The 72,089-nt window shown below is 33.4% G+C and overlaps 4 protein-coding genes, 2 long non-coding RNA genes and 1 pseudogene across 7 annotated transcripts; 2 read left to right on the top strand and 5 right to left on the bottom strand.

The window, feature by feature from the left end:
• Positions 1–2,103: 2,103 nt before the first annotated feature.
• LOC105793450 (protein NUCLEAR FUSION DEFECTIVE 4-like) lies at positions 2,104–3,563 on the bottom strand (annotated as a pseudogene).
• Positions 3,564–5,080: 1,517 nt separating this feature from the next.
• On the bottom strand, positions 5,081–6,311 carry LOC105793449 (probable pectate lyase 4). The gene is made up of 2 exons (XM_012622359.2): positions 5,530–6,311; positions 5,081–5,435 (listed from the first exon to the last, which is right to left on the bottom strand). The coding sequence occupies exons 1-2, from the start codon at positions 6,309–6,311 to the stop codon at positions 5,081–5,083; spliced, it is 1,137 nt and encodes a 378-aa protein (XP_012477813.2).
• A 4,922-nt stretch (positions 6,312–11,233) lies between these two features.
• LOC105792417 (xyloglucan endotransglucosylase/hydrolase protein 31) lies at positions 11,234–14,268 on the bottom strand. The gene is made up of 4 exons (XM_012620996.2): positions 13,930–14,268; positions 13,741–13,841; positions 13,448–13,665; positions 11,234–11,816 (listed from the first exon to the last, which is right to left on the bottom strand). The coding sequence occupies exons 1-4, from the start codon at positions 14,258–14,260 to the stop codon at positions 11,456–11,458; spliced, it is 1,011 nt and encodes a 336-aa protein (XP_012476450.1). The 5' UTR covers positions 14,261–14,268; the 3' UTR covers positions 11,234–11,455.
• Positions 14,269–15,325: 1,057 nt separating this feature from the next.
• Positions 15,326–23,374, top strand: LOC128042957 (uncharacterized). Of its 2 annotated transcripts, none has more exons than XR_008198573.1 (3): positions 15,326–15,455; positions 15,887–15,961; positions 22,900–23,374. It is a non-coding gene; the product is annotated as an uncharacterized LOC128042957 (long non-coding RNA). The 2 variants fall into 2 exon arrangements; XR_008198574.1 differs by lacking the exon at positions 22,900–23,374 and adding an exon at positions 17,704–18,157.
• Positions 23,375–24,375: 1,001 nt separating this feature from the next.
• On the top strand, positions 24,376–27,174 carry LOC105792416 (serine carboxypeptidase-like). Its single transcript, XM_012620994.2, has 9 exons — positions 24,376–24,841; positions 25,187–25,355; positions 25,439–25,558; positions 25,635–25,778; positions 25,871–26,021; positions 26,113–26,201; positions 26,311–26,569; positions 26,679–26,812; positions 26,908–27,174. The coding sequence occupies exons 1-9, from the start codon at positions 24,519–24,521 to the stop codon at positions 27,028–27,030; spliced, it is 1,512 nt and encodes a 503-aa protein (XP_012476448.1). The 5' UTR covers positions 24,376–24,518; the 3' UTR covers positions 27,031–27,174.
• Positions 27,175–27,432: 258 nt separating this feature from the next.
• Positions 27,433–30,107, bottom strand: LOC105792415 (alpha-L-fucosidase 1). Its single transcript, XM_012620993.2, has 3 exons — positions 29,269–30,107; positions 28,579–28,815; positions 27,433–28,365 (listed from the first exon to the last, which is right to left on the bottom strand). The coding sequence occupies exons 1-3, from the start codon at positions 29,829–29,831 to the stop codon at positions 27,603–27,605; spliced, it is 1,563 nt and encodes a 520-aa protein (XP_012476447.1). The 5' UTR covers positions 29,832–30,107; the 3' UTR covers positions 27,433–27,602.
• A 15,886-nt stretch (positions 30,108–45,993) lies between these two features.
• Positions 45,994–48,124, bottom strand: LOC105792414 (uncharacterized). Its single transcript, XR_001133299.2, has 2 exons — positions 47,835–48,124; positions 45,994–47,544 (listed from the first exon to the last, which is right to left on the bottom strand). It is a non-coding gene; the product is annotated as an uncharacterized LOC105792414 (long non-coding RNA).
• Positions 48,125–72,089: the final 23,965 nt, after the last annotated feature.

Raw genomic sequence — 72,089 nt, 5'->3', positions numbered from 1 at the left:
GAATCAAAATAATTCTTTTATTTTTAAAAAATTAAAGTTCTATTTGAGTCGAAGATATTATATGTGATTGAGTGTAAAACAATATTTATATCTCTTTAAAATTGATAATGTGACATTATTTTATTAGTACCTAAAAACTATATATTTTAAGATAAACCTAATATAAATTATTCCTATTAAAACTAAACTCACAAAATAAAAACAAAAATCAAGTATTAGAATTTTATTAGGGTATTTATGAGGCAGCAAAGATAAGATGAGGTTTCTTCAGTGTTTTCGACAATATTTGGAACTTCTTGGACAGCATAAATTATGCAGTCATTTTCCATGGACGGATAACGATCACGAGGCCGACGTAATTGAAAATTCAATGGAGCACTATCATATGTGTGAACATATATATATAATATTATTAGAGCACAATCGTATGTATGAGTAAATGTTTTATATGAAGGTTAAACACCATTTGCCTATCCACAGACCTGGATATGTCTCATCTTTTAACATATCCTATCTTTACGTCATAAAATTTGACCCAATAATAATTTATTAAAAGCTCATCTAATCCTTACTTTTTCTTCTTCTCAAGTAAGACCAATGGATGTTTTAACCAACAATGATGTGAGTGTCTGTCAAACAAAAAAGAAGAAGAAAAGTTGGCAAAATATTATGATCTTCTAGGTTCATATTTTCTAAAAGGAAATATGTATCAAAATAGGTTTATTTTTATTTTTTGCTGTTTCTTTTTCGTGGTGATCATGTGGGCTTTGGTTTAAAATATTTTTGAAAACTAATTTAAAAAGGACTTGGATAAATCTTTTGGTGTAAATATACTCTCCCTTGTTCGGGTTATTTTAAAATGAAATTGCGTTTTGAAATTATGGGTTTCGCCCATAAATTGATTGGTCAAAATACAACAATAAATGTGATTTAATGGTTGTGATTATAGCCTTGGACAATGCTGGTGGTGAATGAAAGCTTCACTTAGGAGTCACATAAAAACCCAATGGGTCGAGGGCCGTGGAACCACCACTCAAGGTCGGGCGAAAGGATTAATTTACGAAAGAGAATGCCAAAAAAAAAAACAGCAAATGAAGATTATAAATTTTTTTTATAAGCAAATCTCATGAGAGATAAAAAATATGGGGTTTTTAAAGATTTACGTGTCAAAATTTTGATAGAAATTAGCATCGGAGTATCAAATGATAAATAGAACAATTATACATATATTAAATTTGACAAATTAAAATTATAGATATCATATTAAAATATTATTAAAATTTGTCATTATCAGTAAAAGTACCACTTCAATAAATTATTTAAGTTGGATACATTACATATTATGCTATAAATTTGAAACTCATAATTTTTATAATATGTATTAATGACTTGTACATTCATTTATAGATATTTTCATTTAATATTTCATTAATAAAATATGTAAACATTCTAATATTTTAATTTAAATATATTGAAAAGTTAGGTGAAAAACAGTCTCTTTATAACAATTAAAAATTTAGTAGACATATAAGATTATTATAAAGAAAATGATAGTATAAAAGCAAAATTAATTATGACATTCAAAATAAAAATATTTAAATTTATAAAACTTCAATATCATTTGAAGTGTTAGGGTCAAAGGTAGAATTTTTTCTAAGGGCCAAAAACTTTTTATGAAGTCTAAATGTAATTTTATAATTGTATTAGCTTATAATTTTACAATTTTTAAAAGGATTAAATTAAAATTTTACATTTTAGGAGCCAAAATGAAATGTTACATATATTGACATATAAATTTACATATTTCAAAAGGAGAAATGCAAAAAATTCCCATTTAAGGGGGTCAAAGACCTAGCCTACTCTCCTCTTAAAGGGACCCAAACTCGAATTCAACAAAATTCAAATCCAAGTTGATTTAAACACAAAATAATCTGAATGCGGTTGGCCACTTCTAACCTATAATAGATTGCAATATTAATCCATCATGTCCATGAAAACACTAATTTAAAAATTAGATATGAAAAAAGAACATAACCGCAGTAAGTCATAGCATTTTCACATTGGCTAATCCCAACACCCAATCAACCATTTCTGTGTCTTCAATTAATTCTCTGTATTTTCTTTAAACTTTTTGCATATATCGCTACTATAGAAGTTTCGGGTTCGTATCACCAAAATAAGAGAACTCAAGGCTCCAAAAAATGTAACAGAAGCCAAAACTATAAACGGTAGCCTATAACAATGAGTGCCAATGCAGGTCAAATCTTTCACTGAGACCTTCTTAGACCTTTCTTTGTAAGATCCTTCATTGCCGCTTTGTCGTATAGAGTCCCAGTGGTCTTCACATTGAATACAAATGATCCCAGAAGATTAGCCAATTGTACCAAATTGAACAATACCGAGTAGTATTTTAGACCAAAAAGCTCGGAAACTATGGTGAGGTTCATTGGCAGTTGTGCACCAAATGAGAATCCAGTTACAATTGATGCTATATAGAGTGAACCTGGGAATGGAAAGGCAACCAAGAGGTAGCCAACACATGCTAGAAGAAGGACCATCGTCATCATGAGTGGTCTTGGAAGCCTGTATTTAACCACCATGATTTCAGACACAAATCCAGCAAACACCCTTCCAAAGAAATTCCAGATACTAACAAGCGACACAAAGGACGTAACTGTCTTGTTCGGATAGCCAAGCGACTCACCGATCTGCCCCAAATTGTCTACGGCCGTTAAGCTTGATCCAAGTCCACAAAATGTAGAAAGAAACAGAACCCACATGTCTATGCTTGTCAGTGCTTGCAAAACTGTGTAGTCGTCTCCTCTCTCGGGCCTATAAAAAATGGCGTCCAAACTAGACTTTTCATCACCCTGTTTTGGAGAAACAGCTTTGGGTTTCGGCCTCTCTACCGTTATCCCGGTCGGAGGATCGATGGCTTGTTTTTTGACGTTCCAAATGAGTAATTCTTCTCTAATGGAAATAACGAGAGGGAGAACTACAAGGAAAGAAACCAATGTGGCAGATGCAATATATCCTCCTTCCGAGAAAGCTATAATTTTCTCTAATAAATCCAATGCCATGAGAAAAACTGCTAGTACAATTGAGATGGTGAGGAAATGGTAAAACACATATAAGCTCATTGGGGTGTTAATAGGTTTTACATCCCGGATTGTGTACACAAATAGTATTGAAATTGCTGCCGGCAGCAATGCAATAAGAAGGATTAGAGACTTCGGATCATTTCCATATACAGCCAAGTAAATTTGTATCATGATAGCTCCAATTAACCCAGTATAACCCTTCAGTAAACCTATCATTGAACCCCTACTTTCAGGGAAGTTCTTGACACTGGTGACAAGAGCTCCCGTATTTGCAGAGTTCTGAGAATTGGCTCCTATGCAGATGTAAATGCACATTTGCCAAATCTTTGGCTCGGTTATTTTTCCTGCCACTACTAACCATATCATGAAATAGCCTGCAAAGTTGAATGCGTCGCCCAGCAAGAGCAAAAACCAAATTGGAGTTACGGTTTTGATTAAATGAATATGGCAAATAAAAAACATGGACCTTGTTTGCTCTGGTTTCTTCTACTACCAAACAACAACCACTTCCATAATTCATTAGCTATCGTAACACTAACAAATCCCCTAAAAAGCATTGGGGATTTTAGATGGGTCTCTAACCCATTCTTTCGATTGTGCTATTGACATCTTTCAAATCTGAGTCATCATTTTCAAAAGGGTTTTATCTTCATCGAAATAGCCTCTTTTCATTAAGCATTTCGTCCAATCCCTCCATTATTTAGAGAGTTAAGAAAGACAAATAGCAAGTTTCTTCCCTTTATGTAGAGATAAATTTTGATTGGGTAAATTCATAGTTCTGTAATTAACTTTTAATTTGGTTTGAATAAATTTATTAATATTTATTTGGGTAAACTATACCCATGGTCACTTTTGCTTACCTTGGGTTACATTTCAATCACTTATGTTTGAAATGTTACGTTTTAGTCACTTACGTTATCGTGTTGTAACATTTTAGTCACTGAGTCGTTAATTGTCGTTAATGGTGTAATAGTAAGTTGACGTGGCACGTTAAATTATATAATTGGTCCCCATAATTTTTCGTTTTGAGCAATTTAATTCTTTTATGTTCTTTTAACTTTCTTTCTTTTTTTTCTTTATTTTCCATTCTCTTCTGCTTCTCCCTCTGTTTTCCTACCTTCTTTATTTCTTTTAACATACCAGGAAGTCAAATTGGTAGTGAAGAAAGAATCATGGTATGGGTTTATGGGTTTTGGTTATAGGCAAATGATGACAGTCGACTTCCTACTTCTTTTTTCACTGCCAATTCGACTTCCTAATATGTTAAAAGAAATGGGAAAGGTATGAAAACAGAGGGAGAAACAAAAGAGAATGGAAAAAAAGAGGAAAGTTTAAACAACATAAAAGAAAAAAAAACTAAATTATTTAAAACGAAAAAATATGGGGATCAATTGTATAATTTAACCTAAAATTTGTTTGAAATGATGATTTAACGTGCCACGTCAGCTTACCATTACATCATTAACAACGATTAATGGTTCAGTGACTAAAATGTTATAACATGATAACGTAAATGACTAAAACGTAACATTTCAAACATAAGTGACTAAAACGTAAACTAAGGTAAACAAAAGTGACCATGGGTGTAGTTTACCCTATTTATTTATAAATTCTTTAGTTATTTTTATTTTATTTATGATCGAGATGACGAATTATAATTTATTAATAATGTATAAAACTAATACACTAAGAGCACATCAAATATAGTCCAATTTTTTGGATACATTTTCTCTTGTAAAAATAAAAGTTGATCTCTTGTACAAATATCCACCATGTTTTTACATCAAACAAAATATAAGCAAAGCATCTCTTTGTCCATTTGAGCCAAATAATCAATACCAAGTAATTATTAATTTTATTTTCCTTCTCACATAAGTTTTTAGCAATTTTTTAATCAAAGTTTATATTAAAATTTAAAGAGAGTATTAATACCGGCACTCAGACCCTAAATTTTAAAGTGCCAACACAAGTAGTGACCTTTAGCATGTTAAACTCCTGGAGCATCTTAAAACACCAGATTCACTTGTCAATTCTTTAACAGATCCAGCATCGACAACTTTAAAATCCTGTTCTCGGTTATAGTTAGGCTTCGCCCCACCTACACCTGTTTGCTTACTGAAAGATGCTCCATTTTTGAAAACATCCCCTACTGAATAAAATTTCCATAAACCTTTTTCCCCTTTTCTCCATGTTACCTCTTTGTTCCCAACATCATTTGAAGCGACGAAAAAATTGGCTTCGCTCTTGATGCTAGGGCTCATGCTTCCACCTATGGCATATTGCTCCCACCCTTGGTAAAAATTGTTAGCTACATGCGCGTATCCATGGCGAACTCTACAACATAGTTAATGTATAAAAATGTCAAATTATTGATGTAAATATATATTCAATAAAGTATGGAGCTCACTAATCCATCATCATTATTTACCTTGGCATTCTTTGGTTGCAGTTAGGTCCGAAATGATTGAAAATGACAGTGACCTTCATGTTTCTGTCTCTCAAATGACCATCGTCGTGCCCAAGGAGCATGACTTTGTCTTGGTTCCTGAACCAATTATTCGATATGGTAATGTTTGTAGAACCACGAGTGACGTCGAGGAGACCGTCTTGGCACTCATACAATGTGTTATGATCAATCCACACTTTCCTTGCAGTGACCAATCTTATAGCGTCTCCATCCATTTGTCCTAAGGGGATCACCTTCGCATTTGGACCCATCACGGTGCTAGGTGGTTGGGCCTTACAATGGTGTATGCGAAGACCATGGATGATAATATCGGTCACTTGGTACACTAGCAGGCACCCGACGCCGGTTATGTGGACGTCGATACCACGACCGTCGATGGCGGTGAAGCTGCTTAAGAGAAGTGGTCTTTGGAGTGTAATGGTCATGCTATTTTTGAATGTGATCCATACTTTGCCTTTGATCATTGTGGTTCCGTAACGAAGGGTTCCTGGTTTAGGACTTAAAGGGTTATCAGAAGGATCGGTGACCTTGTATTTCACAACATCTTTGCCGATGTTGTTGATCATTTTGCCGACGAAACCGATAGAGCATTTGGCTAATTGTTGTCGGTGACTTTGCCAAAAAGGGTTACCTCTCCAACATTTATCGATTACATTCATATTAGCCAAACTTGAACTAAAACTTGCCATTAGAAAAACCATGAAAAGAGCCCATGTTAAGCACCTTGATAATATTGTAGCCATATTTTTTTAACTCTTTTTATCTTTAATTCCTTTTTTTCTTTTTCGGAAGATGGGAGAATAATGAGAGATTATTGATGGATTTATACAACAGAAATTGCCAAATTTGAGATTGAAAAAATTAGTTCATAATGTTACAAGGTGAATGTTATTGTTGTTTTTATCGGATACCAATAGTTTGGGTTGCTTTGTTAGTAACTAAGTACTAACTTCTTTTTTGTTGAGGCAGAAAAAAGTGTTTGTTTATTTTTTTATAAAATTCTTGTATTAGCCATTGTATTAGTATAAGTTGTGTATTTAAATTTTAATTGAGTGTATTCTAAATTGGTCAATTTTAAGTTATGTGTGTCGAAGCCATTTTTTGAAAACAAAAATTTGTTGTCGACTTAAAAATGAAACAAAATTTGGAGTCGCCACCGACCCTTTATTAAGGTGTGATCGGCTCACCTTGAAAATGATTTTGGTCTGCGAAATTTGAGAAAACAGGTTCGGGAGTCGGTTACGCACGAGGAAGGGTTAGCACCCTCGTAACGCCCAAAATTGGTACTGAATTGATTAATTAAGGTCTTAATTTCGAATATCGAAAATTCATGAAGATTTTTAAAAAATATGATCCTCCCTTTTATTAATGTTAATTTTATAAAAGATGCTTGAATAAATCGAAGCGGATGCTAAAGACCTTCTTGTCTCAGAGTAATAAAATGTCACCCCCAATACGTTAGGACACAACATTTTTAGTCCTCGAGAATAAGCTTGTCTTTTGATTTTCAAAACTCATGCGGTGAAGTTTAAAAAGGATATTCAATTGCTTTAAGTCAGATGAAAAATCGAAGCCCAATACGTTAGGGCACAATTTCTCAAAATTCCGAGCATTGAATATTGTTTTTATTTTTCAAAAAAAATTCTCGTATCGAGAAATCAACATGTCATATCCAATACATTAGGACATGACGTATCGAATTCCCGAGAATGGGCTTTTATTTATGTGTTTTGATTAAAGAAAATTTTCGATTATTTAGATTCAACGAGGAAAATTGGAACCCAATACGTTCAATTCTCTCAAGGATTCCAAATTTTGAGTATTGCATTATTTTTGAAAACTTTTGTATGAAATAACTTTGACATTTGTAATCTTTTGAATGAATAAAAAACGATTGAATAATAATGTACAACATAAAGGATGATTTGTAAATAACATACACTAATGAATTACAAATAATCAATAGGTAAATACAAACAAGCATAGTAACAATAATCTCAACCATACATTATGCCAATGCTAATAATATTGACATTCAAAGAATAAGCAATTATCAATACAAAAAAATGAGTTATATGTGTAAAATTTTAAAATAAACAATATACATATATGAGTTTAAAATAAGTCAAAATGAAGATAAAAAAATACTATATAAAAAATAATATCAAAATGAAGTTTAAAGTGAATATTGTATATGAGGAAAACCAAAATACATGAAATAATATATGCATATTAATTTAAATAATATTACATATGGATTGGAAAATTTCTTATGATAATATATGTATAATAGTATGTATAAAAGGTTGATATAAATCAAGTATATAATGAAATAAAATTTTAAATGAAACAAGTTATATATGTAATAAGTAAAAACTGTAAATATGAAATCGACGATACATTAGGTATATATATACGTATAATAATAATAAAACTTAATACAAATTATATATATATAATAGTATTACATAAAAATGTTATTGATTTTGAAGCATAAAAGTATATACGAATAAACATTTTAAGAAAAGTATTATAAAAATAAACTCATTAAAATGTATAAATAATATAATTAACATAAAATATATACTAATAGAAAAGAATTAAAATAACAATATGTAATAAAGTAAAAAGTGTGTATATATATATATATATATATATATATATATATGAAAATAAGTAAACATATAAACTAATATGATAATACATATAAAATAATATGATAATAATACCAATAATAACAATAGTAAAGATAATAAACTAAACAATTTTAGCAATAATAACAAAACAGAGGACAAAATTGGCATTAAAGCAGTAATTCAGAGGAGAAATCTAAAATAAATAAAAGGAAAGGTCCAAATTACAAAGCGCGAATGACATGGGGGACTGAAAGGGGAATATTCCCAACCCTCCAAAACGCCATGTTGCAACATGGACTAAAATAAAACGAAAACAAATTAAAGGGCGAAATTTAAGAAAGGAAAAGAATTGATTTGAACCCGGCACAAAAGAGAGAGGACCATTTGTGCAAATCGCCCAATGGTCACAAAACGCGCGGATCCTTCCCCTAGGTCGGGTCACACGCGCGGATTATATGGCCAATACGGTGCCGTTTTAAGGCCACTGAAGCAGGCCTTAAACGTCGTCGTTTTTCACACAATAAATATCAACCTTAAAACCCTAAAATCAGCAGTTATCAGCCTTAAACAAAATTAAAGAAAAAAAACTTAAACATTTGCCCCCCATAAAGAAGCCTAGGTACCAGCCCCCAATTGCTGCGCCGTTCTTGCGCCCTCGACCTCTACCAAGACTCCGATTGCAACGGAGATAGACAGAGATCCGGCGGCCAGGTAAGCTCTTATCCTTTAACTCCTCTTTTCTTTTATTTTTGCACACAAATAATAAGATGAAAAAAGAATACAAAGAAAAGAGAGAGAAGAAAAATATGCAATCACCTTTCGAATTTTTTTTGTTTTTTTTATTTCTCTTAATATTTTTGCTTGTCCTTCTTGCAGGTACGGCGTACGGAGACTGACGTGGCGGTACGGAGGTGGCCTTACGGAGGCACGCGTGGCTGGGGAGAACGGCGCTGGAAGCTGCTAGGGTTTCAGCTTCTGATTTTGCGTTGGGCCGCTTCGTGATTGGGCTAGGGTCTAGGCAAATTGGGTCTAAATTTTAATGGGCCTTAGTGGGTTAGCATTTAAGCATTTGGGCCACTGTATTTAATTTTGGACTTTTAATAATTTTTTGTTTTTATTTATATTTACAAAATTGAGCCAGACAAATTGGGTATTACAATGTGCTTTTAGAATTTTGAAAGTTTAACCATGAACCAAATGGTGGATGTTAAATTTGTTATATTTTGGTATTTTCAAAATCTTATATGATAAACATATTATCATTTGTGTAATATCATGTCAATTCGTTATTTTCACATAATACTCATAAAAATATCACATTAATTTAATTAATGAATTTAACGGCTACCGTTTGGATTTATTAAGTTCATATGATTAAAGAGCATATTGATGGTAAATTTTGATAGATAAATCTAAATACTAATGAGCCAATGATTTTATTAGAATTTTTAAATTGAAAAATATTTTTAAAATTTTAAGTATAAAGATTAAATCTTAAACTTTGTTACGGCACGAGGATTGGAAATTAAAAATAAACTTTAATAATTAATAATAATTAAAATCAAGATTTTTTCGAATTTGAGTAGATTAAATTGAATTATTCAGTTTTTGAATAAACTCAAATAAGTAATTTGGTTTTTCGAGTTCGAGTTGAGTTAATTTTACAACTCGAATAATTTGAATAACTCAAATAAAAATTGATATAAATACCTCTTAAATCCACGATAATTTTGAAAATGTGCAATTCAATCCCTCTAAAAAATTCAAAATAATCTTCAAAAGTTCAAAACATTATCAAAATATTTTTTCCAAAATTTTATAAATATATATTCAAAAAATAAAATTATTAAAAATATTTACAAATATATAAATGCTAAATTATATATATATATATATATTTAAAAATCAAAATGATAAATTTGATTCCTTAAACAAGCAAATTATCAAATCAAGTTTATCATTCTAATTATCTTTTCTTTTCTCTTATTTTGTATTAGATGAGTACTCAAAATATATATGGTATTTATATTATTTAATTTAAAATTTAGTCATTTTGTCGATATTATTTTAATATGGTCAGTTTAATTTTTTAGTTTAATTAGAACAAATTTATTCGACTCGACTCGATTATTATTTGAAATTCATAAAAAATTAAATTAAATTAAAATAATAAATAAAATGTATCAAATCAATTAAATCTAAAATTTTTCATTCAATTCTACTGGATTTAACAAATAATGTTTAAATTGGAATGAAGTGTTGATTAGACCAGCGTCTTGACTTTCATCATTGTTTCTTCTCTCTCTCCCAACCAAATTCATTATTACCAAAACAAAACAGAAACACACCATCTCTTTCCATTAATAGTGACAAAATATAGGCTATTTTACCAAACTAGTTCAAAAAAAATATTATATTTACAAAAATAATTCAGGTTTAAAAACAATTACCAAAATAACTTAAAAGGAACAGTAAAATTGAGTTATGGCCTGTCAATGGCCGGAACCAGCCATAACCACTCGTATTTTGCACCCATGATTACCTAATAATTGTGTCAGACTTAAAAAAATTTAATTTTTGAGTTTTGGCCTGTCAATGGTCGGAACCCATATATTTTTTTAAATTGTATAATACTGATATATGAAAAAAGAAAAAAAAGAAAAACGAAAAAAAATTTTGCGTGTTGGCCTGTCAATGGCCGGCACCCAGTACAATTTAAAAAAAATTTATTTTTTTTCGTGTCAGAGTCAAATATCAGTATACGAAAAAATAAAAAAAAATTTGAGTGCTGGCCTGTCAATGGCCGGCACCCAATACTATTTAAAAAAACTTCTTTTTTTTTTCATGTCAAAATCAGATATCAATATACGAAAAAAATAAAAAAAATTTAGTGATTGTTTTTAAGCCTGAGTTATTTTTATAAATATAATATTTTTTTGGACTAGTTTAGTAAAATAGCCCAAAATATAAGACATACTTACAAATTTTCCTTCGTGCTTTTCTTTCTTTAAAAAAAAAAAAGGCAGCACTTTCACAATCATATTTTTATTCCAACCCACAATCCAAAACACTAACACCAAAAACAGCACAAATTGACAAAAACAACAAACAACGTGTAAATCTTCGAAGACTTTGGACACTTCATCACTCTTGCACCTGTTCTTGGCAAGCAGGACCCATCTCAGCACCCAATTTAACACTGATCACAAATTTGCATCTTTATAAAAAAATTTAAATATCCAGTTCTTAATTTAGCACTCGGGTATCTGACCATGATCCCTCTTGGGGTCCTGGCAATAGTCATACACCAAATAGTTCCTTTGGACCCAATTCATGGCCGCAAGTTGTTGTTGACTAAGGCTACCAGTGTCGGATGGAGAGACCGAGGGCGGGCGGCATGACGCAGGGCCACCGGCTATACAGCCACTGATTTTGAAGTTTGTATACTTACCAACAAAGGGTTGGTAGTTATAATTAGCTTTGTATCTCCCATTATCGGTGGCCCAAGTTGATGCATCCCATATTGATCCATACACCCACATCGGTCTTGTTGGAAATGTGGCTTCACTCTTCCTTGTGTACCTCCTAATTGGCACATCGTCTACGAAAAATCTGTTGATTGAATCATATATTATACCCAAATTTAACGAGTTTAGAATCTGAGTTTAGGAAGAGTGAGTTACTTTATTAGGATAGATTTTTCTCAGGGGAACCGACAAAAAATGTAACGTGCAACTATATCGCTTTCCGTAATCGTACGACTGCACTAACAAAAGTAAAGCAAATAATAAACCCATCAAAATAAAAGTTGTGATCCCATTACCAATCCACGTCTCAATATATGAGTGGACATGATAATTTGTACATCATATGCATACTGATTTGTTTATATTAGAATAAGGGATAAATATCAAAATTTTACATGAGTTTTTGATCTAATGTGTAATGTTATATATAAGTTTTGATCTAATATGTAAAGTTTCACACGAATTCTGATTTAATGTGCAATGTCATGAACTTTGATTTTGTGCAATTTATATATAATTTTTTATTTAGTTTTGGTTTTACAAATCTTTAGCAACATTATTGAATATGAAAAATAAATGTATGCATTCATTTATTTAAATGTATATAATTAAATTAAAGTTTAATTTTCGTGTATACATATGAATTACAATACAAGTTTAATGTGTATAACTACAATAATAAAATTTATGTCCAAATCTTTCAAAAAAATAAATTTGAAAGTTATGATTATCCTATTTTTTCACCCTAAGACTTCAAGTATTGCGAAGAAAAATAGAAGGAAAAGATTGAGCGTTGTTGGTTTTATTTTAATAAGGTAGGATAAATACAAAATCTAAGGCCTAGAACCATTTATTTTGATCTAATGGCTAGGATTATTTTGGTTCTCATTCTAAAAGTTCTCACTATAATTGCCACCAAATTTTATAAGTGTTGAATTGATATTAGAAAGTTGCTTGATAAATTAGTAAAAATAAGTACCGAATATAATTAAGTTGTTTGATAAAAATAAATATTAATTTTAAAATATTAATTATTTTAATTTTAATCTTATTAATATAATATTTTATATTATTTTAGATAATTTTAAATAAAAATGTGTTAATTGAATATCTCATTTTTTAAAATAATTTATTTCAATTTTTAATAAAATAAAATCAACTTAATATTTTCTATATGATAAGTAGCTCCCTACTTATATATTTTATCCAATATTTTTTGTTGAAATTTTATAGTAAAAAATTAAAATGATTATGAGACATATTTAAAATATATTTTCAATTAAATAAAATAAAATTCTCAATAAATTATCAATTACATTCTAAAAGAGTAAAATAGAAAAATGGGGTAATAATTAAAAGAATACTTTTGATAAAATTAAATTATTAATATAACCTTTTAAAATTTTATTTATATTTTATGTCTTCTCCCAGTTAATATGATTTGACCCACAACCACACCACTATAAAAAAATTTTAAATAATTGAGAAAGAAAATGAGATTACATCGAATTGATTGTAAACTCTTATATTTACAACATAAATATTATATATATAAACCGTTATTATCAGTGAAAAAAAGGCAGAAGCGGAATAATTAATTAGTTGAATTATTGGACCCCAAAGCATGGAAAATAAAGTATGCATGCATGAAATGGATGTAGTCAAGCATGATTAAAGCGAAGAAAAGCTGAAGTTAACGATTTAAATATTACTTACATAATCTCACTAGGGGTCCACAGTGCAGCATAGTTGTGGAAGTCTTGCGTAGGATCAAACCATAGATGAAATTTCATTTCCCTTCCAATTATATTTCCATCGCCACTTCCTTTAATATACACATTAGTCTGCAAAGTGTAGAGCTCATCTGGTGTTGTTCCGAGGAACTCAATATCAATTTCATCATGGTTTCCGGGGTGATCTTCGTTGTTTGAAAGCTGTCAGAATTTGCGTCAAATTCAGTGATATTTTTATTTTTAACTTTGTGTATGTAAACTAAACATTAATCTTACGTAGAAAGATGTAATGACTCCTGCTGTATAACCAGGTTGGAGTTTCATGGCAGCACCAAAGTAACCAGATTGGTATGGCTGAATTGACTTGAAACCACTTCCTGTTTTCACCATGAATGCAAAGTGATCATCTCAAGGAAGGTCTATGAGAAGAAACATCATGGAAAAGAAAAAACAATGGGAAAGAACCTGAGGTTTTATCAAGCCAGATAGTTATTGAATCCTGATCGGCTCTCTGATGCTGAGGACCCCATAGATTTCTAAAAACTTGATCAAATTTCACAGTACGAACACTGGTGGAGGGGGAGTATCCTGGGGAAGGTGGACCCTGTCCCTGAGCAATGCTCCATGAAAGCATGACGAAAGAAAGAAACAGAGAGAAAATTGGAGCCATAAACGGGAGACAGAAAAGAGAAGGCAAAGAAGAACAGACTATCAGTAGAGAAACAAAAAGGACTAAATGATTAAATGCATATTGGGACCAAATATTGAAGAAGGTTATGAAAACTGGTTTGTGCATGGAAGAGTGTGGCAATACACTTGGTATAAATAAGGAGATTGAAGGCCCACCATATATACGGTGAATTTTTGGTTGATGGGGGTAGCTGTGCATGCGGACAAAACCTTGAAAAACTTATTATAAATATGAGGAAAGATGGTTGATGTGACAATTGACATATATATATATATAGTTTCACTGCTTTCTGGTATCAAACTTGCTATTTCGGTTAGTTCACTTTGAGAAGTAAAAGATGAAAGCACTTTTTAGATAAAAGCTTTTGGATTTGAGATGAATTTTGTATTTATAATAAGAACATAAAGATTATGTTTTCGTTTTATATGTCGATTGCATTTTATCCCTTGGGAATAATGTAGGGATATTGTTTTCCATTAAACTGTGGTTAACACATTAATTGAGTACGAAAAATTTGGAAGAAATTAATTATGTTTTAGGTATTAGAATTCTAAGGGATCGAAAAAGTAAAGTGATAATTTTATTACAATTTTAAACATAGTCAAAATATTGGAACGTTTTGCAATGACCAATTCAAAGAAGGTAATTCAACTTTTGTATCGGGCTTTCATCTTTTCTTAGAGGCTTGTCCTAAAACAACGAAAGAAAGAGAATATATGAGAAAGGTTCCTTATGCTTCGATTGTAGGATGTCTCATATATGCTATGTTATGCACATGTTTAAATATGTAACGACCTAAAAAGTGCAGGCATTGGAAAGTGAATTATCGGGCCTCCGTTTTAGTGAAACCGGTTCTAAAATATTTATTAAAAATATTTACAAAGTTAGTTGTATGATCAATTAGGTTTTGGTTAGGTGAATTTGACTTAAATAGGAGTTATTGTGAAAAGGGACTAAATTGAAATAGGGGTAAAAGTTGAATAATAGATTAAATAAAAGTTAGAAGGATCAAATAATAAATTATGCCATTAGCCTAAATTGAGGCGGCATAACAAAAGAAATATCTGAGATATTTTAGTTAATATATATTATATTTATTTACTTAATAAATAAGTATTATATTATTATATTATATTATATTATATTATATATGTATAACTTAAATAACTAAGTAAAAGAAATAAACAGAAACTAAAAGAAAAGATATAATAGCAATGGACGAAACAGAGAAGAAACAGGGGAGAAAGAAAGAAAGAAAAGGAAAAGGAAAATTTGGGTTTCAACGTTCAAAGTTAATTTGGTAAGTTAATTTAATCTTTTCTTGTAATTTTGATATTTTGGAATCCTAGAACAAAGTATTTTTGGATTTATGTTGAAATTTTGTAAGATATTAGATTTTTTTAGACATGGTTCATGTTGGGAAAGACGATGAAGGGGTTAAATTGATTTAATTTCAAGTTAGAAGTTAGTAAAGGATTTAATTGTAATATAAAGTGTAAGTTTTGAATAGTAGAGACTAAATTTAAAGAATTGAAATTAGGAATTTATGTTGAAATTGAAGGGTTAAAATGAAATTATAGTAAGAATTAAGAGAGAGAATATGGAGTTAAATTGAGAAAATAAAATTAGTATTGATAAGGGATTAAATTAGAATTTAGGTAAAGTTTAGGTATAAATGGAAATAATTAGATGAAATTGTGTATTAATATTTTTAATTTTTTAATTACGTAGTTAATGTCGTGCAAGAGTCATTGACCAAGAAAGGAAAGGAGAAGGTGGACAATGAGTGACTCGAGAGAAATTTCGGTTAGTATTACCATAATTCAAATTTACTTATTAATTGTTAAAATTTAAATTAATATACATGATAAGCAAATTGAGGTAAGTATCACGATTGAATTGAATGATAAATACGTATTGGTATTGAATTTATTAATTGCAATTGTTGAATTTTGAATAATATGTTTAGTAAATAAAAATAAGGTGAATATCGATATTGAATTAAATGATATTGAATTGTATGTGAATTGAATGGAAATTACTAGTGATATGATTTGAATTAAAAGAATTAATGTGGTATTGAAATGCATATTGGATTGAGAAATTGATTTGAATTGTGAACATGAGAAATTGTGTATTGAATGAAATTGAAATGAAGTATGAATATATATGAGCATTTCATGGTACATTGATTGGAAAGTGGAAAAATGTATTGGTATTGAATTGTATATTGATTAGAAAGTGAAAAGTGAATTTGAAATGAATTGTGATTGAATCGAAAGTGAATTTGAAATAGAAAAAAAATGATTTGAATACCTTATTAACTAGTCGGACTGAGTCGGATATAGTTGGCATGCCATAGGATTGCAAGTGTTCAGGGATAGTTTCGATGAGGTAATAGGTACCAACTTTCTTCGGCTCTGTTAATGAGACACTGGGTGTCACTTTATTGCTTCGAACTATCCGATGAGGCACTAGGTGCCATTCTGGTGTGTTTGGTTGGATCCGTGTATCCGCCAAGGTCCGAGTCAAGTTAATAGGGGTAAATAATTGAAATGAGAAATTTTGAATAAGTGTGATTGATTGGGCTATGGAAAGAAATGAGAAAGTGAAATTGTGAATTGATATGTGAATTTGAAATCGAGATATGATATTTGAATATATGAACCTAAAGTTCATGATTTGATTAAGAGTAAATTTTTGTTATATGATACTAATGAGTACAAATTGCAATAGAGTTGATATTGAATATAGTGATAAATTGAATGAATTGTATATGAATTGAAATGAACTATTGGAATGAGATGTGGAAATCCAATGAAATTGAGATAGTGAAATATTGCTTATTGATATTAATGATCAAGTTGATTTAAAGTATGAGATAATTAATGAATAATTGTAGGCATAAATTGAATGTATATAATTTATTGATTAATGTTATAAATTTGAATTATGGTAATACCACTGAGTATACCTATACTCAGTGCACGGTTGTTTCCATGCACAAGTTAGTAGAAAGCTAGTGTCCGGTCCAGCATCCAAAAGAATCCCGACCTCAGATTAATTTTAGTGATGTATCTTTGTTTTGATAATGTGGCATGTACTTAGGTGATGTATAGGTTAAGTATAAGAGTTTTGTGATAGAATGATGTTTAAATTGGTTATAAACATGAAATGGAACTAATATGACATATTTGATACAAGTATGAAATGATAATAACCTGATCCACTTTTGAAACGAAATTTGGGCCTTGAGAGTCCAATTAATGGACTTAATGATTAAAGTATGATATGTCTGTTATTTACTTGGGGTTAGGGGGTGTTACAAAATATCTGTTTCGCAATAGGATTGGTGAGTCGATATTAGACGAATCCCAATCGTACACACTGGCAAGAATTTAACTATATACTCAAGTATTTACGTAGAACCATGGACTATAAGCTTGTGTACTCCATGGGAGATCTTACTCCTATTAGTTATATAGATTTTGACTTTAAAACATGTTGGAATTCAAGAAAATTAACATTGAACTGTGTCTTTGTCCCAGGCAATGAGTCTATAGTGTGGAGAAGTATCAAGTAGAGTTGCATTGTTGACTCTACTATGGAGGTCAAATATGTGACAACTTTTGAGGCAACAAAAGAAGCGATATATGGCTTCAGAAGTTCCTTATAGATCTTAAAGTCATTCCTAATATGGAAAAAAAGCTATCACATTGTATTATGAAAATTAGGGGTGAACATTCGATCGAATTGAGTTGAATCGAGTGAAAGAATTTCGAGTTAATCAAGTTGGCGAGTCCTATTTTATCATTCTAATTCGATTCAAAAAATTCAAATCGAGTTAAATTAAAAAATTAAATAAGCCAAATTAAAATCTTGTTGCAATATAACTAATTCCATGTGAGAGCACATAAATTTAAAACCATATATATTTGAAAACCTTTTCAAAGTAAAATAAGAAGAAAAAAAATACTTTAGTATAATAATATTTAATCATTAATTAACTTATTTAGCTTACCAAAATTATTATTTTAGAAAAATTTTAAAATTTTAACTTTTTTATATATTCTTTAGAATTTTTAAATTTTTTATAATTTTTAAAAATATATAAATTTTGAAACTTTTATAAATATTTTAACTTTTGAAAAGTATTTTGATTTTTTTGTAATTTTGTTGAGAGAGACCAATTTACTCATTTTCAAAATTGATAAGGACCAAAGGAGTATTTACACTAATCTGTTATTCGAATTATTCAAATTGTAAAATTTAACTTGACTCGAACTCGAAATTTAGATTACTTATTCGAGTTGACTTGATTCAGTTAACTTAGAATTCAATTTTTTTAACTTTTTCGAATTAAATCGAGTTTTGCTCACCCCTAATGATTATAGTGCAACAATAGCTAACACTAAAGAAACTAGAAACCACAAGAGGATAAAATATGTTAATAGAAAATATCATATCATAAGGGAGGTAGTAACATATGGGATAGTGGATGCAGTTAAAGTCGCATTAGAGGACAACCTTGGGATAGGGAGACTGTAATTTTGAGAAACACATAGAGGGTATGAAAATGAGAAATATGACTCATTTACTTCATTAATGCAAGTGGGAGACTATTGAGATCTAGTGCCCTTAGTGTAGTGATTTCGTCTATATGTACTTATAATTTTTTTGAACAAATTGATTTAATAAAATATTAATCAATATCATTAATATCTTTATATATTGTCTTTAATGATTTTTGCATGCAAAGAAAAATGAAAGCAAATATTGGTTCAGTGATTGTCTAACTTTTAACTAATACTAAGCGATATTATATGGTCGAATTGTAATACGAAAAGATAACTTATATTAATAGATAATTTAAACACATCCTTAGTCTAATCAAAGTTGAGCAAATCGATTGAAAAGCTAATATGTTGTCTATCAAATCTAATTAGTGAGATTCTTTGTCTTGGGTATTAAAGTGAATGATTCTTACAAGATAGAAACATAGATGTGATTGACTAGACTAACAGTATATCGGGCAGGACCTAAGTAAAATAAATCCTTGATCCGTTTACGAATTTATTCACTTGCGGTATTCATAGTGTGACACACATTAATCTTGAGTGGATGATGAACTATGTATGTGTGACTCGTATATTTTGATATAAATGAAAGCTTGAGTTCAAATAGATAAGGAACTTATAAAAGTTGATACGTTGGGTATACGGCTTCAGCATGATGTAGCATCATTCCATAACAGTAGAATTCATACCCCAATAAATGATAAATGATATCCTCTTATCAACATTACATGATAGATGAATAGTAACGTAACCACGAATCATTTGTCTTAGTGATAAATGATTTTATTGTTATTTGATAACAATTGACTTTTTTTCAGATAAGAGAATATTGATACTGATTTTTTTCCATAGGAAAGGGGATCCTAAGTACTAATAATTTCCCAAGAATGAATAGTTTGGTAAGGTCTTTACTACATCATTCAAAATCAACATGAAAGTGTAACCCTATATTTCAACAAATTAATGAGCTGCTGGAAACTTTAACTATGGATGGAAGCCAATTTCAAATACTAATTTGGTTTAATTTATCTAATAATTTTGTATTGTGATGCCTTTATTAGCCTACAATACGAAGACGAAGGTGACACAAATGTCCTGTCTGTAATAGCCTATGGTCACCCATAAACCAAAAGCTTTAATCAGTTATCCAAACCCAAAACAATTATTTAATTATTTTATTGACTTCATTATTTTTAAGTTTTAATTCATTGTTATGTAAGTGACTGTGTTTTTCATTATTTATTTTTTATAAAATATTAAGAGTGGAAATTAAGGATCACGCGGTTTGAATTTATATCACATGGGGTATCTGATAAATTTTAACCATAACACCATACAAGTCAAGATTATTTAGTTATCTCAAAGTTTTATATTATTATTACCTTTCCTTAATTGTTTCATTATCTTTATAATTAATTGGCATAATACCAAAAATAGCCCTTAACGTTTGACTGTTTGGTCACTTTGGCTCTTTATGTTTTTTTTTAATCACTTTAACCTTTAACCTTTTTTTTTTGTCAAATGGGTTTATTTTTAACGGATATGCTGGCGTGGCCGTTAGTTGACTAACGGTCAATATTAATCGCTGACGTAGTTGTCCAAATATAATTAAATGTTAATGTGACACTATTTTGTCTTATATGCCACGTCAATAAATGATTTTAAAATTATTAAAATTATTTTTTAATATATATAATTATTATACTATTTTTTTGAAATATAAAATTATTAAAATTATTACATGTATATAATTTCTAATTATTATATAATTTTTATTTTATCTAATTTGCTCCTCTATTATTATAATTTCATTAGTTAGTCCAAATAATTATCACCATGAATGATTTCAATAGTTGATGTGGAATTTTTAGAACACATAATCTAACTATGTGGAAATATAATTTTCTTTGTTAGAATAGCATTTTTATATAAATAAAAATCGAATCAATATTTTAATAAAAATTAATGATATTAAATATTTAGATTAACTGATAATATTATAAAAATATAAAAATTAATTAATGTTAGAAATTAAAATATATAAGAAAAAGAAAAGGAAGGACACATGTCAAAAGATAAGTATTGGATCTTCTTTACTTACGTACGCATAACACGTGAAATTTCTATAATATATCTTGTTAAAAACAAGTATTGAGTTTTCCCTTACATTAGCTCACACATGATACTTGACCACAGGCCAGTATACAAACACTAAGTAGAGAATTAGCGTAAGATATAGAGATTTGAAAACGACTTTGACTGCAAGTGTGATATGTTAGTCATAACATTTGTAAGTGTACAATGAAACATTTGATCATTCCAAGGATTGAATCAGAAGGAGATCAAAGTGAGATGATAAAATGGACAACGATTAAGCATGCAATTAAGAAGGCTAGATAACTGGTATATTAATTTTCTTCCTTCCCATCCTCTCTTTTCCCACAAATTTGTCAAAGTTTTAAACCTTTTAAGAATAGTAAATTATCTTTTACACCCCTGGACATTATCCGGTTTTGGAAGTAGAACATCTACTCTCAGATGTTAATGATACAACCCAAAACTATTGGGTTATTTGTGGGCCCAAAAATAGAAGGTCGCTTAACTATTATGTAGGCAGAAACTGGGCTGTTCCATTACCTCATAATTACAAAAATAATTTTTATTTTTTTATAAATTAATATATTGTTAAATATTCAAATAAAATATTTTACTTCCATTCTTTTAAACCATCAAAATCACATTAAACGGTAAGTTTTAATTAAAAAATAAAGTTGGTGAGAAATTTTAATAAATTTTAAAATTTAATAGTAAAGTTTAATATGAAAGTAAAGTGATAAATTTATTTATATTCTAAAAATATAATGATAAATATCAATCTGAATAAAATATAATGACGAATTTCAATATTCAAACTGATTTACAATATAATTTTTTTTTCCAAATGAAAAAGCCATATTTCACTCTTAAATAGATAAAAGCCAGACAGATGATTGGCTCTGACCAGTGGACAAAATGGCCTATATATTAAAATAAGTATTTTTATACTTCATGACTTTTGTACTAAAAGTTGGAGTACATTTTATTTTATAATAAAAAAACAAGTAATTTAGTCGTGTTTGTTAGAGCAAAGAGCTAAACGATCTTTCTGTTAAAAATTTCATCCATTTCTACTTTTAAAATTGTTCTTATACGTCAAAATCAGGTACACATAGCACACCATGTGTAATTGTTTGCTTATTTTGTCAGCTACGTCAGTTTTTAATAATAATAAATGGTGAAATTTTGAATAGAAAGGATCGGTTTGTTTTTTTTATCTAACATACAATGACTAATTCATTCATTTTTTGAATAAAAAAGACATGATTTTCTTGATTTGATTTCTTAGCCGTTAAATTTTCGATTTTACATTCTTTGGTGATGAATATCCTTCCATATCATCTTCATCACATTTTTATAATCTCTTATTGACCAAAAGATGATTTTAATGACGGTTTCAATCTTCCTACAACCAAATAATTCATCATATCAATGCCTAAAGTTAGTTTACTCAAAAAGTAAGTTAAAATTCATATGAAAAATGTGACTTTCTTTTTTAATTTTTTAATATTTCGTAATTATATTGAATTGTGGTTAAATTTAAAATTTAGCAGGCTGAAACTCAAAGCTACTCAATTAAACTAACATTGGTGTGACATCTAAAAGGTAGACAGAAGCAATCCATCTAATGGCATTTCAGTTAGCAGGCATCAAATGATGAAATCACAGTATTGTCTATAGGAAGATCCCATGTTCCTTTCACTTCATTCTTCAATTTCTATAACATTGAGTGAAGTCAAGTTATTGTTTTGTCATGTTTTGAGTGTGGGTTTTTGATGTCTTGTACGCAACATTAATCTTGTTTCTAGCCTTGCCTTCAAAGCCCCCCTTCTTTTTATTATTCTTGATTAGGAAAAAAGATGATTAAAAAAACAAATGACAAAAGGAAAGTCTGTTATAACTAGGTTCATCAAACAATAATTCTTTTATATATATATATATATATATATATGATAAGTTATAAAAAAAACATGTTTTTAATCCCATTCTTGATGCGTTTTTAGATGATTTATTATGTAAATCAGTGAATTTGATGCTCCTAATCCTTTAAATTCATGTTTCTATACTTAGGTAAGTATATGGGAGTGAAAAATGGGCTAAAATCAGACGAAAAGAGTTGTTTCCAAGATCCACACGACATGGGCATTTCCACACGGGCTGACCACACGCCCATATGCCAGCCCATGTCGATTTCAAACCTTGCTTCCCTTTTACGCGGAAAAACCTAATTTTTAGGGCATTCTAAAGTTTATAAATACATATTAGAAGAGGACCTAAGGGAGCATACAGAGAAGACTGAAGAAAAGACTCGAAGAACACCATCGGAATCATCTTAGGAAGCAGATCTCCTTCAAGATTGAAGATCTACATTTAATTTCTTTAGAAGTTTAATTGGGTTTCTTCATGTCTTGTTGTTATCTTAACTTTGAGATAAATACCTAGGGAAGATGAAACCTATGATGAATCTTATTATTTGATTTCTGATTTACATGATAAATATTTGATTCTTGTACTAAATTATGTATGCGTATTTCACGTTTTAATAATCTAAGGATATTAATTCATGTTTAATGTGCTTATTTCAGTGGAGCAAAAGTCCCTGTTTAAGAGTAGATCTAGCATAATTGAGTGGAGTTGCATGCAATCCTAGAATCAGTTGTTCTTACTCTCGAAAGAGATATTAACATAATTTAGGGATTTCTACGGATTAAGGCACAAGTGAATAAATCGTTTAATTCAGATTCAAAATAATAAGGAAAGTCTAGGTGAATTATTTCCTAGGTATTGTCTATCTCATTGGTATCTTCGATAATTTTCCTATTTTATTCTCTATTACGTTATTAGTTAAATTAGTTTAGTAATTTTAGATTAAAAATAATCACTCAAATTTGACAGCTAAATAATAGAAAAATAGTAATTACTAGTACTTCTAGTGATGGTGGATACGATATTCCCTACTCACCATAACTATACTATTGTTCGATAGGTGCGCTTGTCTTAGTCGTATTTATAATTAATTTAGTTATCATCAATATATATATATTGAAGAACAAAACATGAATATTGTACACAAACAAATATGTTACCAGCTGTCTCATTCATTAAATTTCTCTAAATGATAGAATAATTCAGATATTGTGACGTGAATGCTATATAATAAACCCTAAATGAAAAACAATGGAGATCCTTGTATGACAAGGCAAGCCATGTAAATTATTTGTATATAATTTTCTAGAAAATTTAATAATAAGATGATGGAGACAGACATTTTCACATTCCTTTTTAAGTTCAAATTGAAGATTTTATTTTGTTTTAAAAGAGGCAAGATTCATTTGTGCAAAAATTTCAGTAGTGATATTTATTTCCACTTAATTTGCTAAATAATAAGGTTGGGTTTAAAAGCAAAGTTGATGCAGCTGTCTAAATCACTAATGGAGATAATTAAGCATTCAACAAAACAAAAATTAATGAAAAAAGAGTTGAGGGTTCAATGTTTATCAGTAGTTTTCACACGGCAGGTTAGATGGGAAAAGCTGGTGCCAAGTGGTGACCGTTAATTTTCTTTTTTCCTTCTTTTTTTGCTTTGTATTTGGACTTTGTCTCTATTCAAAGTGGGGGCTTTATGATCAAATTCTATACAAATCAAACAGGACCTTGCATTCATCGAAACCAAGATAAACCCCACAAAAATGGCCTCTACTTTCTGTCAAAATCTCTGTTTGCTTTCTCTTTTTGTTCTCTTTTCAGTTTTCTCGGCTAAGCCTATTTCCCATTGGAAGAACCAATCTCCAAGTTCTAGCCAGGCAAAGTTACGGGCTGAAAAGCTCATAAGAGGACTTAATTTGTTCCCTAAAGATGCTATTAATGCTGGTGACAATGCCCCTGCAGTTGAGACCTCCAAGATTGTTGAAAAGCAATTCAGGTTCCCAGTGCTTGGGGAACCTGGGCCTTCCATTCAGGAGTTTGGTCACCATGCTGGGTACTATAAACTTCCACATGCTGTATCTGCAAGGTAAGCCATGAGTTCTAAATCTTATATACATGCTATGTCAAATGATATAAATTTAGAATCAGATTGTATGTGCAGTGAATATTGAATATATGTCCAAGTAACATAAGAGCCAATACAGATTCCAAAATCCCTGATGGTGTAAAGCAGAATTTATTGCTTATCTGCTATATGAAGAACATGCTATTATATAAACCTTAGTGCCAGACTTGGTTTATTTTGTAGGCCTAGTCCAAATCATGCAGTGGTTTGTCTAGTTTTCTAGGTATGATTCAGAGCTGTAATATACTTTAATGCTGACAATAATACTGATTGTGGATTCTTTATCTCCTTATGTAATTTTCGCAGGATGTTTTACCTTTTCTTCGAATCACGGAACAGCAAGAAAGACCCTGTAGTGATTTGGTTGACTGGAGGTCCAGGGTGTAGCAGTGAATTGGCATTGTTTTATGAAAATGGTCCTTTCCATCTTACCAAAAACTTGTCGCTTGTATGGAATGACTATGGTTGGGACAAGGTATCTGATAGAATTCCAAATTTTTCTCTGATACACTTAATCCCTTACTGCTTATCAATCCACATTTTATTGTCCGTTGTCAGGCATCGAACATTTTGTTTGTAGATCAGCCCACTGGAACCGGTTTCAGTTATACTTCAGACGAAAACGACCTTCGCCATAATGAAACTGGTGTCAGCAACGATTTGTATGACTTCTTGCAGGTTTGTTGTGGTCTAACATTCCTTCCATACAACAGAAGCATTCAAAAATTGACTTAACTGTCTTCTGTACTTTCAGGAATTTTTCAAGCAGCATCCTGAGTATGTTGAGAATGACTTCTACATAACCGGAGAATCTTATGCCGGGCACTATATTCCAGCTTTCGCTGTTCGAGTTCACCAGGGAAACAAGGCAAAAGAGGGAATTCATGTTAATCTCAAGGTACGTATTTCTTCGTCTCCCTTTATACCATTTGAATATGGACTTTTCGTTTTGATGTTTCGGGTTAAGATTTAACTCTAATATTCGAACAGGGTTTTGCAATCGGGAATGGACTAACAGATCCTGAAATCCAGTATCAAGCATACCCAGATTATGCTTTGAACACAAGTATAATTACACAATCTGATTATGTCGATATCAAAAAGTTGGTCCCTTCATGCGTGCAAGCAATCAAAAGATGTGGTAGTTGCTTCCTCTCAGCTCTAAAAGATTAAAATCAAAATCTGTACAGTTTCTTTTGTGATTTATTGTTAACGTTGAACTACCATTGCAGGCTCTAAAGGTGGAGATGCTTGTGTGGATTCTTTTGATACCTGTAACACTTTATTTGATCAGATTCTGAGCATCGCTGGTAATATAAATGTAAGATAAGTCCAATATCTATCATTATATAATTACAAAAGTGATTTCTATTCAGAAGGAAGCAAAAATAGAAATCATGATTCTGAACTCTGGCATCTTTAATGCACAGTACTATGATATTAGAAAGGAATGCGAAGGAGAATTGTGCTACGATTTCTCGGCAGTGGAGACGTTCCTCAATCAGAAAACAGTTCGGGATGCCTTAGGGGTCGGTAACATTGACTTTGTGTCATGCAGCACCGAAGTATATGATGCCATGATTACAGACTGGATGAGGAACTTAGAAGTTGGCATTCCTGCTCTTCTAGAGGATGGTATAAAGGTGCTTATATATGCTGGAGAGTATGATCTTATATGCAACTGGCTTGGTGAGACTCTTCAACTCTTCTTGATTTTGTTAACTGAAAAAGAGATTTTGAAGAAATGTTATAGATTATTCACTCTGCTATACTAATGTGATTTTTTCACTTGAGGCAGGAAATTCAAACTGGGTTCATGCCATGAAATGGTCAGGACAGAAAGAGTTTGGGGCAGCTCCCACAGTTTCATTTATGGTTGATGGTGTAGAAGCTGGACAACTGAAAAGCCATGGCCCTCTCGCTTTCCTTAAGGTTCAAACACAATGCATCTGCATGCTTCTTTTTCCATTTTTTATGCTTATCAATTGTTCACATTTAAAACCAAAAAACAAAATGCAAAAATGCAGGTACATAATGCCGGTCACATGGTTCCAATGGATCAACCAAAAGCTTCATTACAAATGCTGCAGAACTGGATGCAGGGAAAGCTAGCATCATCCAAGACAGCAGAGAGACTTGCTCCCCAGTAAATTAACCCCACTTGTTGTGACACAATTTGCTCATGCACATTCTGAACATAAATTGAGATTTTCTAAATGCTTCATTGTTATCAATAGTGTACCCCCTTTGTGTCTTATACAGTGGTTAAGCAAATGGATCCCAACTCCTTTTCATTCCCCTTTTATTTATACACATTGCTATGTAAGAAGACAAAAAAAGGAAAGCCTTTCAATGTAATTATCCCTTAATGAGCTAAAAATCCCAAAACTCGATTATGAAGCACCAGAAACAGATTTGTTTCTAGATGACTAGTACAATGTTTCTATGATGGTCTGACAGTTTCATTCACCTTTTAGAAATGTAGTAACAGACCCTTGCAGTTATAATTTAGTTCATCATAATGGTCGAGATTCGACGCTCAAGAGAATATCTTGCCTATAAGAATAAAGGGTGATCAAATTAATAATCACGCACACATGCAATACTATCAACTTATTTGTACATTAGGCATTAGAAGATGCCCCCAGTTATGTAACCATAAATTTTAGGAAGAGTTTTTAACACTCACCAGTACAATAATTGCAGCTTGAAATTACATGTACTAAACTGTGGCAGTTTGGGAATCTTTGTTTGGAACTTGCCTAAGGACTTGACTACCATTAACATATATCTGTGAGGTTGTATTAGATGCATGGCTCAGAATGGAAAATCGATCCATATGGAGCCCCATATAAGAAATAAGAGGATCAGCTCGAGACATGTCAATGACAAGCTTCAAGTACCGAGATTGAACTGTTGGAAATTGCAGCAACCTTTTGTATCCCACTGTTGTGCCACTAATCACATTCTTCCATCTACCTCCACTCAGGATCTCAAGATGGAACTTGATGATGCGTTGTCCCATGTGAATCGGCTCTTGAACTTGCAAAACGTTAAAAGATACTGATTCTTGAAGGTCCAAATATAAGACCCAATCACGTTGATCCTCTTCAGGAGCCCAGTAGGTGTAAATACTTTCTTCAAAGACATTATATGGACTGAACTGATAATTATCATTGCCTCCTCGAATACTGCTAGCAGTTAGGAGACCTTTCTCGGCCAAATTATTTGAAAATATAGACCTCCGAAGTTCCTTGAATTCTTGGAGTGCTTGTATATCTTCATCTGAAATAAGACCGGAAGAATTTGGGGGCACATTTAGCAACAAAAGACAATTACGACCAGTTGATTTGTAGTATATATCAAGAAGTTCCAATGCTGACTTTGGCACTTGAGATGCATGCCAAAACCAACCCGGCCTGATTGAGACATCACACTCGGCAGGTACCCAGTCATGACCATGAGGGTCTCCTCCTTGGGAGTATCTGTTAGATAATTCATAAATAATGTTATAACACTATGGGTTCTAGTTTGGTTCCAAATCCAAAAAGCACAAAAGAAAATGGTTTGTTGATGGTTCAAAGCAAGCAGGTCCTAACTTCACAGATTTCATGGAGAATTTGCTGTAAGCAACGGCAAAATCATCAGGTAATTTTGAGCAAAAAGGCCTAAATTATAAAATAGGAATAGATGCTTACTGAGGATTGGTTCCACCAATTACGGCATTACTTCGATTGAAAAGAGACCAACAAGTAGAACCAGCAACACCAGCCTCATCGCCGATCCACCTTGTGTCGGGACCTGCATCAGAAAAGATGACGGCATCTGGTTGGAGCTGATGAATGAGACTAAACCAAGCATCGAAGTAATACTCCATATCCTTTTCCCCCTCCCCTTTGGCACCATCCAACCATACTTCCTTGATATCTCCATATCTGCTTAAATTTGAAAAGGGAAATTTAACACTCTGCACTTCCCAATTCAGAAAACCTAAAATGGAATAAAACTATGAAGAAAGGAGTCACTCCATACCATAATCAATGGAGTGCCTAAAATCAACCAGAAATTATCAAAACCAATACAGTTCAAGCAAACAAGCTCAAAGAGAAGGCAATACAATAATTACAAAACCACTCAGTTGCATAAGCAAACACAATTCCTATGAACATAAATCAACGAACAAATTCAGAGGATAAATTCCTTTAAAAAAAAAAACAAAGACCCAAAGAGACAGCCAATGCATAACATAAAAGATTAACTAAGTACTAAATCAGAAATGAACAATACCAACAAGAACAAAATTGAGAAAAACATATCAAAATTTATAAACAAAATAAAGATAGCAAACAAGCGAAAACTCAAAAAGGGCGAACGAAACAATGAATTACCTAGTCAACAGCTCAGTCATCTGTCCGATATAGAATTCATTGTATTCCAGGGTCTTCCCATAGCAACTTTCATGCCTATCCCATGGAGACAAATAAAGCCCCAAAGCAATACCAGCTTCCTTAGCTCCCGCAGCCAACTCAGCAACAACATCGCCCTTCCCATTTCTCCACGGACTCGCCTTCACGGAATAATCCGTGTATTCACTTAGCCACAAGCAGAAGCCATCATGATGCTTGGCAGTAAGGATCACCCTTGAAAACCCAGCTTCCTTGGCTACATGTACCCACTGAGAAGCATTTAGTAGGGTGGGGTTGAACACAGAGGGGCTGGCATGGCCTGTTCCCCACTCTGAGTCAGTGAAGGTGTTGGGTCCAAAGTGGAGAAAGAGTGCCATGGAAGAGAGTTGCCATTGGAGCTGAGAAGCCGAAGGGAGGGGTAAAATGGGCAAAGGAGGTGGTATTTTCAGGGCAGAATGGGGAATGGCGGAGAAAAACAGGCTGACAAAGATTGGTAAAGCGTGTACAGAAATGGGTTTTCTTGAATTGAAGGATGGATTAGGCATTTTGATGGTGTTGCAGCTGGCTTTGGTGATGGTGAAAGACAGGAGAGGGGAGGATACCTGAAAGTGGGTGTTTTTAGAATTAGAACAGTACTGAAACTCGAAAAAGGAATCTAAGTGGTCTGCATCGATTGTTGTTCTGCTTCTGCTCAGTTCTAAATTGTAAGGATTCAAATTTCAATGGTGGGTATCATCTTACTTCAAGTTTTGTCAGACTTCTAAGTTTTGACCAACGATGAAGCGAAAGGACTGCAGGGGTTGTTGGCGCTGAAAATTACAATTGGCACGTGTTATGAAGTAAATTGGCCTGGTCAGTGATGGATTATCACTTGATCTTAAAGGAATGTTGTTTTTTTTCCTTTTCAAAATTACTTTTGGGCTGTGGATGTTACATTTACAACCTGCCATTACAACGAAGAATAAAGAGAAATTCGATAAGGATCAGTATGATGATTTACAAAGTGATTATGGTAAGGAAAACTTCATTTGGTGCGGATACATACGTCTCATGGTGGGCTGTGAACGTCTCATAAAGAAAAGGAAGGATACTGGGGAGTTATGTACTTGTGCCCTGTAAAAATTAAGGGTTTAATTATTGATATATGTCTTTTTTTAATAAACTTTAAGAAATTAGGTCTTTTTATATATTTATTAATTTAGATCATTTTTGGAGAAAAAAAATGAAAACGCGCCCTAGGTTGGGATAGTTTTGGCGACTTAAAGGTTAGGATGAAGTTTTCCTCCAAGCACGCTTTGGTTGCTGCAATGAAGCGATATAGCATAAAGCATGGGGTAAATTTTCACGTTACAAAATCTCAACCCGAGAAGTATGAGGCGAAGTGTGCAATGCTTGGAACAAGATGTCCATGGAAAATCATGACATCTATGAGGAGGAAGTCAGAGTTCTGGACAATCAGGAAGTATACCGCTCTACATACATGTGTTGTTGTAAGTATGTGTCATGATTAACAACCTCGATTCCCATTCTGACCTTTATTGGACATTGAATTATGAATGGTGAGATAAATGAGTTTTTGCAGGCATGTCAAATAGCCACCTGAAATTGGATTCAGATATGATATCCGACTTTATATTACCTATGGTAAGAGTGAGTCCTAGGATTCTGATCCTGATTTTGATTGCACACATCCGTAGCGAATACGATTACACCGTGTTATACCACAAGACATGGTTGGTAAAACAGAAGGCATTAGAGAAGATGCATAGTGGGTAAGAGAAATCATATAATAATTTGTGGCAATAGTGTTAGGTACTAGAATGGCATGTATCAGGTTCTGTAACCAATCTGCAAACGGAGCTTGCGTATTACTGCGATCACTTGGTCCATGAAAAAAGAATTTTCCTAAGTTTTTTTCTGGACTTTCAAGCAATGCATAACAACATTCCGATATTGTAAGCCACTTGTACAAATTGTTGAAGTGAAACGGACTTTCAAAGTTGACAGAAAATTGAAGCCAAGAGTTGCTGTTCAAATTAGCCAGCAACTTTACAAAACGTGGCTTTGAAATTGATTGCAAAGTGACCTGCAACTCACAAAGGATGAACATAATCAATACATTGTTACTGGAAGTTTCATGATATACTTAAAGGATAAATAATCATTAAGGCGGTATACTATGTTTTTATATATATATATATATATGTATGTATATTTCGTATATTAATGTGTGTGTTGAAAGTGAAAAAAAAGTGTGAGAGTAGAAATCTAGCAGCAACTAGTATAGAGAGAAAGAAAAGTTTGTATTTGTATTGTGTAATATTTATATGTAATAAAATTACTTTGATTTTGAGTGTTTATTACATTTCCAACAACTGTTATCCGAGCTAGGTTCGTGTCGACGTCACAATAGCAAACATGATTCAACCGCAGGTCTTGAAATTAACAAAGACAAATTATGACAATTGGAGTATCCAAATGAAGGCTTTGCTCGGTTCTCAAGATTGTCGGGACGTTGTCAAAGAAGGATATGTCGAGCCCGAAAATGCAGCTGCTGAAGCGGCTTTGACAAACGAAGAAAAAAGAGTATTGAAAGAAGTTCGTAAAAAGGATAAGAGAGTATTGTTCTTTATTTTTCAAGGTGTTGATAAATCAACCTTTGAAAAAATTTCAGACGCAAGACGTCAAAGGAAGCATGGGGAATTTTGCAAAAATCCCTTCAAGAAGTCGAAAAGGCCAAAAAGGTATGTTTACAAACTCTTAAAGCCGAATTTGAGACATTGAAAATGAAAGTTTCAGAAAGTGTTGATGATTATGTCACCCAAGTAAAAGAAGTGGTAAATGAAATGAAAAAGAATGGAGAAACCCTTGATGACGCAAGAGTAATGGAAAAAATTTTGCGGTCACTAACACACAAATTTGATTATGTGGTTGTCGTCATCGAAGAATAAAAAGATTTGTCACAAATATCAGTCAACGAACATGTGGGTTCCCTCCAAGCTCATGACCATAAAATCAAGCAAAATGATGATACTGGAAATTTGAAGCAATTCTTGCAAAGCAAGCTGTCCTTCAATGAAAGTGGAGGTAGCAATAATTTTGGACAAGGTACAAGCAATCGTGGAGGATATAGAGGCAAAAATAGAGGTGGACGGGGAACATGTGAACGGTGCAATCAATTATATGGAAAAGGCCAAACAAGTGAAGAGTATCAGATGTCAAGTCATGAACGAGGAGTTTGAGATCGAGGTCGAGGTCGAGGTAGAGGTAGAGGTAGACTTCAACAAGGAAATAAATCTTAGATACAATGTTATAGTTGCAATAAATATGGTCATTTTAGTTATGAGTGTATATAAACTCTTAGGGTGGAGGAGAGAAATCATGTAGCAACAACTAAAGAAGAAGAAAAAAACGTGGAATCTAGTGTATTCCTCACTTTTAACAAAAGTGAAAAATCAAATAAAAATATTTGGTATCTTGATAATTGTGTTAGCAATCACATGTGTGGACGAAAAAACTTATTTTCAGAGTTGGAAGAAAATATTCACAGACAAGTAACGTTCTTATTAAACTATTATTTAATATTAAAGTAATAAAAAATATTGTTTTCTAGAGGATCAAATTCTAAGTTGCTAAATATCAATTATTCAATTTTATCTTATTCATATCAATAAAATAAATTCTAATTAGTATTGAAATTAAATTAAGCTAAGTAAGGAGTTTTTTATATTAAACTAAAATAATTGAATTTTTAAAATTTCTCAATCAATTTTAAATACTTGAACTCTAACTTCATCTAATTTAGTTAATTAATTATCTCTCATTCAATTGTTGAATCTATATAATTACTAATCCATGATTTAATCGCATTAACTAGACCCTTCCAATATCTATAGGCATGTTAGGTGAAATCGTTAAGAACAAGCCTATGGGTTGATTAGGCATCAAGTATCTTCCTATTTTAGATGCAAATTAACTCGTTCCTTAGCACTACTAAAGTTAATCTTAATTTATTCAATCTAAATCTAAACGTTAATTTTCTTCCAAGACAAATCAAGATTATCAAATTAATACAAATTTGTGGGCAGACAAATAGATTAAATAAGCACATGTGTGAATAAATAATTAACAATAATTGGAACAATTGAAATAAAAGTAAATTAACTAAAAATAGGGTTCGTCATTGTTAAAAAAAAAGAGTTTAGTTCATATTAAGTCGAGAAAACAATACAAAAAATATTCAAAATAAACTTGCATCAATAAAAGTAAAAACAAATAATCTAAAGAGAAAATAGTTAAGGAATTAATACCAAGCTCTTCGGATATCTTTTTCTTCTTATCTTTGCAAATTTGAAGTTTTTCTTGGTATGAGAGAGTTGTTCTTTAGCCTCCAAGTGATTCCTTGCACATTTTCCTCTTTTTTTCTTAAATCTCATCACCATTGTTTTTAGGGTTTTTAATCATTACTCCACTACAAGTCTGCAACTGAATTAAATCCGGTGGAACAGAAGACTTCACTTTACCACTTTTTACTCTATACTCTAAGTCTTCCATTCTTCATCCGAAATCCACCGTATAGAAAGAAAAATAACAAGTAAACCCAAATTAACTCTAAAAATATGAAAAACAAACAAAATTTAAATAAAATATAATTAATTTAAAAAATTATAAAATACAATAAAAACTAATTTAAATGCTAAAATTAGCTCTTAAAATATTATAAAAACTATATTAAAAATAACTCCGAGAATTATCATTCATCGTTGTTACTGAGTTAGGGGGCAGCATCTACCCACACTGTTATGTCGTTTGCCTTCACATTGGCTCTTTGTCCTCCATAGCAATGTATGAGCTCAATTGTTCTTATTTGGAAAGGAACATCCAGTTTTATTGATCCATTATTTTCTTCACGGTGTTATACATGGTGTTTCATCTATTGGATGAGTATATCAAAACACTGTCAAAGCATCAGTGAGTCTGTTGAAAGCTGGACTGCAAAGCAACATGTGGCCAGCAGCATGGTTGGCTGTCGAGCTTGGTGATATTGCTTGGTGTGCAAGACTGAAGCTGAACCAGATGAAGCAATCAACTTTGGATGTTTTGTTCTTTTGTAATTTAGTTTAGTTCAACTTTAACTAGTTTCCAAAGTTAGTTGGATTAAGTTTGTGATTGGATTGATGATGTAAAAGCTGATATGTCAGCTTATTTTGTATTTGACTTAAGCTTGTATTAGTTTAGTTTAAGTGGGAGCAGTTATGTCATTAGGTAACTGTCAAATGAATCAAATTTGTAACTCTTTTATATATTCAAATTTTGAATGAAAATAGAAAATGTTCAGTTACAATTTGCTGAGTATTCAATTTTGTTCACTGTTTTTGCTTTGCTTTGTTTTCTTTTGCTTCGATACTTCTTGCTTCAGTTTTGCAAATTCTGTTTTGCAACTTTGTTTTCTTTTTGCTGCTGCCATTGTTCCAACAGAGTCAATGATGGCTGATCCTGCAAAACAACGTCACTTCAAGCTTTGATTGCAGTCCACACGGTCCTGGAAAACTTGTATAATCATTCTGCCTTAAAAGAGCTTAATGCCGATTCATAGTTCAGGGGTTGGCCCCCATTTTGCCTCTTCATGTTTGATTCGTCTTGTTTTTTCTATGCATCGATCTTGGGCTTTGTTTTGGTTTGGTTTGCTTTGTCTTGCCCGATGGATTGATTGTCGGCCAGCTGGTCTTGTGAATCTTTGTATGTTTATGCTTCTTTCTTCTTGTGACTCGAGTGTGTAGCGAAATGATAATTTAATGTTGCAAAGAAGAAAAAACTGGCATGAGCATCTATGCAAAATCATCCTCTCACTCAATTTAAAATTTGTAAGAAAAAAAGTAGTAGATGATCTACAGAGATTAGTGTTTGAGAAAGCCGAAGAACCTGGATGGAAAAGTAACTTTGTAGTGGACTGATTATGGTGTCTGATCTGATTTTCCCACATTGTAATGAGCTAAAGGCCTGCATGCGATACTCGTAAGCTAGCTGGGGACCGAAGCTTTCTGCTAAGGGTTGGGCTTTATATCAAGTTCACCCTTCCTTTCCAACCAAACCTAATTATCTTTACTAATAAGTAATAAATTATGCTACATCTTGATTTTATTTGAGAAAACAGAATATTTTGTTTTAAGAAATCGAATATACCTCATGCCTCACACACTACAATCTACCCCTTAGTAAATTTCTTTTGTCTAAATAACTCTGTAATATTTTACCCTTAATTAAGTGGAATATTTTAAAAGGCTTATGATGAAAACTCTAATTTAATTGGGAAAGTACCCTATAATTGAAGTACTTAATTCATGATTTAGTTCTTAAAATATATTTATTTTCTCACTTTAGTACTTCAATTTTTTTGTCTCGCTTTAATATCTTTTTTTTTTTTGTCATGAGCAATACCTAAATTACTTTTTAATTGGAAGCAAGTTGGCACTTAAATTGGAAGCAAGTTGGCACTTAAACCTTTTTTTTAATTGATACCTAAATTTTTTTATACTTTCATTATGAAAGAAGATATTGATTCTAAATGGTGAATTCAAGTGGTACTTAAACTTTTTTTTTTAGGAGACCCTCAAGCTAGTTGGAAGCAAGCTAGTTCAGCACTTCTATGGTCACTTTCTCGGTTACATGAGCTTCCATGGGTTTGCATCAGTGACTTCAACAACCTTAAGTCTCCAAAAGATAAATACGGTAGTGTCACCTTCCCGGTTTCTTTGATGGAAGGTTTTCGATAACGTGTAGCTGGTTGCCATCTTATGGAGTTGCCTTTTATTGGATTTAGCTATAGTTGGGAACTAGAGAGGGGGTCCAATGCGTTTGCCATGGAGAAGCTTGATTGTGCTTTTATCAATCAACAGTGGGTAGATGTTTTTCCTTATGATAAACTCGATAACTTGGTGAGTGATACCTCCGACCATAACCCGTTAAAGTTGGTGTCTGCTTCATATTTCCCCTCACAAAAACCCAGACGTTTCAAGTTCAAAAATCATTGGCTCGCCGAAGATGGCTTCTTTGATGTCGTGCAAGAGGGGTGGCATGCTTGCCCGTCGCATGACACTCTCGACAAACTAAAATCATGTAGTTCTTGACTTGTGATCTGGTAGTTTTCTTTGGGTGGTAATTTTGCATCTCGACTGAAAGAGGCTAAGCGAAAAATTGTGGGGTTAATGATACTTTAATGATAGTTTTAAGAAACGCGATCAATAATCTTGTTGCGCAAAAGGCAGTGTATTGGCGATAGAGATCTAAAGTTTTTTGGATGAGTTACGGAGAGGCAAAATCAAAGTATTTCCATGGTCAAGCATTAAAACGAAGAACGAATCACATCCCAATATTTGCTTGATACACAGGGGGCGGCCTTGTTTAGATAAGGTCGGTATGGGTAACATTGTTGTTGATTATTTTAATAATATTTTTCCTCAATAAACTGTGAAGAATTCCGATGCCTTGGATGGTACGCAAGCTATGGTTCGAGATCAGGATAATGCTTTTCTAACTACTCCTTTTCATCTTGTTGAATTTCGTAAGGCCATTTTTGAGATTCACCTAGATAGCGTCAAGTCTGCTTACATAACTGCACTAAGTATGTACACCGATCTGCATGACTTTGCTATTGAAGGACCTTGGACGAAACTGTGGAATTCAAGCCTACCTCCCAAGGTTGAAGACTTTGTTTGGAGATTCGTAAGAAGTTTTGTTCCATGCTGCAATCGGCTAGCTGATAAGGGTTGTAATGTAAACCTAAACTGTTCCCGATGTAGTGGTATTGAAGATTTGGATCATGTTACAGTCAGCTGTCCAAAGGCGAAGGAAGTGTGGTTTAGCTGCTGGGCTAGTCGTCTCAAATCAATCTCTTTATAATTGGTTACTTGCCTTATTATCATTTGCTAATGATGTTCTTTTTATACAAGCAGCAGTCATATCTTGGAGCCTCTGGTATTTTCATAATTTTTTGTTAGAAAGCTACTGATGCTCCCCCGTCACATATTATTTCTTTTTCAAATCAGTTCTTACAAGATTGGCAAGTTTCACAGATGGCTTTTGGTCGCGTACAGTCTCAGTCCTAATCACACCGCTGCTTCCTAGTCTAAACAAATCTCAGGATGGGTGAAATGTAATGTTGATACTGCAACGTTTGAGGCTAATCAGGCCACCAATTTTTGCTACTATATTACGCGATGATCGTGGCAATTTTATACGTGCTTTATCAGGTTATTTACTCGCTATATTGGAACCACATATTGTTGATTCGAGAGACACTCTCTTAGTTTATGGACGATGGCATCAATAATGTTATGGTAGAGACATCATTAATGCTCTTGCTTCTTCTCTTCTTAATCTTTCAAAGGTTGGAGTTTTAGTTGCTTATTATAATATATTAAAATCCCACTTTTGGCATATACCCTTTCATTGGATAAATAGGAGTGCTATTAAGACTTCGCATTAATAGCTCGGGTAGCCATATTTTATGTAAATTGACTCACTTTTGACATTTCTCTGTCATGTATTTTTCATGTTCTTCATTTACATAATAATAAATATCACCGGAAATACTAAAATTAATAAAATTTTAATATATTTAATGAAGGTAATTTAAAAATTAACACTACATTCTTAAGTGAATCAAACATGTTAAAATAATTTTAAAAAATTTTAATTAGTTCTACATTATATTTGAATTTTAGGCCCGTTTGTTTATATGTAAAAAGTTTTACGGAATTTTTTTTTGTATTTTCTTGTGTTTGTTTCACAGAAAACAGCTTAGTCAACGGAAAATGACTTATAGATCAATGTAAAATAAACATTTTTCTTGTAAAATGACTTACCCTCTTAAAAAGCGTAACTTAAGAAAAGAGCTCCTCCATAGATAATTTTATTTTTATATAAAACTAACTTAAATCAAGTTTAATTTTATTATATATATATTGATAATAATTTTATTTTTATTTTTAAAATATTTAAAATATTAATATAAAATATTATATTTTTTATATTATTAAACATACATATTTAATTATTTATATTTAGTCATATAATATTTTATTAATATAATTAATATGATTTATTATTTTAAAATTATTTAATATTCCAATTCTATTTTAATAATAAATTTTAAAAATAATATTTTAAATAATTTTATTCACATATTATTGAAAATATCAATATTAATATTTTAATAATAAATATTTATTACAATTATAAATATATTAATAATAAATATTTTGTAGTATAAAGGTTAAAATGTGTCATAAAAGTCTATGTACTCTTCACAAATTTACAATTTAGTCTCTGTACTTTTATTTTCAAGAATTTAGTCATTCTACTTTTTAGATTTGAAAATCAAGTCCAATTGTTGACATTGATTTTTTTTGTCAATTTTATTAATGTCACATTTTAAATAAAAAATACTCACTTGGTAGTCATGTAACTAAAAATGACATTGTAATGAACTTAAATTTAACAAAATATTTTTAATATATGTAAAAACAATGTAAAATATAAAATTATAAATATAAAATAAACTCAATTAAATAATGAAAAGATAAAAAATCTCAAATGTATGTTTGTTTAATTAAAATAACTTTTATGAAATATTTTTAAGGGACCGCAAAACAAAAAAATATTTTACACAAATTCATCTAAATACTAGAAAATATTAGCTGCTCCAGAAAAATAACTTATTTTTTAAAATTCATTTTCTAAAAGTAGTTTTCAGTAAAATAAACTGCTAGTTTCATGATTAATGTCAAGTGGAATAAAAATTTACTTAAAGAAAAAAAGAAGCAATATCTTATATTTGAAGGTGTTGATAAATGGTTTGAAAATGGGAATCAAGAGCAGTTTCCAATGTGGTGTGAAAAGCTCTTAGTCGAGGATTGAGAATGTCGGACGGTGGTGGAGAAATTTGAGAAAGTTTTACTAGTTAGGGAGTGTTTAGCCTCTTATTAGAGATGAAAAGGGTTATATAAAGTAGCTTGGCATGAGACTTTATTAACGTATAGGGTCATGAAGTGTTAATGCAATTAGATGTGAGTTGGTCTATCCTCAAAGAATTTTGTCGAAACCACTTTTTGAAAAATCAAAATTTTAGTTATCGACTTATTAAAAATGAAAATTAGAGTCGCCACCGATCTTTTATTGTGGTGTGATCGGATCACCTTGAAAATAATTTTAGGTCTGCGAATTTTGAGAAAAACAGGTTCGAGAGTCGGTTACGCACGAGAAATGGTTAGCACCCTCGTAACGCCCAAAATTGGTACCGAATCGATAATGTCGAAATTTTGAAAAGATTTTAAAATACGATCCTTTTATTTTGAATAAAATGAATTGAAAGATAAAGCTCATTTATTTTAAAGAAATAGATTGTCATACTCAGTAAGTCAGTGTGCAACATTTCAAATCCTCAAAATTAAGTTTGACTTTTAAAACCTATGCATTTTGAGAAGGATATTTGATTATTTGGGTCAAATGAGAAAATCAAACCCAGTAAGTTAGGATTCGATTTCACAAAATTCCTAAATATCGAATATTGCCTTTATTTTCATTCGCTGGAAAAATTCTCATCTCGAGAAAACAATATGTCATATCCAATGCGTTAGGACACCACGTATCGAATTCTCGGGAATGAGCCTTTTATGTTTTGATTTAAGCATATCCTCGATTATTTAGATTCAACGAGGAGAATTGGAACCCAATACGTTAGGGCTCAGTCCTTTCGAAGATCCTAAATGTCGAGTATTGCGTTTATTTCCAAAATTTTCCTTTTTTACGAATTTGGGTAAAATTGATGTAATGTTAAATTTGATGTACGAACAAACGATTACGTTAATGAATGACAATAATATTAAAATATGAATAAACAATTCATAGTACACACAATGGCAATGAGCACACAACATTTATTATTTTTAACAATAATCAATAATCAAAGATGAATGACAAAATAATATGCACAAACAATTTAAAGTATATAAATAGAATATTTAAAATGAACTATATAAGAAGTTTCAAATTAGACAAGTTAATTCGATATGAATAAAACAGAAATAGTTTGAAATAAATAATTTTAAGTAATTTAAAATAAACAATATACATAACAACTTAAAAGAAATAATACATATAATCTAATATAGATAATCTATGAAATGTTTAAGATAACACAACATAAAGATATTCAAAACGATAAACGAAATAATAAAATGACAAGAATAAAAACATTAAAAATAAAATGATAACGCTAAAATGCACAATTTAAAAGATGTGAATAATTTATTTTTTTAGGGTAAAAGGATAAAACAAATAACAAAATAAAATAAAGAATTTGTGAAAAGATTGAGACAAAACAGGCTAAGGGTTAAATCGAAATCAGATTGAAATTGAGAGTCTAAATTGTAATAAATGAATAACAAATAAGGAGTAATAAAAATTAAAATGAAACCTGAGGGGATAGATTGTAAAATTAAAAAAAAAACAAGGACTTGGACCGAATGCGAGGAAAAGAGCAGGGATCATAAAAGAAATTATTCCCCCCTTTTCGTACCATACCAATGGACCAAATTGAAACAAACATAAAGACCACGGGGCAAAATTAGAAAACGCAAAACAAGGGACAGGGGGGTCGAATCAAAAACGAGCGACAAAGCAGAAGGACTCGGCGCGTAATTACCCCTCCCCCTACCAAATACGCGGATCTAGCCCTAGTTGGACCGGGTCATCGGGTATGGGCCAATACGGTGTCGTTTTGGAGCCACTGATCAGACTCCAAACGGTGTCGTTTCATACATCACGGAAGGGCCAAAAATAAAACCCTAATCTGGCAGCCACCATTTCATTTTTTTAAAACGAAAAGAAAAAAAGATAAATAAAGGAAAAAAAAAAGAGCCCGAATGCTCTCCTCTCTGCGCCGCTTTCAACTCAGCCGTTGCCCACCCTATTCCGATTAGAAGCAGAAAGGATGGAGGCTCCGACGACGCAAAAATGCAGGTAAAGTTCTTTTCGAGTAGTTTATTTCTTTCTCTTCATACACGATCTAAATAAAAAATTAAAAAATAAATACAAAAAAGAATAAAGAAACAGAGACGAAAAATAATCAAAAGAAGAAGAAGGTTTTTTGAATCACCTTCAATATCTTTTTTTGTATTGATTTCTTGAAAACTCGCCTTTTTTTTCTTTTTTTTTGTTTACAATGCGTATTTGGCTTTTATATAGCCAGAAAAATGAAAAAACTGAAAAATCCCCAATTTTACTGCCATTTTGTTCTTTTCTGTTGTTTTTTCACTGCTCTTGTGTGTGTATTTGCAGGTACGACCGTGGACGTGGCTGGGGTGACGTGGCGCAGAGCGTACGGAGGCTGGTCGCGAAAGGCTTGGCTGCGGCACCTAGATCTTCTAGGGTTCATTGCTGTTGATTTTTGTTTTGGGCTATCAGGCTGGTAATTTGGGTTTAGAAAATTGGGTTTAGGGTCTGTTTAGTGTTTGGGCTAGGTTAATTGGGTTTGGGATTGGGTAAATTAATCGGGCCGGGCAAAAATGGGCTCTTACAAATTTCATGAGATATGATTGAAGAAATTTTTAAAACAATTTTGATTGATCTGACCACAATCTAATTAAAAAATATGTAAAAACTTTAACGAGTCATTTGATTAAAGTGATTAGTTTCAGTGATGTTGAATTTTCTTAAGTGAAGTAGTTAGGTGTAACAAATATGTATGATATTTGTTAGAGATTGTATTACACGAATCCTGTCACTTGTTAAAAAATAATTATATAGGCAAAATAAGGGGATTTGTGGGGGCAAAATAAGTTAAATCCGTATAGAACTATATTTCTTCTATTTGACTTTGATTAGAATAGAGTTTTTCAACCCTTAAATAGATGTAGTCGAAACTTCTTGATGATCACTAAAATAACTATAAATACGACTAAGGCAAGCGCACCTATCGAACAATAGTATAGTTATGGTAAGTAGGGAATATCGTATCCACGAGGACTAAAAGTACTAGTAGTTACTGTTTTTCTATTATTTAGCCGTCAAATTGGAGTGATTGTTTTTAATCTAAAATTACTAATCTAATTTACCTAATAACGCAACAGAAAATGAAATAGGAAAATAATCAAAGATAACCAATGAGATAGACAATACCCAGGAAAGAATCCACCTAGACTTCACCTATTACTATGAATCTGAATTAAACGATTTATTCACTTGTGTCTTGATCCGGAGAAATTCCTAAATTATGTTAATATCCCTTTTGAGAGTTAGAACAACTGACTCTAGGTTGATTAATTGAAATTTCTTTCTAATTAAAACACCTATCGTCGCATTAATTCAATCTATGGAATCTCCAATTAGATTTGACTTTAATTCGGTAGATTTATTTTGTCCTATTTCTAGGATTGCATGAAACTTCACTCAATTATGTTAGATCTACTCTTAAACAGGCACTTTTGCTCCACTAAAATAAGCACATTAAACATGAATTAATATCATAAAAATATTAAAACAAGAAATAAGCATACATAAATGAGAACAAGAATAAAGTATTTATCGCGTAAAAACAGAAATTAAATAATAAGATTCATCATAGGTTTCATCCTCTCTAGGTATCTAGAGGACTTAGTTCATAATCTTGAATAGAAACATCTCAAAGTTAGGATAACAACAAGACATAAAGAAACTCAATAAAACTTTGAAGGAAATTAAATAGAGATCTTCGATCTTGAAGGAGATTCGCTTCCGAATTGATTTCGATGGCGTTCTTCGAGTGTTCTCTTCAATCTTCTCTCAGTGCCCCCTTAGATCTTCTTCTAATTGGTATTTTGTAGACTTTAGAATGCTCAGAAAGCTTAAAAATTAGGCTTTTCCGCATATTTGGAAAGCAGGGTGCGATATCGACATGGGCTGGCACATAGGCATGTGGCCATCCCATGTGGAAATACCTAGGCCGTGTGGATCCTAGAAATAGCTCTATTTGTTTTATTTTGGCTTTTTTTTTTGCTCCTTTCGCTCCCAAAGGTTCTCCTAAGTATAGAAATATGAATTTAAAGGATTAGGAGCATCAAATTCACTAATTTACATAATTAATCATCCAAAAACGTATTAAGAATGGGATTAAAATATGTTACTTTTATAGCTTATCACTTCTCTTATATTATTCGTTTTTCAATATTAATGAATTTCTCCTCCTCTGCCTGTGATTTCCCCGAAAGGGTTTTTTACGTAAAATTTATGTATTCTTATTTTTTATTACTTTACGATCATTCTACCGTCATTATCGATATTTATTATAATAATGTTGAAATTTATTTATGATTTTTCATTATTTTTAAAATTTTATCTTGTAGATAAAGGCAGAAGTACCACAATAGTTAATGTAGTTTGAATTGTATATTGATCTTTCTTTTAAAAAAATAGCAAACCAATCCCTTAAACGCTAAATAGAAAAGATAAAATTACTGCTGGTTATTTTGGTGCTTTATGTGTAAGGCCCAATATTTGCCTAGGCCCACAAACCAAAAAATAAACCAATATAAAAACAAATTAAAAGCCCAAAATACAAACACTAAGCCCATATTACAGACCCAATTAAATCTACGGCCCAAAACCCATTACAGCCCAAATCCAACCCGATTGCAGAAACCCTAGCAACTTGCAGCAAGCCGTCGCGCCGCAATCAGGCTCTGCCCTCGCACGTGCGCCACCCACTCCACGCCACACGCCTCCAGCTGGTCTCTGCGCCATGCCATGTCACTGTACGGCCTCCGTACACCTGCAAAAACCCACAGCACACAAAGAAGCAGGAAAAGAGGGCAGAGAAAAATGATGTATTTTGATTTATTTTTCTTTTCTCTCCGATTCGGCTATATAAAAGCCATTTTTCAATTTGTAAGGGGTACACACACATATGGAATACAAGAAAAATCAAAATATAGAGAGGAATTGAAACAAAAAGAAAAGATTTGAAGGTAGTTCTTCCGATTTCTTTTTTTTTTCAAGCTTCTTTGTTTTTTTTATTATTTTCTTTTTTTATATACGAAAAAGAAGAGAAAAGGGAGAGATTGAAATACAAAACAAAAAGTTTGAGGTAAATCGGAACGTTCATCTTTCTTTTCCATTTTTTTTCATTTTCGATTCGTTTTTCTTTTGTATACATACGCGAAGAATAAAAGAAAGAGATGGGGGAGGGAGAGTTACCTTGAGGCCGAATCCCTGTTCTCTCTGTCGCAATCGGAACATGAGTGAGGGTTCAGAGGCCTTTTTCGATCGGTCATCAGCAGAACGGCGCGGAGAGTGTTTGTTTTTTTTAAAGTGAAAAAGTTATGTTTATTAGGGTTCTGTTAGCCTTTAAGCACAGGGATAAAACGCCGTCGTTTGAGCCAATACAATGGCTTCGAAACAGCGTCGCTTGGAGGTTCAGATCAGCGCGGTGACCCGACCCAGGGAGGATCCGCGCATTCTGACTTATTGGTTTATTTGCGCTGAAGGTCCCTTTATGTTTTGCTCAGTTTCAATCGGATTTCTTTCCATTTTTTTAATTTGTATCGCATATTGAACCTTATTTTCATTTAAATCCATGGTAGAACGACGCCGTTTCCGTGGACGGGATTTGAGCACAGAAATTCATGCGTTTATTTACTGTTTTAGTCCCCTAATTTTGAATCGATTGTAATTTTAATCCTTCAAATATTTTAATTTTGATTTAATCGTTTTTTAGTTATGTTTACTATTATTTTATTGTTCTTTTAATCTTTTTTCCTCGTTTTTTGCTACTATTCTTACATTTTTTTGTTTGTTTATTTATTTATTTATTTATTTATTTATTTATTTATTTATTATATTTTATGATTTTAAATCTTTTGTAAATAATGATATTCAATTTTGCTTATGTATTTTTATTTGTGAATTAAATTCATTGTTTTAGTATTTTAGATTTATTATCATATATTTGTTTTAGAAATTTGTCATATATTATTTTTAAAATGTTGTCTTATTACGATACATTAGCATTTTATCATGCATTTTTATTATTTAATGTTATTTATATAATAATTTATTTTGTATAATCGATCAATGATTTCAAATTATATTCTTTTACACCAATTTCTATATATTTTACTTATGCAAAATATTCCAATGTATATTATTATATATTATTATTTACAATATGCTTATGAAATATTCATTCTAAATCCATGCTTGTATGTCTTATAATATTCACTTCCAAATTCATTCAAATAAAGTTATTTTATTTAACATCATTCTTAATTTTCTTTTAAATCTACTCCAAAACTCAAATGTATCGTTGCTTTTTTTAAATCATTGTTGAGATGATATATTCCTTACCTTAATGTGTCATTTGAAATTGATTATTGATTCTTTTAATTTTCAATTGTTAATGTTGGTATTTGCTTAATGTGCTTAAAATTATTATTGTTATTTTTATTTGAATTTACCTATTGCTTACTTAATGTTTTTGTGTACGATTAGATTGCAAGTTATTCTATTGCATTGTACATTTGTGTTCAATTGTATCATTTTCGTTTTAAAAATAATGTTTTATTAAAGCATTAGAATCATTTTATTTCACAAATTTTTAAAAAAGGCTCTATGTTCGCGATTCTCGAGATAATTGTGCCCTAACTTATTGGGCTTCGATTCTTCTCGCAGAACTCAAATAGCTAAGCGTTTTTTTAAACCCTATAACTTCTAAACAAAGCTCTTTGGAATTTCAAAATGTTGGATCCTAACTTATTGGATCTGATGTTTTGCTACCTCGAATCAAGGATTTTTAAAATAAATGCAATATTCGCTGTACGGCCCATTTTCTGCCCGAGCCCAAATCAAACCCAAACAAACCCAAAATTATTAACCTAGCCCAAAATTTTTTTAAAAAAAAGAGAGACCAATGGCCCAAACGGCCCAAAACATAAACAAATTTTAGTAAAAAAGAAAACCCTAGGGTTTCCCTGCCTCTCCAGCGTCGCGCCACCTGCTACCATGTGCGTCAGACGCCTCCTGCCACCGCCGTACGGTCACCTGCAAACACGCAAGAAGAAAAGCAAAAGCAGACAAGACTAGACAGAAAAAAAAATTTAGCTTTCTCTCTGCTATAAAGCCGAATATTGTAAAATGTAAACGGGGGGTATTATTTTCGGTTCAAAACCGATTGAAAAACCATTGTAAAGGGGGCGACTTTTGTAAAAAAAAAAAGGGGTTCAATCGAAAGAAAATAAAAAAAAAACAGATTCCAAATTTTTTCTCTTCTTTTCAATTTTGAAGTTGGTTTATTTTTATTTTGTTCTCTCTTCTTTTCGTTTACATCTATATAAATAAATATAGTAAAAAAGGAGACAAAGAAAAACCTTACCTGCGCCGCGCCGGAGGAGGAGGAGGCGAACGGTTTCCCCCTCGTTTTCGGGCCTTGGGCTCATCTTTCTCGAAGTTCCGCCATGGATCCATGTCCTAGGGGCATTTAGCTTCAAAATGGACTCAAAAAGATCCGATTTTGCACCTTCGGCTGCCGCCTACGGTTGTGCTACGGCGGAGGCGCACCGATCACCTAGGCCAGACCTTGGTCGGATTTGAGAGAGGGGAGGGAGCCTTCTCTGTTTGTTTTTAAAAAAGAAAAGGGAAAAACGAAAAAAATAAAAAAATAAAAACCGGGCTTAAATAGGGAAAGGAAACGGCATCGTTTTTGGCCCCCCAAGATCCGCGCGTCGACCCGATCCGACCCGGAGGGTCCGCACGTTTTCGCAAAATAGGCTATTTGCGCAGTGGATCCTTCCGTTTTATCGCTTGTTTTCAATTTGGCCCTTCTGCCCTTTGTTCTGCGTTTTCTGATTTGGCCCTTAAAATTTTGTTCGGTTTTCGATTGAATCCCTGACCCGCTGATGTATATACGTATATATGCTTCATATTATATTATTATTATATAATTGCCTATATATGTATATATGTATATGTATGTTTTTTATACATAAATACTCTTTTTTTATATGTGTATTGTAATACCAATTTTAGCCTGGCCTATTAACAAAATGGCCCAATAAAAATTAACCCTAGCCCAATAAACAAATCAGCCCAAAATTAGAAAACAAAAAAGAACCCTAGGTAGCCTCCCCTCTCCAGCCGCCGCAAGCCACAACCACCTCCGCAGATCACGCCGCTCGCACGCCTCCATCGCAGCACGTCGCTTCCCACGTTGCTGCAGTCGTCGCACACCTGTCATAAAAACCACAAGCCACGAACAGTAGAGATAACTAGAAATATAACAAAAATTAGATTTTTGTTTTGGGTTTTATTTTTTTTATTTTCTTCTCTAAGATTCGGTTATAAAAACCGATTTGAAATCCTTTGTAAAGGGATGGAAAGAAAATATAGAAAGGAATACCGAAAAATACAAAGATATTGAAGGTGAAATCGTGTTTCTGTCATTTTCACATATTGTTTGTGTTCTGTTTGCTTTTTTTTTACATCCAATAAATAAGAAACAAAAGGGATTGGGGGCTCACCTGAAACGCCTTGCGGGTTCACCGTCGGAGGGCTCTCCTCCTTCATGGCCGTCGGATCCGAGAGGAGAAAAGGGGCCAGGAGTCGTCTTTTTGGCCCAGAGATGTTTGGCTTTCGAAAGGGATCTGAAACGGGTTTAAAAAAAGAGGCTCTTTGACTCAACGCCGCCGTACACGGCGGAGCCGGCGAACGTCGGCCGGCGCAGTGGCCACTCGCTGGGGTTTGGCCGGATTCTGGGCCTGCTTGAGAGAAAAGGAAACCTTTTTTTTGTGTTTTTTTTTTAAATAAAAAGAACAATGAGTTTTAAAAAAAAAACATTGCATTTATAGCCTACCCAAAACGGCACCGTTTTGGGCCGAAGGGTAAGCACAAAAACGGCGCCGTTTCAGCCCTACAACCCGCGCGGTGACCCGACCCGGGGAAGGATCCGCGCATTTCTGTAAAAGGGGCCAATTTCACATTTGGTCCTCTATTTTATGAGGGGTGTTCAAATCAGTCTTTTATTTTTTTTAAAATCAGGCCGTGTGTTTTAATACTGTTTCAGTTTGATCCATGTTGCTGCGCAGTATTTGGGAGGTTTGGGTAAATATTCTTTTCGATCCTCCTACTGTTGCGCACATCTTAATTTGGTCCTTTTTAATTCCCATCTTTAAATTTAGCTTTAAAACTTCTTTTATTTCCAATTTAATCCTTAATTTGTTTTTTAATTATGTTATTATTATTATTATTATTATTATTATTATTATTATTATTATTATTATTATTATTACTGTTACTATATATATACATATGCTTATTCTCTACAATAATATATATACATACATTTTTTTCTTAAAATAATTTTTAAAACCGTGCACCTTACATATATATTTTTAAAATCTTATTTTTCATAATTTTCATGTACATAAATACATACTTTTTTTTATAAATTATTACAAAGTTTTTGTTTATATATTTTATTCATTTTTCTCGCATGTATACTTATATGTTTTTTTAAATACATGCACACATGTTTGCAAATTTACTTGTATATTTTACTCATGTGTATATTTTGTAAATGTATATTCATATGTGCTTTAAATTTAGGTTTTTGTTTCATATTATACATTAACTTTTAACTTACCTTCCGGAAATATATTTTGGTTTCATTAAAGTATTAAAATCATGATTTCATAAATTTTTCAAATATTTGGCATTTATGATTCTCGAGAAAAAACCGTGTCCTAACTTACTGGATTGCGATTATTTCTTGGTGAATTTAGAAAACCAGATATTCATTTTGAAATAAATTCATACAAATTTCAAATAGAAGCTTGTTCTCGGGAATCCAAAAATGTCAGGTCCTAACTTACTGGTCATGATATTTTGACTTCTCGAAATAAGAATTTTCAAACAAAAGGCACAATTCGGTATTTGGGAATTCTGAGAAAATTGAGCCCTAACGTATTGGGTTCCGATTTTTTTGTTAATATTAAATAACCGAGAATATTTTTTATTCAAAATGCATGAGTCTAAAAAATCATTTTTGGGATCCTAACTTGCTGTGTCCTAACGTATTGGGTGTGGCATGTTACTTTCTCAAAATGAAGATTTTCATATAAAATAAAGTGATATTCAAAGTTTGGAGATTATGAGGAATCGTACCCTAACGTATTGGGACTCGATTTCTTTACATGACTTGAACAATTGATTATCCCTTTCAAATTCCATCATTTGAGTTGATTTTAGAATCTTTTTTAACCTTCGACACCAAGACATTAAACAATCAATTTGGTACCGATTTTGGGCGTCACGAGGGTGCTAATCCTTCCTCGTGCGTAACTGACTCCCGAACTCATTTTCTCAAAATTCGGGACCAAAACAATTTTTAAGGTGAGCCGATCACACCTTAATAAAGGATCGGTGGCGACTCCAATTTTATTTTTAAAGTCGACAACCAAAATTTTTGTTTTCAAAAAATGGTTTCGACAGCTTGGCGACTCCGCTGGGGACGTAGAGAGTCGAGCCATAAACTGATTATATTTGTCTTTGTGTCGAAAATCAAAAGTGTTTTAAAAAAATTTCATGAGTTCCCTTCGTATTCATTGAGTTTTGGTATGTTGGCAACTCTGCATTTGCATTTTGCATTTTACCCTTTAAGTGGGAGCGAGAAACTAGTCCTTCGTGAGGTTTTCACCTCCGTGCAGGGTAGTGGATCGCTTCCGGGATACATCCGTACCTATGTCTTCGTGAGATTTTCATCTCCGTGCAGCCATAGGGAAATGTATCCCCCTGAACTGAACTCGATCTATATGAGCCTATAATGGGTGAGGATCGAGGAATCTGCTGGTTCGGGTACCCTTACTCTAGAAACTAAACCTCATATAGTGAGCTTTAGGAACTTGCCCTAGGTAGAGCTACTCTAAAACCCTAGTAGATTCCCGAATAAGTGTTATATTATATTGGATTATATCTTTATATGTGATACTGACATGGTTTTATTTTGTTTTGATTGCATGACATCATGATTGCATGACATTTCATAAAAAGAGGTGTTGATTCACGTTCGGTTGTTAAATAGAGAGCTTGTCATAAGGAAATGGGTTTCTTGATAAAGTGGAAAATAATACGGTTGCCCGAATATGTTCCGAGAAAACACAACAGGCGAAAGATAGTAGTTTAATGGAGGACTACACAATCATTACTCCGTTGCCCAAAGACTCAAGCTGACGAAGATTATTCGAGAGCCGCTGAACTTTTTTTAAAAAAGGGAAGCCAACGAGCATCGCGACGATAAAGGAGCAACGAGTCACAGCCCAGGAGATAGAAGAGACATCCCTTTTGAAGAGTTCGTGAGATTTATCTTAGCATCCAGATGAAGAAGGAGAATATATCCTCACTTGGAGTATGAGGGCAAAGCCTATATATATATATGCTTTATGTAAAGAATTTTGTCTTCTAGAAAAGTTTTCTAAATAGAATTGAATCAGAATCAACATCTCTTTTTGCATTCATCTCATGCATTTGCATTACATAGCATCATATGCATTAAAATTCATTGAAGGAGCCTAATTAATTAAAATTATTGCTCAGTTAACCTGGAAACCAACCAACCAACCCGACACCGATACGGCACTCGAGCAAAGACAAAAGATATGGATCAGAGATTAGAGAAGCTCGAACAGTACCAGAAGGAGATGCAAGACCGGCTTCAGCTACAAATGCAGGAGCGGTTAGACAAGATGAAGCAAGAAATGTCTGAGAAGATGCGAGAATCTCAGGAGGATATAGTGGCAAAGCTAACCCGACTGATAACTAAGGGAGTTGACAAAGGAAAGGGCCCCATGGCAGATGTCGATGAGGGAAATGATGATGAACTTTTCTATCCTCCAGGTTTCACCCCTCCACATGAGCAAGCTCAAGCTGAATACCCGCGTAAATCAACTGTCACCATCATGCCTCAGCAATTTCGAGCTGGTATTTCGAACCTCTAAACTGGGCCGGGTTTTAATCCCGAGAACAACCCCGTGAACCCTGCCATTCCAGACTTTGACGAAGTGGCTGAGAAAGAAAGAATAAAGGTGGAATTACTGAAACAGTTAGAGGATCGATGCAAGTGGCTCGAGGAGAAGTTCAAGGCGATGGAGGTTGCTGAGAGTTATCGAGGCATTGACGCGAAAGAGCTGAGTTTAGTACCAGATTTAGTACTCCCTCATAAATTTAAGATGCCTGAATTTGAAAAGTACAATGGGACAAGCTGCCCAGCAGCTCACATCACCATGTTCTGCAGGCGAATGACGGGTTATGTTAACAACGACCAACTCTTAATACACTGTTTCCAAGACAGCCTTACTGGGGCAGCATCCAAGTGGTACAATCAGTTGAGTCTTGCCACGATTGGATCATGGAGGGACTTGGCACAATCATTCATGAAACAATATAGTCATGTGACGGACATGGCTCCTGATAGGATCACCCTTCAAAATATGGAAAAGAAGCCGAGTGAAAGCTTTAGACAATACGCGCAGAGATGGAGGGAGGTCGCAGTCCAAGTTCAGCCACCGCTCCTGGGAAAAGAAATGACCGTGTTGTTCATTAACACCCTAAAGGCACCGTTCATTACACATATATTGGGGAGTGCTACAAAAAGCTTTCCCGACATAATCATGAATGGCGAGATGATCGAAAATGCCATAAGAAGTGGAAAGATCGATGTTGGAGAGAGTAACAAGAGGTCAATCTCAAGGAGAAGAGAAGATGAGGTGAACAACATGGGTTACTCTAAATCAGTTACTATGAGTCGACCAAGAAAGATGGTTGCTAACCAACACAGTTCATCAAAACAGAAGTCGGTACAAGACAAAACACGAGAGGCCCCAATTCACGCCAATTTCGATTGTCATATGAGGAGCTATATCAAAATCTGTTTGATGCACATGTTGTTTCCCCTTTTCATGTGAAGCCTCTACAACCTCCGTATCCCAAATGGTATCATGCGAACGCACAATGTGAATACCACGCGGAATTACGGACACTCGATTGAGAATTGCACCGCCTTGTGAAGCAAGTTGAAAGACTCATCGACATGGGTGTTGTCAAGTTTGGTGACTCATCAAGTGCAGAAAATCCATTACCCAATCATGATTGATAATGGAGGGAATGCAACGCTTTCTGGTCAGATATTCGCCTGGGAGGTGTTAAAAATAATTGGACTGCAGAGGAAACCCCTATATTATTTAGAGTCTGTTAGAGTAATGTTCAGAACACACTTGTTGCTTTTAGCCTAGAGGCAATAAGAACTTCTTTGTGAAATAGGCTCATGTCTGAACATTATTTTTTTTAATGAAATACATTATTGCAATCATCTTTGAGCAAATGTTCTTTCATTCTTTACGATTTTTTTGCTTTCATTACTTTGGATTTTTTCTGCCAAACTATTCATTCATTCATTCATATTATTCATATATTCTTTTGTATATCCTTCGGTACTCGCCATGGGTCCCCAAATATCAATGGCATGAGTGACGCTGCTACAGACTCAGAATTTCCTTTTTAGTGAGACATGTGTTTAGAGGGATCTCACAACTTTGAAGATGACATGGATTGTAGCTTATCTCCAGACCTATTGAGGATGGTAGAATAAGAGGATAGACAGATCCTACATCGCGATGAATTATCAGAAATTGTGAGCTTGGTGAATTGACATGATCACAAAGACGAGGCGGGACCTTATAGAGCTACCCCAAGAATTCAATGATGTCTTCACATGGTCATACCCAGATATGCTCGGGTTAAGCACTAGCTTGTAATCGAATAACAAAGATGATGTCGAAATGGGCGAGGGTTCAACATCAATGCTATGAACGATGCAGTAAACTTTCTTTGCTGGGGCAATATCCTCCTCTTTGGCTTATCATAGCTTTACTCATTGAAGTTGACTTGTCATTTCTCTACATTTTATCCTGAAAGGAAGACCCGAAGGTTCGTCCCAAAGAATTTCACAAGAGGGAACTAGTGTTGAAAAAGATCCTTCCTATACAAGAGGATTTTAGAGGAAGATAGAGGCCAAATTAGAAGGGTCCATATGTTATAAAGAAAGCCTTTTCTGGAGAAGCTTTGATTTTGAGTGAGATGGATGGTAAAAATTTACAAAGTCCTGTAAACTCAGATTCAGTCAGGAAATACTCTGCTTAAAAAAGGGTGGGACCAAGGTGAAAGCCTACAAAGGGCACTTTGAGTCAAAAAAAAAGGAGACCAAGGTGAAACCCTACAAAGGGAGCCTTGAGTAAAAAAAAATGGAGAGGCTAAGGTGAAAACTCGCAAAGGGCACCTTAGACCAAAGGGGATTTGAGTTGAAAACCCGAAAAGGGCGGCTCAAATATTGATCAGAATGGGGCATGAAGTAATCAGAGCAGCTCAAATACTGATCAGAATGGGATATGCAGTGGTCTTGCTATACCAGAATCAGCAGGAAAGGGTATGCGACATCTTGGGGCATCGATAGAGTATAGTAGATCTCCTAAACACATGTCAAACCCAGAAAGGTCTTCAGCAAGTTTGTACAGAGAAGTTCAAGTTACGATATCTGGGGCACCTAATCCTTATACCATTTTTGTTATTCTTGGAACACTTCATTCATTTCCAAGATACATATTTCTAAATCCATTTCTTTGTCATTTATCTTTATTATCTTTGACAACTTATTCATTTCAAGCTATGCTCAGAACCAACTCTATTCTTATCCATAATCTTTTCTGCAAGCATGTTGCATTAGAATAATGATTAATGGACTAATAAAACTTTCACAAGGGAAGTTTTGCATATTACTCTAGAAGTCTCTGAATAATATAGGAACCTCAAACAGGACTATTGTTTAGAACGCTTTAGGTTGGAAATCTGATAAAGAAGAGTCTAAATTAAGACTACCCCTTTGAATTTTCGTCTAACAAAATGGCGAGATATCGTGTTGATGACAAAGCTTCAATGAACAAGAAAGCAATGATCACCGAATAATAAGAAGAAGTTGTTCTTGGAGAGGAAAGTTCTTCATTTGTGCATGAGCATTTGGTACAACACCCTGAGAATAGTGTAAGAGACCAAAAAGTTTCACATCCTGTATCCTCAAATTGTGATAGCAGAGGATTGAAAAAAGGCCAAATCTTTTACTCTTGGGTTTCAACGGGAAAAGATGGTACAATTTTTTGCATCCCAGTGGATCAAACTTGGAGGTTTACAGTGAGGGGCAATTTGGTCAAGTACTTATTGGGTTCTTCAGCCTAGGATAAAGGCACTATAGTACATTAAGCGATAAGACCTTAATAAACATGGAGTAATAATAACTCAAGCGTTAAAATATCATTTTCATGACATTTTGCTTTCATTCAAATGTCATTCATACATGTCTAGTTAGGGGCATTTGATTCATTCTGATCATGACATCCTAATTATTAGGCATAATTGGTTCATAAAATAAATCATACAGGTCATGTTCTACAGAGAGCAGATCAGTGAAATCATGAAGCCTTATCTCCCTGAGCAGCAGTGGAGCAGGTTGAATACAAAAGATCTTATCTTCATGTACTGGCGTGAAGTAGATCAAAGATAACAGATCTTGTCTTCCCATACTGGTGGCGAAGTAGATCCAAGAAAGCAGATCTTATCTTTATGTACTGGCGTGAAGTAGATCAAAGACAACAGATCTTATCTTCCCATACTGGTGGCGAAGTAGATCGAAGAGAGCAAATCTTATCTTCATGTATTGGCGTGAAGTAGATTGAAGAAAACAGATCTTGTCTTCATGTACTGGCGTGAAGTAGATCAAAGATAACAGATCTTGTCTCCCCATACTGGTGGTGGAGTAGTTCGAAGAAAAACAGATCGTGTCTTCATGTACTGGCGTGAAGTAGATCAAAAATAGCAGATCTTGTCTTCCCATACTGGTGGTGAAGTAGATCAAAGAAAACAGATCTTATCTTCATGGACTGGCGTGAAGTAGATCAAAGATACCAGATCTTGTCTTCCCATACTGGTGGTGAAGCAGATCGAAGAAAGCAGATCTTGTCTTCATGTACTGGTGTGAAGTAGATCGAAGATAGCAGGTCCTGTCTTCCTATATTGGTAGCGAAGTGGATCGAATATACAGATCTTGTCTTCATGTATTGGCGTGAAGTAGATCGAAGAAAGCAGATCTTGTCTTCCCATACTGGTGGCGAAGTAGATCGAAGATACAAGTCTTACCTCCCTGAAGTTGCAGTGGAGCAGACAGAGGAAAATAATCCTATCTCCTTGAAGTTGCAATGGAGTGGATTAAAACCATAGATCATCTCTCTGAAGTTGCAGTTAGAGCAGATCGCATCAAGATTTATCCTTAAATTGTAGTAGAACAAGTTGAAGCTATAAGACTTATCTCCCTGAAGTTGCAGAGGAGTAGATCAAAGATAGCAAATTTTGTTCTTTTGAGAAGCTACAACGTATGAATTCTATCTACCCGTCATTGCAGTGGAGTAGGTTGAAGCACTAGTTCCTATACCTATGAAGACGCAGTAGGAAGGAACGGGGCTACTTGAAGAAGAAGAACGCCAAGATCTATACGATCAGGCAAAATTGGTCTTTAAGAGTCTTTGCTCTATTCTCGTTACACGATAACGAGCAAAGAGGGGCAGCTGTAATACCAATTTTAGCCTGGCCTATTAACAAAATGGCCCAATAAAAATTAACCCTAGCCCAATAAACAAATCAGCCCAAAATTAGAAAAGAAAAAAGAACCCTAGGTAGCCTCCCCTCTCCGGCCGCCGCAAGCCACAACCACATCCGCAGATCACGCCGTCAAGACGCCTCCATCGCAAAGACGCCGCTTCCCACGTTGTTGCAATGTCGCACACCGTCATAAAAACCACAAGCCACGAACAGAGAGATAACTAGAAATATAACAAAATTAGATTTTTGTTTTGGGTTTTATTTTTTATTTTCTTCTCTAAGATTCGGTTATAAAACCGATTTGAAATCCTTTGTAAAGGGATGGAAAGAAAATATAGAAAGGAATACCGAAAAATACAAAGATATTGAAGGTGAAATCGTGTTTCGTCATTTTCACATATTGTTTGTCTTCGTTTGCTTTTTTTTTACATCCAATAAATAAGAAACAAAAGGGATTGGGGCTCACCGAACGCCTTATGGGTTCACTGTCGGAGGCTCTCCTCCTTCATGGCCGTCGGATCCGAGAGGAGAAAGGGGGCAGAGTCGCCTTTTGGCCCGAGATGTTTGGCTTTGAAAGGATCTCAAACGGTTTAAAAAATAGGCTCTTTGACTCCCCTTGCATACATACGGTTTTGGGCGAAGGGTAAGCACAAAAGCAGCGTCCTTTCATTTCTACAACCAGCGGTGACCGACCCGGGAAGGATCCGCATTTTAAAAGGGCCAATTGCACATTTGGTCCTCTGTTTTATGAGGGTGTTCAAATCAGTTTTTTATTTTTATTTTAAATCAGCCGTGTGTTTTAATATTTTTTGCTTTTATCCATGTTGTCTGCTAAAGATTTGGGAGGTTTGGGTAAATATTCTTCTCGATCCTCCCACTGCTAAGCACATCTTAATTTGGTCCTTGTTTAATTCCCATCTTTAAATTTAGCTTTAAAACTTCGCTTATTTCCAATTTAATCCTTAATTTGTTTTTAATTATGTCATTATTATTATTATTATTATTATTATTATTATTATTATTATTATTATTATTACTATATATATACATATGCTTATTCTCTACAATAATATATATACATGCATTTTTTTCTTAAAATAATTTTTAAAACCCGTGCACCTTACATATATATTTTTAAAATCTTATTTTCATAATTTTCATGTACATAAATACATACTTTTTTTTATAAATTATTACAAGGTTTTTGTTTATATATTTTATTCATTTTTCTCGCATGTATACTTATATGTTTTTTTAAATACATGCACACATGTTTGCAAATTTACTTGCATATTTTACTCATGTGTATATTTTGTAAATGTATATTCATATGTGCTTTAAATTTAGGTTTTGTTTCATATTATACATTAACTTTTAACTTACCTTCCGGAAATATATTTTGGTTTCATTAAAGTATTAAAATCATGATTTCATAAAATTTTCAAATATTTGGCATTTATGATTCTCGAGAAAAAACCGTGTCCTAACTTACTGGATTGCGATTATTTCTTGGTGAATTTAGAAAACCAGATATTCATTTTGAAATAAATTCATGCAAATTTCAAATAGAAGCTTGTTCTCGGGAATCCAAAAATGTCAGGTCCTAACTTACTGGTCATGATATTTTGACTTCTCGAAATAAGAATTTTCAAACAAAAGGCACAATTCGGTATTTGGGAATTCTGAGAAAATTGAGCCCTAACGTATTGGGTTCCGATTTTTTTGTTAATATTAAATAACCGAGAATATTTTTTATTCAAAATGCATGAGTCTAAAAAATCATTTTTGGGATCCTAACTTGCTGTGTCCTAACGTATTGGGTGTGGCATGTTACTTTCTCAAAATGAAGATTTTCATATAAAATAAAGTGATATTCAAAGTTTGGAGATTATGAGGAATCGTACCCTAACATATTGGGACTCGATTTCTTTACATGACTTGAACAATTGATTATCCCTTTCAAATTCCATCATTTGAGTTGATTTTAGAATCTTTTTTAACCTTCGACATCAAGACATTAAACAATCAATTTGGTACCGATTTTGGGCGTCACGGGGGTGCTAATCCTTCCTCGTGCGTAACTGACTCCCAAACTCATTTTCTCAAAATTCGTGGACCAAAACAATTTTTAAGGTGAGCCGATCACACCTTAATAAAGGATCGGTGGCGACTCCAATTTTATTTTTAAAGTCGACAACCAAAATTTTTGTTTTCAAAAAACGGTTTCGACATGTATATTTATATATATATATATATATATATATATACTCTTACATATTCATTATATTTTCAAAATATATTGTTTATATTTTTGTACTTTGTGATTTATATATATACTTACATATGCATTTTTATATATTTGATGATGGTTTTATACGTATACATGTACGTGCATATATGCTTATGTATTTTCATGTACAATAGTTTTAAATAAGGTGTACATGCGTATGTTTTCATATTTTCATGATTATGTGTATATATGTATATGTATCTTTTATTTTTATAATTTTGTTAATTTCGTTTATTTATTTATTCACATGATGTTATTGTTATTTTCCGCTTTAGTTTTTATCTTTTTATTTGTTATTATGCTTGCACGATTATTTTATACTAGTCTTATTGTTCGTGTATATTTTGTTCTCATTGTTGTTATTTTATTCACATTATTATCTTCATCATTATTTTACATCCATTTTACTCGGATTTATAAAAAACAAAAAATTTCAAAATAAAAGTAATACTCCGTATTTGAGATCTTTGAGAGAATCGGGCCCTAACGTATTGGGTTTCGATTTTCTTCGTTGAATCTAAATAATAGAGATTACTCTTTAAAATAATAAAAAGCTCATTATCGGGAATTCTATATGTTGTGTCCTAATGCATTGGATATGACACATTGTTTTCCCGATATGAGAATTTTTTTCTAAAAAGTAATAAAGGCCGTATTTTGCATTTAGATTTGAGAAAGTCGTGCCCTAACTGGGTTTCGATTTTCACAATAAATCTAAATACGTGAATCTTTTAAAACTCAAGTTTTAAACGATCTCGGGAATTAAAAAAGATCATGTCCTAACTTACTGGTCGTGATCCCTTTTTTAAGTACTAGATAGCTAAAAACCTTTTAAATAAGCAAATTTTTAGTATTCTTTCGCGTTTCGGGAATTCGAGACACTGTGTCCTAACTTACTGGATACGATTCTTTCTTCTCGATTAACGTGAAATGTGCCCCCTTTTTCCGAAAATTTTCAATATTTTAATACAATGATCGTATTTTTAAAATTCTTCAAAGTTTTAAATTTTCAACATTAAGACATTAACTAATCAACTAGGTACCAATTTTTGGGCGTTACGAGAGTGCTAACCCTTCCTCCTACGTAACAGACTCCCGGACCCATTTTTCTGAATTTCGTGGACCAAACTCGTTGTTTTAATAAAATTAAACATTTATTAAAAACAACCACTTTTCAAGGTGATTCGATCACACCTTATCAAAAAGGATTGGTGGCGACTCCCATTTTTGTTTTCATTTTTCAAAACCCAAGTTGACCCCGTTTTTCATCACAAAAAAATGGTGTCAACAGCTTGGCGACTCCGCTGGGGACAAATATGAGAGTCAAGCCACGAGTTGATTACTTTTTGTCTTTTTGTCAAAAATCGAAAACTTGGTTTAAATATACGATCCTTTCATTGCATTTTCATTCGTTTTTATTACGATCTTCATCGTTGTGGTTTATAATTACTCTGTTTGTTTAAATTTTGGTATCTTTCTGCACATTGCATTGCATGACCGTTGGTCACACCCTTTTAAGTGAGAGTGAGAAGCTACGCCTTCGTGAGATTTTCACCTCCGCATGGGATAGTGAATCGCTTCCGGGATACATCCGTACCTATGTCTTCGTGAGATTTTCATCTCCGCATGGCCATAGAGAAATGTATCCCCTTGAACTGAACTCGGTCTATATGAGCCTATAATGGGTAAGGATCGAGGAATCTGCTGGTTCGAGTACCCTTGCTTTAGAACCAAACCACATGTAGAAGACCTTAGGAGCCCACCCTAGGTAGAAGTACTTCGAACCTTTAGTGGTCACTCGAATAGGTGTTCTATTTATTCTTGCTTGTTTTTGCTTTGGACTAACCTATTTTCTTTTTTGTTATGACTGCATTGCATTTTCATCATAGAAAAGAGGTGTTGATTCAAATTTGATTGCTAAATAGAAAAGCTTGTCATGGAAAACGAATTTCTTGATAAAGTAGAATATGATGTGACTGCCTGACTATGGACTGATTAAACACAACGAGAGAAGGCTAGGAGTCCGTGGAGGAATATACGACTATGCTTCGCCACTTGAGGATTCAAACTGACAAAGATCATTTGAAAGCAGTCACGAAACTAAAGAGCATCGTGGGGGAGCATTGGGTCGTGGCTCAGATCAAACAAGAAGGAGATAGTAGAGATAAATTTTGGAAATTCGCAAGATTTGATCCTAGCATCCGTATGAAGAAGGAGATCAATGTATTCGCCTGGAATATGAGGGCAAAGCCGCATATGTAATTTGTTTTATGTAAAAAAAATTTGTCTTCTAGAAAAGTTGTTCCAATGGAATTGAATTCAGAATCAATGCCTCTCTTTCTTTTTGCATTCATTTCATGCATTTGCATTATAGTGCATCATATGCATTAGATTTTCACAAAAAGACCCTAATTAGGTAAAATTATTTCAGCTAACCTGGAAACCAACAAGAGTCAACCAATCGAACATCGCTACGATACCCGTCTCAAGACAAAAGTAATGGATCAGAGGTTAGAAAGATTGGAACAATTGTAAAAAGAAATGCAAGATAAGATGCAAGAACTGTAATGACCCAAATTCAAAGTTATCAGAATAGTAGTTTCGTAACCACAAATCCGATTTAAAGACAAATTTATTTTAATATTTTTGCATGAATATTGGTATGAAAGGAAAATCGTATGAAAATATCGATAGAAAAATTTTACCGATTTAGTGGTTAGTTAGAAAAAGAAATTATAGAAGAAATTGAGTAAAAATAAGGTATTGAGACTTCGATCTCGTAAAATCGAGTCAAAAATATTTTTATAAATATTTATGAAGTGTTAATAATATGATATTAAAATTTCGTTAGAAAATTTTAATGTTTGGGTAGTCAATTAAGTGAAAAGGACTAAATTGAAAAAGGTGTAAAAGTTACTAGAAGGATTAAATAGCTCAATTGTTAAATGAAGAGGGACATAAATTCAAAATAACCCCAAAAGGAGATATTTTGGGCGGCATACGCTGAGAAAAATCAGGAGAGTTGAAGAATTAAGGGTAAAATTGGAATATTGCAAAATTTGCTTTAAAAGTTAGGACTAAAGTGGAATTATCTAGATTCCTCTTTATTTTTCTGCATTCCCATCAGCCAAAAATGTCCTAAGGGTTTCTTCAAGCTGGTTTTTCATAATTTTTGCCCCAAGTGAGTTAATTCTTGCCTTTTTCTTATAATTTTTGTGTTTCTAAGACTTTTACAACTAGGTCCTATTACTAAATTCATTAGTTTTTGATTTTGTGAATGAATTTGAAAGTTGCTATGAATATGTGCTGGAATTTTATGATGAAGTAGGATGAAATTGAAGCTTTAATTTGTTTGTGAGATGATTTTATTAGGTAATTTCAATAGAAATTGATTTGTAGGACCTAATTGTGAATATGTTTGGAATCAAAGTCTAGTGCTGAAATTCTGATTTACAAAGGTTATAAAGTAGTCTAAAGTGATGGGATAAAGTGTTAATTGAGAAAAATCAGCTCAATTGAGAGGTTAATTGAGCAGGGATGAAATTATCATTTATTGAAAGTTTAGGGAAAAATGGTAATTAACATCATACACTAAAATAGTTTTGGACAGCAACAGTACTCTAACTTTGAAAATTCACCAAAAATTGTAGAGATCGAATTAGAGGATTAATAAAATATGAAATTAAAGCTTATTGAGTCTAGTTTCTCATAGAAGAAATGGTTTAATCAATGGAATTATAAATCATGAGATATAATAGATTTTGTGAGACAAGTTCAGAATGAATTCGGGTTCCCCTGTTCTGACTTTGTAAAATCATTAAAAATTGTAAAAAAATTATTATGAGTTATAATTTATATTTTTAGAATCCTTAATGAGTCTATTTTCAGAAGAAATAAACGGAAACATTATCCGAATTCTGTACAATGAGATAATTAATTTTTAGTGAAGAGGGGTCGGAACTGTCAAACAATGAAACAGGGGAAACTTTAAAGAATAAAATGTACTTATTGGCTATACCAAAAACTCTAAAACTTTTATGGTAAGAATATATGTGAGTCTAGTTTCAGGGAAAATTAACGATCTTAATTTGGAGTTCTGTAGCTTAAGATATAAATAATTTATTGACCGTGACTCAGTGAGACAGTTTTGAATGCACTATAAATAATAATGGAATTTTAGAGAATGTTACATATGAACATGAAATGTATTAGATTAATGATAAAATTTATTTATTTAGATCCAGAAAATTCACATACGAAGCAAGATCGAGGGAAAGAAAAAGTTTGGGATTAGTAGATTTTTGGTTACGAACAAGTGTCGAGGTAAGTTCGTGTAACTTGAATTATATTCTTAAATGCTTGAAATGTTTGTTATTGATGTGAAAATGAGTTGGATGTTTATTGTATGATAATTGATGAAGTATTGATATTCTTGATGAAAAGAGGAAATAAATCCCGGTTGAATGAAAGGAAAAATTTGATGGATCTCTGAAAAAGGAATTGACGGTAAAAAGGATCTAGCAGGACGGGTGATCCTATCTGATATAGCCCTCCGAAGAATATTTGGAAAATGGATTTAGCTTGACGGTAATCCAATTAGGGTCTGAATTTAGCCTGGACTGGTAATTCATATCCAAGCTCATTAGAGTAATTGTCGTTGCAGGGGATTTAGCCCGGATTGGTAATCCCGACAATACTCTATGAGTTTATATTACAGGGGATTTAGTCTGGACTGGTAATCCCGCTGTAAGGATGAGGTTCGCGGGAGTGTGCTCTCTGAAATGGAAATGTGCGCACATGAATATGAATTGACGGACCCGGATTTGTACACTTAGGTGTACCTATGAAAATCCATCGAAATTTCGAGAAATTCAACGGGATAAATATGGAAAAAAAACAAGGAAATGGAAATCATGAAATTGATAAGCTCATCAATCATGATATATATATTATTAATACATGGAAATTATTGAACTAACTTGAATGTTGAGTTTGTGCATGATAGGGGAATAATGTGTTGAATGGATGTATGAATGTTTATTGCATTGTATTAAAAATATTAGGTAAGTATAATTCTTGTTACATGAGCTTACTAAGCACAAAGTGCTTACCCTGTTTCCTTTTCCCCTGTTTTGTAGTGTTAAGAGCTCGGAGGTCGGATTTGGTCGGAGAAGCATCACACTATCAACGTCAAGATCTCGGTACATAAAGAAACTTATTTTGGAAATCAATGGCATGTATAAGCTAGTAAAGTAGATGTTATTGTGGAATGAATGTATGGTTATCCATTGGTATGGCTAACAAATTTTGGTTTTGGCATGTGATGAGATTATCTTATGAATACAATAAATCTATCTTGAAAATATGTTGAAATGGATTGGTTGTGTTGGCTTGGTCTCGGTTTAAAATTTGCAAGGAGGATTAGATATTTATAAAGGGGTTATATTGAGTTTAAAAAAAATCAGTAAAATTTGGTAATACCTCGTATCCTATTCCGACGACGGATACGGGTGAGGGGTGTTACAAGAACAATTGGATAAAATCCAACAAGATGCGCTGGAATCCCAAAGAATTATGAGCCAACTGACACAATTTTTGGCTGATAAAGGAAAGAGCCCAGTAATCAATTCGGGAGTTGATCAGGAGGGCCCTGTTTATCCTCCAGGTTTTGCCCCAACGGACACTCAAGCACAACCGGATATGTGTCCACATGGAGCGCATGATCACATTAAACCTCAATGCCAAGTCGGTGCCTCAGCACCGTTGAACTTCCCGACAGGATCAGGTTCCAATCCAATGAATGATCCAACCAATCCTGCAGTTTTTTATTTAGACGAAATGGCAGAAATAGAAAAAGCAAGGGTAGAACTGCCAAAGCAACTCGAAGATCGGTATAGGTGGTTGGAAGAAAAACTTAAAGCAATGGAGAATGCTAATTAACCTTGTGGGGTCGATGCCAAGGATCTAAGTTTGGTCCCAGATCTAATACTCCCGCCGAAATTTAAAGCTCTAGAATTCAAAAAATATAATGGGACTAGTTGTCCTGAAACTCACATCACGATGTTCTGTCGAAGAATGACAGGATACATTGATAATGATCAACTGTTAATTCATTGCTTCCAAGATAGTCTGATTGGATCGATTGCCAAATGGTACAACCAGTTGAGTCGTGCCAATATCCACTCATGGAAGGACTTGGCACAATCTTTCATAAAGCAATATGGTCACGTGACAGACATGGTACCTCACAGAACTACACTGCAGAACATGGAAAAGAAGTAAAGTGAGAGCTTCAGGCAATACGCCCAAAGATGGAGAGAGGTAGCGACACAAGTCCAACCACCTCTTCTGGAAAAAGAAACCACGATGCTTTTCATCAACACTCTGAAAGCCCCATTCATTAACCACATGTTGGGAAGCGCTACCATGAGCTTCTCAGATATGATAATGTCTGGTGAGATAATTGAAAACGCCATAAGAAGTGGGAAGATAGATACGAGGGAAGTTGTCAAAAGATCAACCCCAAATATCAAAGAAAATGAAGTGAGCAACCTGAGCTTGTATAAGAAAGGGTATTCAAAATCGATCACTGTGGGCCAACCGAGGGTCGTAACCGCCGGCTATCAAAGTATTAATACCGTACCCAAAGAGTGACCCGAGGAAGAATCAGGCATTTGCCCTTACACACTTGGGAGTATTTTGAACAATGAGAGTGTGGAGGAGATCCCTGTACTTTTTAGAACTAATTCAGAGTAATGTCCAAAACATGCTTATTGCTCTAAGCCTAGGGGCAATAAGAATCCTTTTGTGAGATAGGCTTATGTCCACCATCTTTATTTCAATAAAATGCATCTTTATTTCTCACTTCGAGCAAATATTCTTTTATTGTTTCCATTTCATTCATAATCATACTATACAGATAAATATTCGTAGATTCTTTTATTCTTTGGATCTACTTTCTTCCTATAACAGGTCTCCAGATATCAACGATATGAGCGACACTGATATTGACTCAGAACCTCCTTTTGAGCAGGATATGTGTCCAGAGGAACCTCAGGACTTTGGAGATAACTGAGACTATAGCTTATCTCCTGATTTGTTTAGGATGGTAGAACAAGATCCTACCTTATAAGGAATCTATGGAAGTCATGGCCTTCCTCTATGTGGGGCATGGATGTCATTGAGCCAATCTCGCCTAAGGTTTTTGGCGATCATCAATTCATCTTTATGATCGTCGATTATCTCACTAAATGGGCAAAAGCTGCTTCATATGCCGATGCCACAAAGTCAACGGTTAGCAAATTCCTGAAAAAGAAATCATATGTCAGTATGAAATACCGAAAAGGAGCATACCTGACAATGCACTAAAATTGAACAACGGCACGATGTCAGAAGTTTGCAGTCTGTTCAAGGTTAACACATTTTGCCCCAAAATGCACGGAGCAGTGGAAGCAAAGATAAAACAAAAAAGGAAGAGAAAAAACTGTTACCGGGGCAACACCTTGACTTATCGTAGTTTTTCTCATTGAGGTCAAGATTTTTCTCTCCGAGTGTCAGATCAGATCTTAATTGAAAAGAAATGTTCAAAGTTATCCGTCTTGGTCAAAGGCACCAAAAACAAAAGACGCGAGCTCATCAAAGAAGGTTTGCCCTAGAGAGTTCCATGAAGAAGACCTAACATCGAAGAAAATCCTCCCCATACAAAAAGGGCTTTAGCAGAAAGAGGATATCAAACTGAAAAGAACCTTAGGTGGAAGGCTTTATCTGGAGAAGTTTTGATTTCGACTAGAAAGGATAGCAAGGACTTACCTGATCCTACGAGTGCGAATTCAAAAAAAAACAAAAAAAAGAAGAAAGAAAAAAAGAAAAAAGGAGAAGCCAAGGTGAAAACCCGCAAAGGGCACCTTGAGACCAAAGGGGTTTTGAATTGAAAACCCAGGAATGGGCAATTCAATTTTTGATCAAATGTGGGGCATGTGGCAACCTTGTTCTCCCTGAATTAGCAAGAAGGTGAGAGGCTACATCTCGGGGCATCAACAAAGTCTTCTAGGACTTCTAGACACATATCAAGTTCAAAAGGATTCTCAAGAAGTTTGGGGCAAAGAAGCTCATACTACGATACCTGGGGTACCTACTTTCATTTTATTCATTGTCACATTTTGACAAGTACATCATCTTGATTAATTTGTTATCATTTTTGTATCTTAGCAAAATTTGCTATCTTGATTATTTATTCATTTCGAGCTTTGCTCTCAATAAAATTTCATCTTATCCATTGTGATAATCTGATTCATTTCGTATCTGAGCAAAATTTACTATCTTATCTATTGTGATAATCCTTTTCATCTTATTCATTTTGAATCTTAGCAAAATTTGCTATCTTGATTAATTCATTCATCGCGAGCTTTGTTCGCAATAAAATTTCATCTTGTCCATTTTGATAATCTTTTTCAAGCATTTTTCATTGAAATAATGATTAATGGACTGATAATATTCAAGCAAAATGAGTTTTGCATATTACTCTAAAAGCTTCTAAACAATACAGGAACCTAAAACAGGACTATTGTTTAGAGCACACCAAGTTTAAAGGGTGAAATGTCTAAGAAGGAAAAGTCTAAATCAAGACTATCCTTTCGGATTTTGTTGTCCAAGTATGGATTGAACAAAACAACAAAATGTCGTATTGGTGACAAAGCTTCAATGAACAAACAAGCAATGATCACCGAGTGATAAAAAGAGGTTTCTTGGAAGATAAAGTTCTACATTTGTGTATAAATATTTGGCACGACACCCTGAGAATAGTGTAGGAGACCAAAGAGATCAGATCATGTATCCCTGAATTACAGTAGGAAAGGATTGAGAAAGAGCCAGGTCTTATACTCAGTGGGAGGAAGATGACTCGAATTTTATGTCCCAAAATTACCGTGGGCTTAACCTTGAAGATTACGACGGATTGAACTTTGAAGATTATAGTAGGGGCAATTCGATTAAGTAAGAGATGAGCATTACCAACTGGACAAAATAGCATTCAGACGTGTTGGCAATAAAGCCTTATTGAGCAATGGGCAATAACAACTCAAACATTGAAAGATCATTTTCATTTTGCATTCATACATACATATTTAGCCAGGATATTTTGATTCATTTCTATCATAATCACTAGGCATAAATAGGTTCATAAAATAGATTATATAGGTCATGTTCCCCAAAGAACAGATCAATGAAGATGGCAGATCTTGTCTTCTTAAACTGACAGTGAGGCAGATCGAAGAAACCATAGTTTGCAATTAAAAGATTGAAGCCACAACAGCGAATCTTACTCTTCCAAGCGGTGCAGTGGAACAGATTGAAACCGCAACGGCGAATCTCGCTTCCCCGACATTGCAATTAAAAGATTGAGGCCACAACGGAGAATCTTACCTTCCCAGGCGATGCAGTGGAACAGATTGAAGCTATGACGGTAAATCTCACTTCCCCGACATTGCAATTAAAAGATTGAAGCCACAACGGCAAATCTTACTTTCCCAGGCTTTGCAATGGAACAGATTGAAGCTACAACGGTGAATCTTGCTTCCCCGACATTGCAATTGAAAGATTGAAGCCACAACAGCGAATCTTACTTTCCCAGGCGGTGCAGTGGAACAGATTGAAGCTACAATGGTGAATCTTGCTTCCCCGACATTGCAATTGAAAGATTGAAGCCACAACGACAAATCTTACTTTCTCAAGCGGTGCAGTGGAGCAGATTAAAGCTACGATGGTGAATCTTACTTCCCCGATATTGCAAAATATTGAAGCCGCAATGGCGAATCTTACTTCTCTGGCAATGCAGTGGAGTAGATTAAAGCTACGACGGTGAATCTTGCTTACCAGATATTGCAATTTAAAAGATTGAAGCCGCAATGGCGAATCTTACTTCCCTGGCGGTGTAGCGGAATAGGTTGAAGCTACAACGGTGAATTTTGTTTCCCCGACATTGCAGTTTAAAAAGATTGAAGCTATACATTGCAGATCTTATCTCTCTAAAGTTACAGTAGAGCAGATCATATCAAGCCTTATCTCACTGAAGTTGCAGTGGAGCAGACTGAAGAAACCAATCCTATCTCCCTGAAGTTGCAGTGGAGCGGATTAAAATCACAGATCTTATTTCTCTAAAGTTGCAGTAGAGTAGATCACATCCAGTCTTATCTCCCTGAAGTTGCAGTGGAGCAGACTGAAGAAACCAATCCTATCTCCCTGAAGTTGCAGTAGAGCGGACTAAAACCACAAGATCTTATCTCTCTGAAGTTGCAGTAGAGTAGATCACATCCAGTCTTATCTCCCTGAAGTTGCAGTGGAGCAGACTGAATAAACCAATCCTATCTCCCTGAAGTTGCAGTAGAGCAGATTAAAACCACAAGATCTTATCTCTCTGAAGTTGCAGTAGAGCAAATCATATCCAGTCTTATCTCCCTGAAGTTGCAGTGGAGCAGACAAAATCTACTAATCCTATCTCCCTGAAGTTGTAGTGGAGCGGATTAAAATGATGAATCATATATCTATGAAGTTGCGGTAGAGCAGATCGCATCCAGCCTTATTTCCCTAAAGTTGCAGTGAAGTAGACTAAAATCACAAATCTCGTCCCCCTAAAGTTGCTGCAAAGAAGATCGAAGCTACAAATCAGATCTTTCTGAAGAGCAGTGGAGTGGATCAAAGCAACAAGACCCAGTGGAGGGGAATGAGGCTACCTGAAGAAGAAAGGCACCAAGAAATCAAGATTTGGCAAGGCCAGGCAAAATGGGCATTTCTTAGTCTTTGCTCTGTTCTCGTTACACGACAATGAGAAAAGAGGGGCAGCTGTACGGCCCATTTTCTGCCTGGGCCCAAATCAAACCCAAACAAACCCAAAATTATTAACCTAGCCTAAAATTAAAAAAAAGACCAATGGCCGAAACGGACCAAAAAATAAACAAATTTCAGTAAAAAAGAAAACCCTAGGGTTTCCCTGCCTCTCCAACAAGGCCACTGCTACTACCATGTGCGTCGACGCTTACGCCATCACCATGCACGGCCACACTGCAAACATGCAAAAAGAAAAGCAGAAGCAGACAAGACTAGACAGAAAAAAAATTTAGCTTTCTCTCGGCTATAAAGCCGAATATTGTAAAATGTAAACGGGGGGTATTATTTTCGGTTCAAAACTGATTGAAAAACCATTGTAAAGGGGGCGACTTAAAGGGGTTCAATTGAAAGAAAATAAAAAAAAACAAATTCCAGGTTTTTTTCTCTTCTTTTCAGTTTTGAAGTTGGTTTATTTTTATTTTGTTCTCTCTTCTTTTCGTTTACATCTATATAAATAAATATAGTAAAAAATGAGACAAAGAAAAACCTTACCTGCGCTGCGCCGGAGGAGGAGGAGGCGAACGGTTTCCCCCTCGTTTTCGGGCCTTGGGCTCATCCTTCTCGAAGTTCCACATGGATCTATGTCCTAGGGGCGTTTAGCTTCAAAATGGACTCAAAAAGATCCGGTTTTGCACCTCCGACTGCCGCCTACGGTGGTGCTACGGCGGAGGCGCATCGGCGACCTAGGCCAAACCTTGGCCGGATTTGAGAGAGGGGAGGGAGCCTTCTCTGTTTGTTTTTAAAAAAGAAAAGGGAAAAATGAAAAAAATAAAAAAAACCGGGCTTAAATAGTGAAAGGAAACGGCGCCGTTTTTGGCCCCCCAAGATCCGTGCGTCGACCCGATCCGACCCAGAGGGTCCGTACGTTTTCACAAAATAGGCTATTTGCGCAGTGGATCCTTCTGTTTTATCACTTGTTTTTAATTTGGCCCTTCTGCCCTTTGTTCTGCGTTTTCTGATTTGGCCCCTAAAATTTTGTTCGGTTTTCGATTGAATCCCTGACCCGCTGATGTACTGGAGAGGGGACACCTGTCTAGGGATGGGATTATTTCCCATTGGCCCCCTCTTCGTTTCCCACGCGTTCAATCCGACCCTTCCTTTTTTATTTGTTTTCGATTTCGCCCCAAATGTTGCTCTTTCATTATTTTAGTCCTTTTCTAGTTTTTATTTTTTTTATTTTATTATTAAACCTATTATGTTATTTACTGTTATTATTATTATCCTCATATTTTGTTTATACTTATTATGTAAATTATATATATATATGCTTCATATTATATTATTATTATATAATTGCCTATATATGTATATACGTATATGTATATGTATGTTTTTATACATAAATACTTTTTTATATGTGTATATTTATATATATATATATATATATATATATATATATACTCTTACATATTCATTATATTTTCAAAATATATTGTTTATATTTTTGTACTTTGTGATTTATATATATACTTACATATGTATTTTTATATATTTGATGATGGTTTTATATGTATACATGTACGTGCATATATGCTTATGTATTTTCATGTACAATAGTTTTAAATAAGGTGTACATGCGTATGTTTTTCATATTTTCATGATTATGTGTATATATGTATATGTATATTTTATTTTTATAATTTTGTTAATTTCGTTTATTTATTTATTCACATGATATTATTGTTATTTTCCTGCTTAGTTTTTATCTTTTTATTTGTTATTATGCTTGCACAATTATTTTATACTAGTCTTATTGTTCGTGTATATTTTGTTCGCTATTGTTATTTTATTCACATTATTATCTTCATCATTATTTTACATCCATTTTACTCGGATTTATAAAAAACAAAAAATTTCAAAATAAAAGTAATACTCAGTATTTGGGATCTTTGAGAGAATCGAGCCCTAACGTATTGGGTTCCGATTTTCTTCGTTGAATCTAAATAATCGAGATTACTCTTTAAAATAATAAAAAGCTCATTATCGGGAATTCTATACGTTGTGTCCTAATGCATTGGATATGACACATTGTTTTCCCGATATGAGAATTTTTTCTAAAAAATAATAAAGGCCGTATTTCGCATTTAGATTTGAGAAAGTCGTGCCCTAACTGGGTTTCGATTTTCACAATAAATCTAAATACGTGAATCTTTTAAAACTCAAGTTTTAAACGATCTCGGGAATTAAAAAAGATCGTGTCCTAACTTACTGGTCGTGATCCCTTTTTTAAGTCCTACATAGCTAAATACCTTTTAAATAAGCAAATTTTTAGTATTCTTTCGCGTTTCGGGAATTCGAGACACTGTGTCCTAACTTACTGGATACGATTCTTTCTTCTCGATTAACGTGAAATGTGCCCCCTTTTCCCGAAAATTTTCAACATTTTAATACAATGATCGTATTTTTAAAATTCTTCAAAGTTTTAAATTTTCAACATTTTTGGGCGTTACGAGAGTGCTAACCCTTCCTCGTACGTAATCGACTCCCGGACCCATTTTTCTGAATTTCGTGGACCAAACTCGTTGTTTTAATAAAATTAAATGTTTATTAAAAACAACCACTTTTCAATGTGATTCGATCACACCTTATCAAAAATGATTGGTGGCGACTCCCATTTTTGTTTTCATATTTCAAAACCAAAGTTGACCCCGTTTTTCATTACAAAAAAATGGTGTCAACATTCGTTATATTTAGGAATTTTGTGAAATCAAACCCTAACTTACTGGGTCTTGATTTTCTCATTTGACCAAATTAATCAAATACCCTTCTTAAAATGCATAGGTTTTGAAAATCAAAAGATAGACTTAATTTTGAGGATTTAAAATGTTGCACTCTAACTTACTGAGTGCGACAATTTATTTCTTTGAAATAAGTCTCATCATCCAATTTATTTCATTCAAATTTTCATTTT

Source organism: Gossypium raimondii, chromosome 8 (assembly GCF_025698545.1).
Source record: "Gossypium raimondii isolate GPD5lz chromosome 8, ASM2569854v1, whole genome shotgun sequence".
Classification (NCBI taxonomy): domain Eukaryota; kingdom Viridiplantae; phylum Streptophyta; class Magnoliopsida; order Malvales; family Malvaceae; genus Gossypium; species Gossypium raimondii.
Note: the sequence above shows the minus strand (reverse complement) of the source record. Positions and strands in the feature narration are given on the sequence as shown.

Coding starts and splice junctions, on each gene's coding strand:
- LOC105793449 (XM_012622359.2), bottom strand. CDS start 6,311: ATGGCTACAATATTATCAAGGTGCTTAACATGGGCTCTTTTCATGGTT. Junction 5,436..5,529: donor TGCAACCAAAGAATGCCAAG/GTAAATAATGAT, acceptor ACTATGTTGTAG/AGTTCGCCATGGATACGCGC.
- LOC105792417 (XM_012620996.2), bottom strand. CDS start 14,260: ATGCACAAACCAGTTTTCATAACCTTCTTCAATATTTGGTCCCAATAT. Junction 13,666..13,740: donor GAGTCATTACATCTTTCTAC/GTAAGATTAATG, acceptor AAATTCTGACAG/CTTTCAAACAACGAAGATCA. Junction 11,817..13,447: donor TGGACCCCTAGTGAGATTAT/GTAAGTAATATT, acceptor TTCAATCAACAG/ATTTTTCGTAGACGATGTGC.
- LOC105792416 (XM_012620994.2), top strand. CDS start 24,519: ATGGCCTCTACTTTCTGTCAAAATCTCTGTTTGCTTTCTCTTTTTGTT. Junction 24,842..25,186: donor CCACATGCTGTATCTGCAAG/GTAAGCCATGAG, acceptor TAATTTTCGCAG/GATGTTTTACCTTTTCTTCG. Junction 26,570..26,678: donor TCTTATATGCAACTGGCTTG/GTGAGACTCTTC, acceptor CACTTGAGGCAG/GAAATTCAAACTGGGTTCAT.
- LOC105792415 (XM_012620993.2), bottom strand. CDS start 29,831: ATGCCTAATCCATCCTTCAATTCAAGAAAACCCATTTCTGTACACGCT. Junction 28,816..29,268: donor ATGACTGAGCTGTTGACTAG/GTAATTCATTGT, acceptor AAATTTAAGCAG/ATATGGAGATATCAAGGAAG. Junction 28,366..28,578: donor ATTGGTGGAACCAATCCTCA/GTAAGCATCTAT, acceptor ATTATCTAACAG/ATACTCCCAAGGAGGAGACC.